This window comes from Xiphophorus hellerii, chromosome 5 (genome assembly GCF_003331165.1).
Source record: "Xiphophorus hellerii strain 12219 chromosome 5, Xiphophorus_hellerii-4.1, whole genome shotgun sequence".
Classification (NCBI taxonomy): domain Eukaryota; kingdom Metazoa; phylum Chordata; class Actinopteri; order Cyprinodontiformes; family Poeciliidae; genus Xiphophorus; species Xiphophorus hellerii.
Genome location: NC_045676.1, coordinates 15,473,412 through 15,544,540, shown reverse-complemented (window position 1 = coordinate 15,544,540; position 71,129 = coordinate 15,473,412). Strand labels below are relative to the sequence as shown.

General features: G+C 36.9%; 4 protein-coding genes across 7 annotated transcripts; 3 read left to right on the top strand and 1 right to left on the bottom strand.

Moving 5' to 3' along the window:
• Positions 1–11,443: 11,443 nt before the first annotated feature.
• bdh2 (3-hydroxybutyrate dehydrogenase, type 2) lies at positions 11,444–17,200 on the top strand. Its single transcript, XM_032563624.1, has 10 exons — positions 11,444–11,557; positions 12,920–12,999; positions 13,617–13,695; positions 14,656–14,752; positions 15,062–15,170; positions 15,505–15,565; positions 15,685–15,798; positions 16,575–16,633; positions 16,770–16,862; positions 17,009–17,200. Exons 2-10 carry the CDS (start codon positions 12,928–12,930, stop codon positions 17,060–17,062), a joined length of 738 nt encoding a protein of 245 aa, XP_032419515.1. The 5' UTR covers positions 11,444–11,557; positions 12,920–12,927; the 3' UTR covers positions 17,063–17,200.
• A 1,241-nt stretch (positions 17,201–18,441) lies between these two features.
• On the top strand, positions 18,442–30,677 carry LOC116720379 (sodium/hydrogen exchanger 9B2). 3 transcript variants are annotated; one of them, XM_032563622.1, is made up of 14 exons: positions 18,442–18,700; positions 22,388–22,416; positions 22,498–22,652; positions 22,942–23,143; positions 23,480–23,650; positions 24,314–24,456; positions 24,825–24,952; positions 25,738–25,913; positions 26,382–26,488; positions 27,431–27,580; positions 27,784–27,892; positions 29,445–29,581; positions 29,780–30,002; positions 30,343–30,677. In XM_032563622.1, the coding sequence occupies exons 3-14, from the start codon at positions 22,530–22,532 to the stop codon at positions 30,402–30,404; spliced, it is 1,731 nt and encodes a 576-aa protein (XP_032419513.1). In that variant the 5' UTR covers positions 18,442–18,700; positions 22,388–22,416; positions 22,498–22,529; the 3' UTR covers positions 30,405–30,677. The 3 variants fall into 3 exon arrangements, with proteins under 3 accessions (XP_032419513.1, XP_032419512.1, XP_032419514.1); XM_032563621.1 differs by having other exon boundaries at positions 22,495–22,652; XM_032563623.1 differs by having other exon boundaries at positions 22,388–22,652; positions 29,780–29,963; positions 30,343–30,458.
• Positions 30,678–31,894: 1,217 nt separating this feature from the next.
• On the bottom strand, positions 31,895–38,942 carry cisd2 (CDGSH iron sulfur domain 2). Its single transcript, XM_032563625.1, has 3 exons — positions 38,760–38,942; positions 33,375–33,589; positions 31,895–33,176 (listed from the first exon to the last, which is right to left on the bottom strand). Exons 1-3 carry the CDS (start codon positions 38,860–38,862, stop codon positions 33,087–33,089), a joined length of 408 nt encoding a protein of 135 aa, XP_032419516.1. The 5' UTR covers positions 38,863–38,942; the 3' UTR covers positions 31,895–33,086.
• Positions 38,943–41,281: 2,339 nt separating this feature from the next.
• Positions 41,282–63,319, top strand: suclg1 (succinate-CoA ligase GDP/ADP-forming subunit alph). 2 transcript variants are annotated; one of them, XM_032563448.1, is made up of 10 exons: positions 41,282–41,389; positions 44,625–44,725; positions 47,607–47,723; positions 47,919–48,131; positions 48,499–48,556; positions 50,083–50,166; positions 52,901–53,052; positions 55,818–56,006; positions 56,555–56,573; positions 62,913–63,319. In XM_032563448.1, the coding sequence occupies exons 1-10, from the start codon at positions 41,356–41,358 to the stop codon at positions 62,918–62,920; spliced, it is 975 nt and encodes a 324-aa protein (XP_032419339.1). In that variant the 5' UTR covers positions 41,282–41,355; the 3' UTR covers positions 62,921–63,319. The 2 variants fall into 2 exon arrangements, with proteins under 2 accessions (XP_032419339.1, XP_032419340.1); XM_032563449.1 differs by lacking the exon at positions 56,555–56,573.
• The last annotated feature ends 7,810 nt before the right edge of the window (positions 63,320–71,129 follow it).

The following is a 71,129-nucleotide window of genomic DNA, read 5'->3' as shown; positions in this document are numbered from 1 at the left end:
ATTTTCCAAGCATTTTATGTGACAGGCCAACATAAAGCAGTGGACAATTGTGAAGTGAGGAAAAGTATGCACAACTCTGAATTGTTTCTTTGATAAGACAGAACATGTGACTGTAATTATAATCCAGTGAATTTGAATCAGTTCTCTGTGGGCCCTCTTTTCCTGCAATTACCACTGAAAATCTTCTTGTTTAAAAAAACATTTTTGCTCATTCTTCTTCACAGAGTAGTTTAAACCCAGTCAGATTAGATGGAGAGCATCACATTTCAAGCTTTACTTCATATTCTTAGCAAGTTTTAAGTTTGGACTTTCTAGAATACATTGAAACATTTTGATCTAAACCATTACAATACATGTTTGGTTGTTTGTTTAGCTCCATTGTCTTGCAGAAAGATTGACCTCTGCCTTGGTCTAAAACTATTTTCTTCCAGGACCTCCCTGTATCTATCTTATCCATTGTGCAACCAATTCTGACCAGCTTCCTTGTACCTGCAAGAAAGCAAAAAATAAGAGAAAAAATATATATTTTAGCTTTCATCTGACCAGACTCCCTTCTTAAATACATCCTTAAAGACTTTGGACACATTACAATTGCATGTCTTATGGCTTTCTTTCAACAATGGCTTTTTCATGACTAATAGTTGTCATGTTAACAGATTCTCCCTGCTAAGCAGTGCATCTTTTTAGCTTCTGCAAAGTTATCTCTTGGCTGCTGTTCTTATTATTGCTTTCCTTGGATGGCCAGAACTCCAATGGTTTGTTGTTTCAAATTAATTTAGCCTTACATTTTCCACTTCAGTTGATGGATTAAACAGTGCTAACATATTACAAGCTCAAGATGTTCTTTTATAACCTAATCCTTTTATGATTTAACCCTGCTTTATTCTGCAACTTGTCTGGAGTGTTTCTTGGTCTTTGTGATGCTGTTTGTTTACTGATGTTCTCTAACAAACCCCTGAGGTCTTTTCAGAAAAGATGGATTCATATTGAGATTAGATTATACACAGGAGAACTCTGTCTACTACTTACGTGACATACTACTTACTTACTTACTTACTTACATACTTACATTTAGGGGTATTTTATTGTATTTTACTGAATATCTAATCCTCTCCAATTTTAGAAAAGACATGGTGTCTTTAAGCCACTGACCGCTAGAGGGTGATTAGTTAATTTCCATGAAAAGGAAGACGACGTCTTGCCAATAAGGAAGTAAATGCTAAAATATCCAATTGGTTTGAAGTGAAGTGTTTGTAGTCAACTGGGAGCCCAAATATGGCAACATGGGGAGAGGGTTTAATAACCACTGAGAGTATCTTTGACATTGTATCAAAGTAGGTCTGCCAAAAACTATGGAGTGATGAACATAAATAAAACATGTGAGTTAAATTACAGGAAGGTGCGTGACATTTATCACAATTGTTGGAAACAGAGGAGAAGAATTGAGACAAGCGAGTTTTGGTGAGATGAACCCTAAAGAGAACTTTAAATTGTATGAGTGAAAGTCGAGCACAGATTGAACTTGTATGAATTTTCTTAAGAGCATTGTTCCACCAGCCCTCTCCTAAATTTAGACCCAGTTCAAGCTCCCAAGCCGCCTTGACCTTGGTAATTGGTGAAGAATCAAAAGACAGAATTTCATTGTAAACTTTAGAGATATATGACCTTTGAAGAGGATCCCAGCTCAGAAATATCTCCCAGTGCAAGTTCGGCGACGTGGAAGGAAAACTGGGAAACAAAACTTTGGCACAGTGTCTAATTTGAAAGTACCGGAATAGGTGAGAAGAAGGGAAATGAAATTCTAGTGAAAGGTCTGTGAAGCTGCGAAAGATACCTTCCTTGTAAAAATCATTAAAATATGTCAGCCCTTTATTACCCCATGATGAAAAGGTTGAATCTGTGAGTGCTGGTTGAAACAAGTGATTCTTCATTAAAGAAGCAAGTGTAGATGCTGAGTTAAATTTGAAGTACCAAATTTGTAATACAGTACGAACTATAGGATTGTTTGTAAAGCCAGAGGGGTTGGATGTCATAGGGGAAGTGAGAAGAGCAATTAGTGAGGATAGGGAGCACGATTGTGCCTCCAACTTGCACCATGGGAAGTCCACAGATCGAAACCAAAATGAAATTTTATGGATGCGGGCTGCCCAATAATGCAGCTGGAAGTTTGGAAGTGACAATCCGCCACTGAACTAAATCTGATTTTGAAAGCAAGTTTATCAACTCAACTCAATTTACATTGTTGCCTGGCAGACGCACTTGACCTCACTGAACCTATCAGTCTTGCTTGTTCAGGCAAAGAAGAGATGCTCTCTTTTTTTGTCATCTTCATTATTAGCCCAGCTTGAGGTGCAGATTGTGCTTGACATAGCAGGTGAAGGTCAGACAGGAGGTGGATGGTGCAAAGAGGAGAAGATGAAACGGAAATAAAGATGATGAGATGTTGGTCGAGGTGTTGAACCGACCAAAGCAGAGTTTTCATAAGACGCAAAGCAATGTCTGAAATCAGATTCATGAGGTAGAAATAAATTACATTAGTATGGAGATTCAGAAATCTGGTCAAATGTGATCTGCATACAAGCTCCATGAAAGCATTTATTAAATAATTTGTTGTTCTCAGAATCTGCTGTCAGTCAACGACACAAACATTCTGAGATTGGAAAATAATTATCTGCTTACTTCACCAGGCTCACAGACAGATTGTGAATCAAAGCAGGTTTCAAGTTGGCATGTCAGAATCTTTCCAAAACACATGAATTCAGTTGTTACTCTTCAGAAAACTGTCATATCACTATGATAGGTTACTGTCTTCACTGTACAATATTAAACGTTAATTCAAACTGTTAATGATACTATAAGAAAGCATGAGCCAGCATTTTTGAATATTTTTCTAAAACAGTTCTAAAACTGAGCCTGTCGATTTTACTCCCTGATGAATAATCACATCTGATTACAGTCTTTAACCTTTTTCCCAGCCATAATCTGCTTCATTTGCCACAAGTTCTTTTTGTAATGTGACACTTAAAGCTCTCCTTGATGCTGGCTGTGTGAATGTAATTTGTTATGACTGAAGGGGATCCTATCACAGCAAATCACAATTAAGACCTCTTGAGCTCATGTTAATTAGGGCGCTTCATCTCAGGGCCTTTTCAAGAATAGCTCTGACCTATTCATGCCCACAAGCCCCACAAGTTCTATTGTGTCATTGCCTCGCTGATACGAAGCCAGACACTTTTGGCACAAGGTGTACAAACCATTATCACATGCTATTGTGTGTTTTTGTACCATATTCCCACAACACTACTTTGAAATAAGATCTGGTTGGCCAAAATTATCCCTTGTGGCAGCAAACTATATCCTCCGGCAAGGCTTTGTGAAGAAGATTTTTTGCTAGAAAATTCTATCAACTTTACACAATTTTCAACAAAAGCTTATTTTATTTCTTATAATACAAACAGTATAGCATAAATGTGGCTATCTTTGCAGAACAATCAGATCAAGAGTAAACAAGAGATTGACTTTTAGTATTTTTATTACATTACATCAAGTCATTTCCAATACTAGAGCTCTGAGAAAACAATTGTATTAAATATAATTAATGTCTTTCAAAACATATGTGCCTTGCTTTGGACTTGTCTTCCTGTTAATGCTGTAAGCAGGAGCAGCGCAATAGAATTACCTGGTGTGTTGCCTTAATTTGTAACATGACAAGTAATGTAGCAGATATCATCTTTCTCTGGGTCCAAATTCAATGAAAATGGTCAGCGTCTGCACTACATCTAGTGTAATAGTTTCTTTAATGTCTTTTTCCCTACACAAACATCCTCACCTACTGACAGCTAAAAGATTTTGAATAACGTTTGCCTGTCAAGCTCTGTTGCAAACCTCTTGAAAGCTTATTTCCAAGAACTCTTGGTTTTCTTTCTTGCTGGGAGCACTTGGATTGCACAAACTGAAGTAAATCAGTGTGTGCCCATTGTGAGTTCTCATCACACAGTTGAAAACAAGCACCGATCAGGTCACAATAAGAGAAAAGATTTCTATTCCCTGTTTTATTTTAGCTACACTTTTTGCGCCTCAACAACACAGCTCTACAATGGGTTTGACTGCCTTCAGCTCCCTTTTTATAGCATCTTTTCTTGAATTTTCAGGGAATTTCCGGGTAATAGCTTCACTTAATCTGCCGACCAGACATTTTGTAAATAACCACATCAAGCTACAGAGTGATAGCGACAAAAGAACTTGACATATTTCTGAAGTTAGTTGCTGCTGGTGTTCCTTCTTTGAAGTCTCATTTTTGTTTCAAGGACTTTATTAAAACAGCTGCCAGGCTGAGAGTAAGTTAGTTGGACACAGCATTTATTACTGAGGGACGTCCTGGGTCTCTTTTTATTTTCCATTTGTCAGTTTCGTCCACTGCTTTACACAAATGCAATTAAAAGTCTGCCATTTAATCCTTCTTTTTCTGTTGGTTATCATATATTCAGAAGGCTAAAAAGTCTTTCTTAAGCCCTTCTTTAATATTTTCCAAAGGAGTTTCTTTTTCTTTTAATGAGATAATTTTTTATTACAACGTTTTGCACAAAAAGTAAGGAAGTTTGTTCTGTGGATTCTTTGTCTTTCATTGTAATAATGAAAGAATCTGTGCTGTGACTGCTGTTGGCAGTAACATTTAATTCTCTTTAAAAAGTGCAAAGCATTTGTGGGTTGAGATGAGTATGTGGGTTGCACTGATGGAAAACCTTCCAGTTCTTTGTACAGCTCCAAATAATCTCATTGTACAAAGGTAAAACAAAACCTTGTAAAACTGCACATCAGAGGTGGGGACTCGAGTCACATGACTTGGACTCGAGTCAGACTCGAGTCGTTAAAATCACGACTTGAGACTTGACTTGAAAAAATGCTGAAAGACTCGGACTTGACTTTGACTTTCATGCCATTGACTTGGGACTTGACTCGACTTGAAGCTGTTTACTTGAAAAGACTTGATATTTTTTACTCAAAGTCTTAAAATTTAAAACACATTATTTATAAAGTGGCGTCATTAATTAATGTCACTCATTCCGTATCAATATGCGCAGACCGTCACTATGTTTTTCCTCTCTCCTTATGTATGTATGTGTACGTAGCTGCAGCACAACCAATCAAATTAACAGGATTTGGACGTTTAAAAAAACGCGGCAAAGCTACAGAGCTCAGGGAACGAAATACGAAATAACCGCTGGAATATGCTTCCGCGAGTAATTTCTTTAGGCTACGTAGGTTATGAACTTTCGACTAAAAAACGAACTGCGACTTGTAAAACATGCAAGAAGAGAATATCGGATGGAGATGCCACGACGTCCAACTTTGTCCGGCATTTGAAGCTTCACAGAGATCGGTAGGTGGCACTTTTCTTTTGCTGTAAGATAGTTGACTTTAGCTAACTTCGTGTTAGCATGTGTACTCCGGGTTAAATTGGTGATGATTTACCATAAATCCGGTCCTTCAAATGCCTCCACAAATAATGTGCATCGTGTTAGCTCAGGAAGCCGGTGGATAGTGAGCGGGGCTCCGGAACAGAAAGCAGATTCTGGACCTGAACACAGGGAACAGAGTCTCTCTGTCCCATCATGATGATGAGCCGGGTCTAGTATCATCTAAGGATGGTTGGTGTATTTGAAGACATCTACGTTGGAAAATTATATTGACAATATATTGTTTACTGCAGTCAGTGCATTAAGTCAACTGTTTTTGACTTAATGCACTGACCGGCATGACTGTCACATGTCGCACAGAACCCATTTCCAAGTAGTATAGCTTTGCTGGGAAAAAAAAAAAGACCAAATACAGTGACTGTCCCAAATAAATTTTGTGTTTAGAATATCTGTCCCATATTTACGGAGGACTGAAACTAACATACTTAGAAATAAAAGCAGAAAAATAAATGCACCAGACCTTCCTGAGTTTACTTGTGATAACTTCATTTATACTTATTTCATTTTTTGAAAACTATGATTGTTGTAGTGTTGATGTTTATTTATGAATAGAAGGAGTAAACTGAAGTCAAATGTAATTCATGAAAGGCTGTAATTTATTTTCTGACATCTGTTTACTTCTGACAGATTTGAAGAATACCAAATGAATAAGAGGATCACAAATGAACCTCAAATACATATTTTAAAAAGAACAAATGGTCTAATATTTGAATTTTATGTATAATTGCAAATTATTAAAAAAAAAAAAAAACGACTCGAAATGACTTGAAATTAAAGGTTCCTGACTTGAGACTTGACTCGACTTTGCCTGTCTTTACTTGAGACTTGACTCGGACTTGAGGACAGAGACTTGAGACTTACTTGAGACTTGCAACACAGTGACTTGGTCACACCTCTGCTGCACATCAAAAAGATCTTAACAAATATGCATATACGAATATGCACGAATCTTTGACCCTGGCACATAAACACAAAAACTGTATTTATTATTTGTTCCTCAACAAAACCATGCAAGGCTGCAGTAGATACGCTTGAAAATACGCTATTTATGAATCTATGAAAGAAGTGCTGAAAAGGAGTTTTGTGATGAATATCTGAAAAAGAAAGTATGAAGGTTTTGGAAATGCCCAAAACCTTCATACATTAAAGTTTTCATTGCCACTTTTTTATCTGTATAGAAACTTTTATTCAACCTGCAAATAGACATAATAATTTCTGATATATTAAAGACTCCCATGCGGTACATTCCAAAAAATCAGAAGAAAGTTTAAGATGTTGACTTTATTCTTTACATTGAGTACTCTGAATAACTGTCCACAGTTGTTTCCTTCTGAGCAGAAAAAACAGAATTAAAATGGCTTGACAAATGGCACTTGCTGGTTCAGATGAAATCAGGGGAAGCCCGATGCTGATTCCGAAGGAGCCGGTCCAAGTAGGTTTTTATTCTGAATTAAGATATAAAATGCTGATTTCCAAACACATGTCGGAAGGCAGGTAGGCTGAAGAATAAGCTCAGACCTGAGAGGAGGAGCTGCCAGGGTGTAGTTGTGGGTTATGGTAACAGACTTAAGTTTTTTGGCTGCACCCCTCAGGAAGTAATGATGGAGCAGGGAAGTTTCCATGTAGGTAAATCTATTATGTGGTTTGTTAGTCATGGAGAAACTTTCCCAAACAGGTCCCTGAGGAGATCACAGGAAGAAGTCTCTCAGTAGCACAGAGAAATGTTAGAAGTAAGTCACAGGGAAACAAAAAATGCTCAGAAAGAATTCATATTTGACTGGGTACTAATACTGAAAGACCATCTGTTCGCTTTTTAAACCCAGCCTGGCTGACGAGACATCAGCGTGGCAACAGCAGAAGGCTTGAAACGTATCCTTTAGGGGAATCAGTAGCTCAAAATGGAAAAAACAACACATGCTTTCTTCCTTTCCTCTGTTAAAAAATTTGACTTGTTAATGTCTTGTTAATTGTTATTAGATTCTTTACATCTTTTTTTTAAAGTAGTGATTCTGTTTTTATTAGCAGTTCAACAAATATACATATGTGGCCTGAATCACAATGAGCCTAAACATGGCCACCAGTGATATGTGGCAACAAAACATCTCCAACCTTTTGAGTTGTTCGTTTGAATGACTGGAGAATTTCTTTTTTAAAATCAGATTCATAGGTTATTTTTATTGTATTGTGAATTAGGCCGGATTTAATGCCAGATTACTGTCTTATTTGTACACAAGCTCAAGCTGTATGTTGTGTTAACCTTTGACTTTTCCGTTAATTGAACTAGCAAATGTGTTGCGGTTAATTTGTTGTAACTCTACTCAGCTCCAAATTTCAAACCTTTTCTGCTCTGAGTTAAATAAGATGATCATTTGCAAATATTTCATCAAACAACAATGGATGCCATCTGTTTATAACTTTTTGCAAAATTACACTGAGCAATTTTAATTTACTTCAAATTCTAATTTGAAGTAAATAATAATCACTATTGAGATTTTTTTTTTCTATTCAGATGTTCACAAAATAACAAGTTGCATGTGAAAGAGGAAGACATTTTTGAAATGCAGTGCATTGTTGGTCTGTTATACCAGACTTTACCCTGTTGGTTTTAGTCTTGACATTATAGAGGCGTTAAATTCACCCAATGTATTCTATCATAAGTGGTCAATTGTACTGATGGACAATCATGGCTCCTTTGCTTTGCTCTCCTCTTTCAGCTGCTATAAATGAGAAAATGATTGGTAGATTCAAGATATTTCAGATGGCAGTGTGACAGATTTAACAAAGAAAGATCCAACTACAAGGGTGATTATTTATACAAGCTGGTGAGGGATTTATGTTTGGTCATTAAACAGTGAAACATAACTAACATTCTCCCCCAGCAGAGCCTTAGTTCTTATGTAAGCATGAACCATTTGTTTAGTTTTAATTGAGAACCAAACACATACATTCTGTCCACAGCTTTTCTGTTTTCCTTTTATGACCATTTCAACACTGGCTGACTAGAAAGATTTTCAGATAGAACCGTGACTACAAGATTTAAATCTTCCTGCATTTAAATAAAAATTTACAGTTGGAAATAAAACAGAACAATTTCTCCAGTCATATATCTTTGCACTTTGTGAATGTGGATTGAAATTCACAGAATCTGCAGATACAAGTGTCAACCTGTGAATGAAAATGTATGCTTAGGATGTTTAGATGGAATATAATGTAACTCTTTCCCAGATATATTAGCTCATTTGAGATACCGTCTTGGAATGTGTGTGTGTGTGTGCGGGCGTGGGGGTGTGTGGGGGCGTGTGAGAGAAAGATTTCTTCCTAAATAGAAAATCTCTGCTGGCCTGCTGTAGATCACACACCTGTCAACAATCACCCCATTTGAGTCTGGAGATCTCAGCAGCTGTCGGAGAACCAGTCTTCACCTTACAATTGACCTTTTTGGTAGATTCAACCCCCCTTTTCTTTCTTTTTGTGTGTTTATATCTTTCTTTGAAAAATGTTTTCATTTCACTTCCCATTTCTGCACTACTATTGTTACTATGCCACAAGAATATGTGTCTGTAATATAACAAAAAACGAGAGAGTTCAAGAGTATTATTATTTATTTATTTATTTAGCAAATTGTTGTAATGGACGCAATCTTTGCTTTGAAATGAACTATTTCGATGCTGGTAATGCACTATATTGGTTCAACACCCATTAACTTGATACATTTAAACTAACGTAGTTAGCCATATAGACTTCCTTGACAGATCTCCTTGGATTTAATGCATATGCTGCCTCCAGGAGGGGAGTTATTTCATTTTCTCTTTTGACTCAAACCAGTCAATAAACCATTAAAGAGCTGCAACAAGTAACATAAATGTAGCTTTTACTTTGCCTCATTCTTGAAAGTGTTCCTTAACAATTTAACTTTGCATTCATGAATTACACAACGACTGGCCTAAATTAACTTTACAAAGGCTAATAGTCAAATCTACAAGAACATCAAATTCTTTTCCATCAATACCTATCCTGCAGCTTAGGTAGAATCTCTTATATTTTCTTCTCTATGGATTCTCAGAGTCCGTTATGCAGCAGCAGCTGTGTACTGCTTATTAAGCATTCAGCGTTCATTTGAATTCAGCCCCAGAGTTGCAATTTGTCTCACAAAGCTTGTGCAGAGAAGATAAATCTGTTTTCACAGTGAGGACAGAAATCCATCATTATCTCCCATAACGAAATACATGCATTTTATGTTTTATATTTAGGATTAGTTATGGGGTTTGTCATGTGTAATTAAAGATCAAAAATTTAACAAATGTAACACATCTGCCATTTACAAAAGTTTAGCATTAATAATGAATTTTCTTTAAAACTGTTTAGCCTAATTTTAAAAACAAAGATTTTTGTGTCTTGAATGTAATCTGTAAACACAAGAAAGGTCCCTGTGTATTCCTCCGCTCTTCCTTTAGAAATTTTGAGGCCCTATCAACTCTCCAGTCTGTGAAAAGTGCTTTAAATTCAACCAATATTTTTCATAAAGAATTGAAAATAATTTTATTAAAACAATATCTCCTTCCATTTTGCATCCAAACTGCTGGCACGGCATTTAGGATTAGCTGGAGGCTTTTCAGAGCTTTTGGAACATAGTGTGATCTGGTGTTCTTTAATCACTATGATGTTTCTCGTTTTGGATGTAGTAGCCAAGAGATTTGTGTTGTGCAGGAGATAAAAAAAACATCTTGGTCCAAAATATCTCTGGGGCATCTAACAGGAGAGCTGGAAGACAAAGTCATAAGACACGTGGAAGCTTAAAATCAATTTATTACAGTGAGAATCATGTTGATGAATTGTACTGACGAAATGTTTTGCATGTTTATATATTCCTGAGGGTCACAAGCATTGAGACAAACAGCTGAATTAGCGTGGGATAAAAGAAGAGCATGCCAAAAAAGACATATTATATATTTTATTATATACATATATTAAAAAGACATTTTATTTACACTAAACAATTTTAGAAAATTCTAGAAAAATATTAACTAGAATTTTAGTTTATTAATTAGAATTTTAATCAAAGAACGATACAAGTTGATTGATACAAGTACAGGTATATGTCTTTTTTATCTTACATAATCATGTTCATTAAATATGGATAGATACATTTATTAAATATCACAAAGTTGGTTATGTTTTAGCCTTTGCTATATGTTTCAGTGTCTAACAAATATTATGGCAAGTGGCTGACCATACAATCAGGTTCTGCCGGAGGTTTCCTCTTGATGAAAGAGATTTTTTTTACTGTCACCACTACTAACTGCTTGTTATGAGACTAGGTTCCCTCAGTGCACATTTTTGGTTATTTCCTGATACTTTAGACATTTATTGAGCTAAAGGTGTTTTCTTTGCTTTTAGATTTTCAGGGCCTTTATCCTCATGCACAGCCTCATGCAGAACTTTGACCAGATATCAAAGGTCAGTTTTGACAAGTGTCTTACCGAGGCCAGTGATAAGCTCTACAGCAAATGAATGTTTCATTATTTATTGTATGTTGGTGCCTCTGAAAGAAAATGACACAGATGTACATACAGGTCACCGATTGAGATTATGTTTAATTAGACTAGAGACTCTTGGAATACAGATGATTTTCTGTAATGATAATCACAAACTAAAAAAGAGAAACATAAATTATCTCCCCCAGAAAAGTAGAATAAATTATGTGGCTCTCAGTAACATAAAAAAGTAGCATTATTCCTTCATGTCATTCAACTTTTTAAACAATTTTTTTTCTTACCTTTTCAGCCTCCAAACTAAAAGAACAGCACTGACTCCTGCTGGTTACAGTTTGCAAACATTGTTAAAGAGCTAATTTAGTATGCTAACGGCCTCAATAGCTTTGAATAATTTGTAACAATTTTTACTGTGGAACACCTGCAGACCATGCAGTAAGTTTTCATGAGAGGACTTCGGAGTTACTTATGGAGGGTTTTTTTTTACCTTTACAGTGCCACTTCCGGCTTTCCAACCAATCACTGCGCAAGAAGGGAGTCACGTGTGGCTTTGCTTAGTGCAGCTGTGTCTCAGTCGAAAAGACGACGGTGAGTTTGCACCTAAAATTCACGTCTCTTTGAAGCATTTCTTGTTTCTTCCAGTAAAAGTTATTACATATCCGCTGACTGTTGGCACATTTCGGCTTACGTTTTTTTTTTGTTTTTTTTTTTTGCGACGCTGTCTTAATGTAGGCGAAATCTACAGTACATGCAACAGGTTGCATGCTGTTCAAATATGCTGTTCATGCTTTCCTCTGTTTAAGTAGCTAAATGTTACATTAATGCATGAACATTGTGATACTAGCTCATTTACCATTTTTAAATAAGAATGTTTATTTGGTTATCTACTTTCTTTACAGCCTATAATATAACTGAATCAAAGCCAGAAACGTCTTCAGAAAGAGTAAAAGTCTGCTTTGTAAAGCTTTCTTAATGTTCTAATGTTATTCATTAGAACATTATATTAGTGATCACTAAGGTCACTATCAATATGGTGACCACTAAGTGTTGGTAGAATTTACAAGTACAAATCCAAATGTGAAAAACTTCAATATTTTTGTCATTCATTTAGCAAGTGAAATTATATGTTTATTAATTTCACATAGTTATTCGATGCCTTTATTTCTTTTGGGACTTTTGTGATGATTGTTGCTTAAACATGAGAAAAACCTTACATTTGGTGTCTGAGTAAAATAGAATATGTCATAAGATCAACAAAAAATGTATCTTATGTTGGCGAATGAGTGCTGACCAACCACTTGACCATAACATTTTTTTTAAAAAAACATCTAATGTAATATTTTTTTTCCAAAACTAATTTTCAGTTTCTCATTACCTGAAAGCAGCAATCTTCGCAATTAGTAGAAATAAATGACTGAAAAAAATAGATTTATGTCTCATAAATCTATCTGATTTTTACTTTGGGACATTTTTGTGCAACATTTTCAAAGTGACAGGCAAATTGATTCACATAGAGATAGAAATATTCAATGCATAAAAATAGAATAAAAAACACACACAGTTTACTTTTCAGTGGTATACTAATTTACAAGTCACAATAAAAGAAGAAAATCTCACTGTTTGCCAAGAGCTTATGAAATTGGTGATCAAACCCTTTTAAATGGGTGCTAACCTGTGAGGAATTTAAAATACTCTTTATTTTTCTTTTTGTTCAAGTGTCTAAGATTTTCAAACTGCAGTGTTTAAAAAGAAACAGTGTGTCACCCATTACTTCTTGGTCAGCAGGTATTCTCTTCACAGTTTACTACAGGCTTAGGTATTACATAAGACTTTCACAGACAGTGTAAGGAATCCCACAGATGCTTGACATTTTGTGAAGAATAACAAATATCAAATTGTGCTCATAGTTGATCAGTTCTCCTCGTTTTGTTTGGATTCTCTTCTTCACAGTGAAAACTATGGGCCGTCTGGATGGGAAAGTGATTGTATTGTCTGCTGCCGCACAGGGGATTGGACGCGCTGCAGCAATAGTAAAGTGCTTTTATTAAAAAAATAAATAAATAATGTCTCTCTTTTTTTTATTATTTTTTTCTGAAAATCTGTTCGAAAAGTGAAGCCTTTCCTTTGAAAAGACTAAAGCTCCTGAAAGCAAAATCGCCTCATTTGAGCCCATTTAACGTCGGTGGGCTGTAAATGATTGCTCTAACAGCATTCCCAGAGATGAGGTAAACATATGTTCAGACCAATCTTCTTGCAAAACCCTGATGTCATACTCTCCCCAAAGTGGTAATAAAACACTTGAATTTTCAACTCTATGGTCCCTGAAGATGTGTCGAAGTCTTCTATCAGAAGGTTGTTTTCTGGATATAATGGAACATTGAAGCCATAAATTCACTTAGTTTCAACTCATTACAGTCACTTCTATAGATTCAAACATCTACTGTGCAGAGTGCTAACAGTTTCAATGTGCACTATAAAAGGTATTTACTAATAGAAATTTAAACGAGTTCAGGTTAGAAATCATTTATGTGTTCTTTTCATTGCAAATTTAATTGTAGGTCTCTTTTTTCATGTAGTATTACTGATCTGGAGATCAGAATGCTCTAATAATGTCGCATTAGTGATCCAAGTTTTTTTTTATTTACAGGCATTTGCAAAGGAGGGAGCTCATGTCACAGCCACTGACATAAATGGAGAGAAGCTGAAGGAGCTGGACGCCTTTGAAGGCAAGAGGTTTTTCTGTTGGTTGTGATTGCCACCTGCTGGAAAACTGGGGTAAAACAGACTGGAGGCATTGCAGTAACTCCTTTTTTAAATTGTTTTTTAGTCCTTTAAAGGATTTACTAACTACCCTAAAACTGGCAGCATAACAAGATGTTTTGTTCTTGATCATTTTACATATATAAACAACACAACATGAACGGATTAATTGGTTACAGACTTGAACTCAGAATTGCTTATTACGTAGGTGCAGAACTATTGTAAGTTTCATTAGCTGAAGAGTGAAGGATTCCTCTGAATCCACATCAGAGAGGCTTGCATGCTGTTCTTCCAAAGATAATTTACTAAAAATTTAAACAAACCAAGAAGGGTAAGGAACATTCGGTTCTATCCCACAGAATTAAAGTCTGAACAACAAGCAGATCAGATAAAGGTAAAATCGAATTATTATACAATGCAAAGTACAATTACACAATGCACATTTTTTTCCAAGTGGTTTTTCTAAAAGGCTGAAACTGCTTTTTGTTGTCCCACTTTTATTTTTTCCTTCTGGCAGAAAAATAATGTTTTCTATCTAGGGGATATTTTTATTCCACCCACATTTTTGATTTTGGTCTTCATGACCGCTTCTTTAACTCACAAACAGCTTTAAAGATATTACAAGAGATTTTGGTTGGTAGAACTGTTGCTTTGACTTTGAAGTATTTTTGTCTGCTTAGATTTACAACACAGAAAGTTTCTCCAAAAATGTTACTATGATAATGCATTTGCTAATTTTTTGTTTGATCTACCTAATTTTGACCTAGATAATTTGAGCTAATCTTTTCATCATATATGGAGGAAATGCAGTTAGTTTCTTAGTAACTGTGGTATAATAGACATTTTCTTTGTACAAATCTAAATCTGGGCACTAATGTATGTATAAATCATTTTTAAAGATTTAACTAATATATTTTTCTGACCAGGAATCAGGACTAAAGTGGTGGATGTGACTAAGAAGGACCAAGTGGAAGCTCTGGCAAATGAACATGATCACGTTGATGTGCTGTTCAACGTTGCAGGGTACTCTACCTGTCTTGTGATGTTAATCAGTGAATATAACCATTTAAACACGGAGAACAAATTAACTCCAATGAAAGTATGTCTCCAATGACTCCAATGAAATGTACTCGTCTTTTGAGCTACACTTTAACAGCATTCTACGATGTTTATCAATCCCCTTACTAAATATCCAATGTTACCTTTAAGAGGAAACCCCTTTTTTAATCTGATTTATTCATTTGAGTTGGATGTTATGCTCACAGCTTCAGCTATGACACCAAAGAACATTCTCTACTGCAGTCCGGGTCCATTGTGGCTTCTTGCTTACAGGTTCGTGCACCACGGCACCATCCTGGACTGTGAAGAAGCAGACTGGGACTTCACCATGAATGTGAACGTGCGAAGCATGTATCTCATGTGCAAGGCTTTCCTGCCTAAGGTGATTCTTCATTTTCTATATTCTTAACACAGCTCACTTCATTGCTGAGAGAACATAGTGTAGAATGTTGTGGGAAAAATAAGCGACATATGCCTCTAAAGTTGTTCTCAACCTTTGTCTGTTGGGATTAGCTGTATTACTCTGAGCCTGTGACATGATGAACTGTGACTGTCCAGTTACTAATCCAGCCTCTAATCCAACTGCTGAACTTGCTACAAATCAGGATAGCATCTTAATGATTTTTTTTTTTTTTTTGCTGAGATCGAAGCAAATTTGCCAAAATGGAACTTCACTCAATAGATTAATAAAAGATTGCTTTATTTTTTCACTCTAGATGTTGGGAAAAAAGTCTGGAAACATTATTAACATGGCTTCTGTTGCTTCAAGCATAAAAGGTAAAAAAAAATAAAAATCAACGTCACTGAAGCATGATAATTTTTTTTAATCTTCTTATCTCAGATATTTGCTTGGCGTCTTTGTGTAAGCGTAAACGATATGTGCTTCTTGGTTGTAGGTGTTGTGAACCGCTGCGTCTACAGTACCTCCAAAGCTGCTGTCATTGGCCTCACCAAATCCATAGCTGCTGATTTTATTGAGCAAGGCATTCGCTGCAATTGTGTTTGTCCTGGTCAGTGTTAGACAAAAAGAATATTTTGTCTGTTTTTTTTTTTGCTATTGATAATCTTTAATTGTCCTTCTGTTGTAATTGAGAGTAAGTGAAGTGGAGTTCTTGGAAATTAGGAGCCTTATCATATAAAATCTCACCCCTTGCTTTTAGGGATATATTGTGTAACCCTCTTTGTCACTTCAAAGGCACAAGTGAATGCAATCTCATGCTTATCTATAATAACATTTATGGAGCAGGCCTGCCCTTGTCTTCCTTATCAGCATCCTCCAGTTAGCCAAAGAGCTGACACTGCATACTAAAAATATTTCAGATGAATATCTGACCTGCTGTTTTATATATTTTCTCAGGAACTGTTGATACAACCAGCAGCCTCAGCAGTTCATGTTGAGGCTACTGTTTCTATTCCAGGAAAATCTTTTAAAAACACTTTAAATCCAGAACCAACTTTCCCCCCCCACTATTTCAGTTTAATCTGAACCAAATGAAACCGATGTTTGTCTTTAATTGAGAGTAAGTGAAGTGGAGTTCTTTGAAATTAGGAGCCTTATCATGTAAAATCTGACCCCATGCTTTTAGGGATATATTGTGTAACCCTGTTGCTTGTTGCTTCAAAGGCACAAGTGAATGCAATCTCATGCTTATATATAGTAATATTTATGGAGCAGACCTGGCCTTGTCTTTCTTACCAGCATCCTCCAGTTAGTCACAGAGCTGACACTGCATACTAAAAACATTTCAGATGAATGTCTGACCTGCTGTTTTATATATTTTCTCAGGAACTGTTGATACACCGTCCTTGAGGGATAGGATCCAGGCCCAGCCTGACCCAGAACAAGTACTGTATACCCTGAACTTAGAATTTTTGTGTTTATTTAACTGTTATCCTGCAAGTTATCTCAAGTTTCACAAGTTGAAATTTTGATTGCTGACTGTTAAAGATAATGAATACCATAAATTGTATTGTTGTATAGGCTTACAAGAACTTTATGGCTCGACAGAAGACCGGAAGAATGTGCACAGCTGAAGAGGTGGCTCACCTCTGTGTATACCTGGCATCAGATGAGGTGAGTCAAGTCAGACGTGGCAGACTGGCTGACAGGATGTGGCTGTAGTCTCTGTACTTGTATAGAAACAGTCTTATGCTAATGAATTTTGTGTGTTTTGTGAAGTAATGTAGTTCATCTGTGATTTGTATCTGTGTCCTTCACAGTCAGCCTATGTCACTGGAACAGAACACATCATTGATGGAGGATGGAGACTGTGAAGAACCGGTGACATTCTCAGTATCAGTAAACTGAGAAAAGTTTTAGATCAAAATAAAGCTTACATAATTGTCTATTTTTGCCCTGAATGTTTGTTATTTCTGCTAAACTAGCATTTCAAATTAAACATGTCAGAAGATTACAAGTGCACTGTGCCATGCAAAAGTAGTCAGGCCCCTTGAACTTTTCCCTTTTGGACACTTTAAAATCACAATCTCTCTCCGCCTTATTTTATGTGGTAGTTCAACACAAAGTTGAAAGTTTTCAGACTTTTTCTTTTTTGTTTACAAATAAAAATCTCAAAATGTGCAACATAAATTTATACTCTGCTCCCCCCAGCCAATACTTGACTTGAAAAATGAAGCCACCTTTTGCTAAAAACTTTTTGGAATTTGTCTGCATCAGCTTTGCACATCTGGAGTCTGCAATTTTTGCCCATGTTTTTTTTTCTAACCAAACCAGCTTAAGCTCACTCTAATTTAATAGAGAACACCTCTAAAAGTAAATTATTCCAGTATCCCAGTTGGACTACGCATGAACCTAGACTAGGTCATTTTAAAACATGCACATATTTTGATCTAAAGCATACTTTTGTAGCTCTATCTGTTCAACTCCATCCAACACATGTTAACTGTGGGTGTCAATTTTCCTCCTTGCAGTATTTTGCATGTAGGATAAAAAGTTAAAATTGTGTCTCAAGTGAAAAAGGAACCTTCAGACTTTGCTTTAGATGGGGCTTTATCTCTAGAGTGTTTCAGAAAGGCTAGATTTGTGAAGGGCACAACTAATGAGCTGTGGATCTCTGCGGCATCACCAGAGTTACCATGGGCTTTTTATCTGCTTCCATAATTAATTATTTTCTTGCCCAGCATCAGTTTAGGTGAACTACCATGTCTTTGTAGATCTTCTGTTATAAACAGTTAAATTTAATAATAACTGCAAACATTGTTTCCAGTTTTGGGTGATGATGTCAAAAATTTAAATTTCCTAAGTTTGGTATATTGTTCTGTAAACTAAACCTGCTTTTTAGCGTACTTGTCCCCAACTTGGACTGACCTTTCTGCAAAACAAAAAAGATTTATACCTAGATTATTTGTGTCCTGGTACCATCACGTTTTATTTAGGTGTATCAAAGTAAAGGAACACACACACATGGCATACTATTAAGACTTTTATTTGTAATTTGTTGTCAGTCACAATTTTGCTGAGTGATTAAATGTTTCAACAAATTTAATATTGTGGTAGTAAAGTCATATTGTCGTCGTTTAAATAAACTTTAAAATTCCTAAAGATATTTTTTTTTTGCTTTGGTTCTCAGTACAACATGCACATTATACAAAACATTCTAATAAGTGAAAAGTGCATTAAAAAGTAAACAACATAAAAATCCATATTTCCCTTTTGTTTTGTGAAAAAAAAATTGCAGAAGCAAACAACGCAAAATGTAAACACTGAAAAATGAATGTTCCCGCCTCCCACTCCTCCACCTCCAACTTGCGCTCGCACTATATATAAACAGTATTTGCCTGTCTATCACTAATCCGCCTCATTCCCAGTACCCAGCTGGTGTTTGTTCCTCAGCACTACCACAGTCGCCGTCTGTGACACTCTGCAAACCATGGCTGTGTTTACGGCATGAGGTGAGCGGTTTTTCTCCTGCAATATGCTTATTTAGAGTTTTGACAGACACTTTAAAAGGGGGCAACCGTGAGTCTAGAATGGGACGCGGGGTTTCAGAGTCTGGACGGGAGCATGGCCGATTATAGCAGCTGAGGAGGCGCACAATATCGGACAAGAGCTTCCTTGTTTTTGTGTTTATATGTTAGATTAGTTTTCTTCTCTGAAATTATGTCTATTATTTATTCCGGAATGCTTTTTTCAACATGTGAAGCACGTTTTAGGACGTCACGGCGCTGTCACTGACCAATGAAGTAAGATACTTCAACTAATTAGCAAAAATAACCTTTTAGCAATCACAGTTTAGATGAATATGTCCGACAATGTATGAATGTTGTATTGTTAGTCGATATCTGAAAGCTTCAACAGTTTACAGTGGCTGTTGCTGTGTGACCAGACCGCTGTAGGCTGACGCTACAATACCACACGAACAAAACCATCAGTGACCCCTGTGTAGCAACAGACACATCTTTAATGTTCTAGCGTGCTAACTGTATTGTTACTGGTAGTCGTTAGTTATCACTTTACCTCCTTGAGCTAACGCTAGCTAGGTGTGCCATATGGTCGAGCTGTAAGCATTGATTAGTGTGCTTTTTCACAATTGGATTATCAAACGTCTGTTGCCCTAAGCAGCTATCAAAACATTGGAGTAGTTGGTATACAGCCTTTATTTGTAGTGGCTGTATCTTCATTTGAAGTTATAGCAGACTGCAATGTCACAGCAACAATTAGCTACTTACAATTTATTAATATCATTGGTAATTTTAATGCACTATTCAGCTGTGTAGTTTATTAAATTTTGTTTTGTTTGGGATAAGCTACTATAATTTTATTTTAAGTGTATCACATAGGCCTAAGGATATATATTGAGCACAAGATTTTTGTCTTAATGTATTAGCATTAGCAGAGCAAGATGCACTTTACTTTAGCATACTATCTAGTGTTGGATGTTTCTTTTACTCCAACAATAGACCCTTTTCACATGACGTCACACAACTTCCGTTTTGGCTCGAAGCTGTGTATCCTTAGTTCCGGTGTACATAGTAAGTAATGATAAAGTTGTCTATTTCATATATATATATATATATAGAGAGAGAGAGAGAGAGAGAGAGAGAGAGAGAGAGAGAGATGTATAAATCTGACAGCATATGTTGATCAGACAGATCACCGGAGCATGGAGTTTACACAGTCTCTAAAACATTTGCCTAAAATAAGATTTGAAGATATATCACGATTTGCAAACCAGTTCTCTCTGACAAAAAAATCTAAATTAGACAAAGGCTACAAATTCTTCACCGAACAATACCTGTTTGACTATGAAGGTAGGTATTTTTGTTTTGCGTAACCGTTAGCTTAGCATTAGTGAATTTTGTTAGCTAGCTAACTACGTGACATAACTGTTCCTTAACCAGAACTTTTTACTGTTTTTGAACTATAACGTTTTAGGCTCTAATCTTGATCAGATTATTAAATTATAGACTGGAGTTGCCACTCATCCCATAAAATAGGGATTTGTTTGTTATAAGCAGAGATGTCCGGTGCCGCCGCTGCTTTGTAATGCCTTTAATCGGACCACTTTTTCGGTAACGAATAATCTAACGAGTTCGTATTTCAAATCCAGTAATCAGATTAAAGTTATTTATCCAAATCATTGCACATTAATATTTTCTTGTGTATTTATCTTTATTCCTTCTTTGCGTCTTTGGGAGAGACTCTGTGACAGTTAGCAGTGACAGAAACATGAACAGTGCATGGAGATGCGCATTTTGTTGCTGGAAAAACAGAAATATCGTCAAGCCCAACTGTTATTTGTGGCTTTTGTCTTGTTTTTTCTAAACTTATAAAAAATAATGATTCACCGGTTGCGTTTTTTGGGGGACTTGTGTTTGAACGTGAAGTTGCTCATCACTGACAGGCGGCGGTGTATATGTTTCCTAACTGTGGCTAAAGCTGCTGCTAGCTGGTTTACTCATGATCGGAAGCTGGTTCCTTTGAATACAGTTGGAGAATGGTAAATTGACAATGACTGATAACGGTTATCTAACACGTAAACACCGTTTTATAAAATACAGAGAGTGAACCTCTAACGTTACAGCGCTGACAGGCGGCGGTGTATATGTTTCCTAACTGTGGCTAAAGCTGCTGCTAGCTGGTTTACTCATGATCAGAGGCTGGTTCCTTTGAATACAGTTGGAGAATGGTAAATTGACAATGACTTATAACGGTTATCTAGCACGTAAACACTGTTTTATAAAACACAGAAAGTGAACCTCTAAACGTTACAGCGCTGACAGAGAGTATATTTTTCCTAAATGTGGCTAAAGCTGCTGCTAGGTGGTTTACTCTCCGATCGGAGGCTGTTTATTTTATACACAGATAGAGAATGGTGAATTTACAATGATTAGTAACAGCTATCTAACACTTAAATGCTGTTATTATTAAACTTACCTTTTATTATATCCTTAAGATTATGAGAATGCGGGAAGTTTTCAGCTTGGTTCCCAAGGCAAAATCACACCGGAAGTAAAGATACCCAGTTTTGAGTTATGGCGGCCATTGTCTGACGTCACTGTGAAAAGGGTCTATTGTACACAGCTGATTAATTAGGTATATATCTCCGTTGCTGGATTTTACAGTGTACGTTTTTAAAATAAGTAGTTTTTTAAAGAAGAAAATTGTCCTTCATGTGTAATTTGATGTACATCACAATAGGCTTAATATTGGAGCTGGTCAGCTAGTAAAGACTCTTTAAAGACTTTTTCCTATACTGTTTCAAATGTAATACCAAAACATAAGATATGTGGATTGACCAATACAAGGTAGTACATTCGTATGAAGAAAAAGGAATCAATTTAGATCTTAAACAAATATGAATCTGGAAAGTGTGGCATGCATTTGTATTTAGACACTGAGGCAATACTCGTAGACTAATTTTTGTTGCTATTACAGCTTGCCTATTCGTATTTGCAAAACACAGTCTCGTGTATCTGGCTGCCGCTTTGTATGCAGTCTGAACTGAGACCTTAGCTTACCTAGACAACTTCTCTCTGACTGCTGAGTAATGGGAATTTTTACCTGCTTCTTCCTTCTGTTGACTGGATGAGGTTAATGATGGAGGCATGATTGTGCTGACTGGCAGGATTTGGAGCATTAAAGCCCTTTCTGCCTGGTGGTAGTTTTTCATGAAAGTTGTCAGCCAGAAACAACAACTTGGCATAAATAAATCGTTCAAGTTTTTTGAAAATGAAATCTGGTCATTCCTGTCTGCTTGGACCCTCTTCACAAACTGTTTTAGTTTGTTTTACTGTAGTTGTATCAGATAGGGCCAAAAAGATTTTGCCTCAAGGATATAAAACTTTACATAACTTACATAACTTTTTAAAGGAATATTTTGATTCAAAAAATAAAGAAAGTGGGGGTAAAAAAATAAGAAAAATTGACATAAAGAATACTGATCAGCTGCATTATGCCTTATTGCATAATTTTTGAAAGAGCAAACATTTATTTGATTAAATACTGGCTTAAAGCTACAAACACTGACCATGACATTTTGTTCTGAATGTAAATGGTTTGCTTTTATAGTAATAGTTTGCTATTTACTTTAATGTTTATGTATTCAATTCTTTTTTTTCTTCTCTCACTGTTATTAGAACATGAGAGGTATGAACAGGAGTTCCAGGTGAGAGGCTGGACGCTAAGAAGTGAAGGAAATTCAAATGGCTGAACTCAATCGTGAGTTCAACCTGCTGTGATAAAGAAGCAAACGGATCAGAAAAACGGTGGAGTACAACAATGGAGGAAAACTCTGAGAAACCTGCAAAAACTGAACCGAGTCCTACACCCAGTCCAGCACCCAGCCCAGCACCCAGCCCACTGCTGGAGAGAATCACTCTTCCTACTGCAAATCATGTTGAGGTAAAAGCTAAAAGAAAAGGGAAAAACTGGAACCCACACAGCCAACTGAGTATTTCTTTTTAGAAAAACATCTGTTTTCTAATCTATTAGCATGCTCTCATTGATGAAGAACACAATACATGGTCATAATAAGCTGTGCTCTGTTGTAAATATTGCGATCAATCATTTTTACCCAAAGGTGATTGTTAAAAACATCATATCTCAGCATGTTTACACCATAATCTAGTTTCTAAAGTCCATCTGCTGTTATTGACGCTCTTTTCTTTGTGTCTTGATTCTTCCCTTAAAGCATCTCAACGTGAACCAGTTCCAGGTGGTGGTGCGGCGTTGCTCGACTCCAAATGTAACAGAGGAGACGACCTATTTTATCCCTCGCCACCCTGTGGTGGATGCTGGCACCAACACAGACCCGCCAGTGGTCTGTTGCCCGCTGCTTCGCAAGTTTTGCCCATGTCCGCCACGAGGCCTTCTTGCCTCTCTCATTACCAAAGGTAACCACAAGGATTCATTTGTAGGCTAAGTGTTTTTATTGTTTTTTCTTTTTGGAATTTTTAAAAATTCATATATTACATTAACTTACATTTTTGCACTTTTATACAGTAAACAGTACTGATTTGCAAATGATTTAGTTGCATACATATTTAGATTTGTATTCAAAATACAAAATTTAAAGCGTTGCAGGTTTTCAGTGGGTTAAAATACCTGGCAGTGTTTTTTTTTTTATTATACCTTTCTGTTTTTCAAAAAACTTTAGAGTCATACTGACAAAAGTGACAAAATGGATCATTTGTCTTTCAGTGAATGTCTGTCTTCTCTTCCCTCTTCAGTTCTTTTGGCAGCTGTACTCTTTGGGGTGATTGTGTCCATCACAGAGGAAGAATGTCTTCCTGGAGGGAATCTGTTTGGCATCACCGTAGTCTTTCTCTGTGCAATCGTCGGTGGCAAAGCAGTCGCCCTCATCCAGCTGCCTACACTTCCACCATTTCCACCACTCCTTGGTAAGATAAATTAATGTCATTTAGGCATCAATTTCTAATTTCTAACTTCCAACTATACACATTGCATTTTTTGCACCTCAAAACCTAAATGTGTGTCATATAACATGATATTTTTTCCTATAATATCCCTTCAAAATAACTTGTAGTTGTAATACTGTGTTTGTGATGAAAAAAGCTCTGTAGTTTTAGCTGTTACTTCATTCATGCGTGCTTGCATCCTTTAATGTAGCTGCACAAGAGCCTCAAGGAGCTTTCCTGTTATGAACGATTGTCATTGATCCATATTAAGAGCAGAGGCAACAATAGATTCTGTCTGAGAGGAGTTTGTTTCACTTTGTTTGGTTAAACAAGATTCCCCCACTTTGGTGTGCTGGACATATAAAACATGCAGGACAGTGGTCCCTGAGACCCAGGGTTGGGAGCCAGTTTATTGCTTCTATGTTCAGTTTTTTCACTTTTGATCAAGAAGAGTTTTTGGTTAGCAGCTTTGATTGAGTCTAACCTTTTCAAAAAACTTTATTTTTATTCTGCTTAGTCTTCAGTTTTTTTCCCCATTTAGTCACATTCACCTAAAATTGTGTGATAACCCCAAGTAAAATAAACAGCATTTAGGGTTAAAACAGATCTTCTTTCCTCTTTCCCACCCTTTCTGTTGCGCTGCAGGTATGCTGCTGATGGGCTTCCTGCTGAGAAACATCCCAGTTGTAACAGATGCGGTGTACATTAACTTCAGATGGTCTGCTTCTCTGAGAAACATTGCTCTGGCTGTCATCCTGGCCAGAGCTGGCCTGGGGTTGGATCCCAAGGTATGACTCATTCGTATAGAAAAGTTTAGTGGTTAAATGGAATATGAGTATTTAAAAAACTAAATAACTATTAATAGTTTAACCACAAATCTTTATACAATGGCTTTAATTAAGAACACAGACTCTACGAAATAGAGGCAGATTCTATTTACATCGGACCAAATCTTCAAATCATTGCAGTTATTCTAAGTTTTAAAAATTCTCTGAAATAACAAACGGCAAGTTTGGTTCACAATAATAGCTAATAAAAGCTTCTTATTTCAGTTGAAACAGTTGAAGTTATTTGATGCTGAAAATCGTGGGCTTCTTAATGTTTTCTGCAAAATAGAAGTCATGCATCATTACAACATGTACATTTCTACCCTCAGGCTCTGAGGAAGCTCAAAACTGTGTGTATACGTGTAGCAGCTGGGCCCTGCCTGATCGAAGCCAGCACTGCTGCTCTCATCTCTCACTTCGTCATGGGCTTGCCCTGGAAGTGGGGCTTTGTTCTTGGGTAAATGCAACACTTTGCACTCTGTGTTCATATATCTAGATTTATGGTAATTTACAATTTTGTCATTTAAATATATATATATATATATATACAATGTAGTTTTTTTTCTACATTGTGTTGCAAGACAAGAGGAAAGTTGACAGTAAATCTGTGAACTTTTGACAGATTTACCAGTCAAAAGTAAATCTATACACTAATGGCAATACAAAGTAAAAAAAGAAAAAAGTATCGACTTAATTATAAAACTAATCAATTAAATGGATAAAATGATGCAACAGATTCAACTTAAATACAATAATTGTGACTCAACATGTTCGTCTTGGAGTGGCTTTACAAATGCTGCTGCTGGAACAAAACGCAGCGTTTAAAAACAGGGTTTCTTAATGGGGCCATCAAACTCCTTCAAATTTTGAATTGATTTTCAACCACAAACTTCCTCACACTTTACTGAGAGTTTATTTAGTAGAAAAAGACAAGTATAGATACTTTTTCAAGGCACTGCATTTTAGAACCACTAATAAACTGTTCCCTTGCTTGTGAATAAATAGTATTCTCTGCTATCATTAGACCATGGGAAAGTTTCTGCTATTCTAGTTTTTAGAGGTTTGTTTGCAGTCATGTTAAAGATCTAAAAACATACTGCGTGGCCTGTCTCCTTCAGTTACTGCAAACATCATTCTTTTGTATCCAATTAAGTTGTTTTCATTACCTTCATGGGCAGGAAAAGACAAATTATTAATTTCTTTCATTTTTGCAACAGTAAAATAAATCCATGTTTCCTGCAGCTTTGTTCTGAGCGCTGTGTCCCCGGCCGTGGTGGTGCCCTCGATGCTTCGGCTGCAGAAGGACGGATACGGCGTGGAGAAGGGCATCCCCACCCTGCTGATGGCGGCTGGAAGTTTTGATGACATTCTCTCCATCACAGGGTTCACCACATGCTTGGGCATGGCCTTCGCAGAAGGTACCGTGTGTTTCCAGAGTATAATAATTCAGCCTTGTGCTTTTTGAAACAAAACACCTGCATTGTCTCCAGAGGAGACGCAGCTGGAAGGGCAATAATGAAAATCACTCTGATGGAGAAAAGAACATTAATATTGGCTTGCAATTTATCAGCAGCACAGTAGAGGGTGTAAATGTGCAGATTATTCTGATTAGTAATTAGAAACCTTTAAATTTATGAGGTAAATGCCAATCGGATACCCCAGGATTGACTGTATTTTTATGTATTTCTATGTTATTAATTAAAAATAACTTTTTTTATATTATTTAAAACAGTCACAATTTATAATTCTCTATGAAGGGCTTTATATTGTTTAAATTACTTATACTTCAATGAAGTACTGTATATATACGTATTAAAAAACAAACATTTATTTAATTAATCATAATAATTTACTGCTTAATTTGCTTGTAATTTTTTTTTTTTCAGGATCCACTCTGTATAATCTCCTGCGAGGCGTCCTGGAGGTTGGAGGAGGGATGGTTGTTGGGATCCTCCTTGGCTTCCTTATTCAGTACTTTCCAAGTGTCGACCAGGTTTGCAATCTTATGCTGCTTTGCCTTTCTTAAAGGGATAGCTTAGGATTTCTAAAGTTAGCATCCGTTAAAAGGTTAACCTTCCTACAGTCGACACAGGACATGCAAAGCGTTACTAATGACCTATTAAAAAAATTAAAATAATATCAAAGTAAAAATTATTATACGTGCTTAAGTAAAGGTTGTTTTTAATATATTTTGCTATCAAAGTAAAAATTATTATAGCTGTTTAAGTAAAGGTTGTTTTTAATATATTTTGCTATAGTGTACTTCTTCTTAGTTGGCCATGCTAGCCACGACTACTGTGTAGGACTGTGGCCTGCAGATCCAGGCTTTGACATCAGATAAAATGTAAGTTTTAGGTGGGCTATGTTTAGGAGCTCGGCCTTGCCTTAAGATCAGCCAGTTAGTGGACAGACATTATGGACAGATTAAAATACATTTTAAAATGTACCTAGAGTTTAACTTATTAGCTGTGCAGGTTCCCATCAATGTGGTGCTGTGAATTATGTTTTTGTTTTAAACAAATAAAGATTCATACTGAACAAAGACCTAATTAAATTTTTCCAAAACATAAAGTAATAGAACGTCACTTAAAAATCTTGAACCATCCCTTTAATTTTTTCAAATCATCCTTGCATAACATTCTGTGGAAGGCAAAGTGTGAAGAGTCAACAAAAGCTCAGTAAACTTAAACCTTCTGCATTCTATAATCGCCTTAGTGGCTCTTAACGTATAATTTTATAATGGTTATGCCCTAATATTCATATTGCTTATTGCTTCCGAATTTAAAAAAAACCTCGTCCATGTGATTTCATTCAACTAATTAAGAACGAGTAAAAACGAGTACTACTCTGACCTCTCATGTGATGAATGAAGCTTTTCATTTTGCTTGATTCGATTTCTTTAGTCTGTTTCTTAATCAGTTACGTTCTCTTGTAGAAACACCTGGTGATGAAGCGCTCCTTCTTGGTCCTGGGTCTGTCTGTCTTTGCTGTGTTCGGCAGCAACATGGCAGGGTTTCCAGGCTCGGGGGGCCTCTGCACCCTGGTGTTATCTTTCCTGGCTGGACTTGGCTGGGGGGAAGAAAAGGTAATAGAACGTGGAAGCCATAGTCATGCACCAATCCTTCTTTTCCACTCTTAGTTTGATACCATCCAGATTTTGAAGAGCATGTTACCATAGCAGGAGTGTGTAGTTTGCATGTTAATTATCAATACAGTGTACAAGTTATTACACATTTCTTTTTGCTCTGTGCTAAACATACTATTTTCTGTCTTCTGTTTGTCAAAAAGGCCCGTGTGGGGGAAGTGATTAGTTGGGCTTGGGACGTGTTTCAGCCTCTGCTGTTTGGACTGATAGGAGCTGAGATTCGAGTCAATGAGCTGGAGGGACTTACAGTTGGTGAGATGGATGCCCAAAGTCTTCAAAATAACAGTGTCATCATTGTGAAAAATTCAAATGTGACTGTATGAATGTATGCAAATATATTTGCATATCCAAACAAGACATGACAGATGTGCGCATTCTCACCTGTCCTGCAAGTACTAAAATCATTTCATGTGTTCATCTTGCTGTCATTTACCTCCAGCTAGTCTCTCTAGTGCTTCCAGAAAATATGTCTGGTTCTTGCAAACTAAATAGAAAATATTGAACAGTGTCTTTAGAAAATATCTACATTATCTGAACTTTTTTGCATTTTGTGAAATTACAACCACAAACTTCAGTGTGTTTTGTTGAATTTTATATAATGATGTACACAAAGTATTAGATAATGGTAAAGTGGAAGAAGGAATATATAAATATGACTTTTAAGGAGCTTTTATTCTGATAGCCTTAAAAAATCAATTGCATTAAATTACTGCCTTTGTTAAATTTAAATATCTGTATCAAATTAGCTGCCCTATGAACACCTGAGAGGTTTGTTAAAATGCATTAGTGAGCAAACAGTATTACAAAGAGAAAAAAATGACTCTGGCTTTGTTCATACCTCAATTTGTACCCATTTAATCTATTTTATGCCCATTTGTATCTCAGTTTATGCATCTTGCTAGAAAATGATTTAAAGGTTGTTTATGGAGAGAATACAGAATGACTGCAAATCAAGTAGGACATTGTCCAACTAAACCAACAAGACATACAAAGCTTTAGTTACAGAAGCAACCGATAAGCCTTTTCTGGAGGAGTTGCGAGAAATCATCAGAGAATCTGTTTAAAGGAGGCCTCCACAAACCTCACCTTGCTTGTGAAATGGTAAAAGAAGCCAATGTTGAAATAATGTTGGAGGATTTCCAGAAGCCATGTAGGACACAGGAGACAATCTAAGGGAGGTGCCCTGGTCAAATTAGAAATTCAGAATTTTAGCCTACCTACAAAATGCTGTGGCAGAGAGGTAAACTGCAGATCATACTGAACAACAGTAAAATATATTTGTTGCAAAGACATTCCTTGGGGGATCAGGAAGCTGATCGGAGTTGATGGGAAAATGACTGGAGCAAAATAAAGGTCAATTCTTGAAAAAAACGTCCATGAAACTGCAAAGCACCTGAGACCAGGGAGGAAGCAGAACAATCCTAAACATACATCCAGAGCTACAATGTAAGAATGTACCTCAAAGTATTGTGTTAGAGTGGCCCAGTCAAAGTACAGACCTAAATCAAATTGCCCAGGTGGTTTCGACATACTCCTGAAGACTTGAAACTGATTGTCGACTCAAGGGGCTTTTTGGATTTTTAGTTGTGAAAAGAAAAAAAAATAGGAAAGGCATGAATCATTTCACTGACACCTTGAATCCCATTGAAATACACTAAAGTCTACAGTAACCAAATGACAAAGTATGAAAAAGATTAAAGCAGAAAGGAAAACGTCGGCCCAAACCAAGCCTAAAGTATGGATTCTTCAGTAGAAGTGTCAGTGCTGTGCCGTGCCTTTGTAACTCTTATTTATGTCCTCACAGGTCTGGGTATATCCACCATACTCATTGCTGTTATGGTTAGAGTGCTGTTCACTTTTGTGTGTGTGTTACACGCGGGCTTCAACTTAAAAGAAAAAGTGTTCATAGCTCTTGCATGGATGCCCAAAGCAACAGTGCAGGTGAGTCAGTGCTGGGAAATGTCAGTAAACTTTTCTTTAGAAACCGTTTTTCTTGTTGTGCGCTTCTGCAGGCGTCATAGAAAAACAAATTAAAAGTACATGCACTGACATGTTTATATTTCAATCATTACTTAATGACAATAAAAGCTATCGGCGAGTAAAGGGACGAATCACAGCTTGTCTTTGGGTCTTCCTCAGGCAGCAATAGGCTCCACGGCTTTAGACATGGCCAGAGCAAAGGCTAACGAGGAGCAGATGAAGTACGGCATGGACGTGCTGACTGTGGCCGTGCTCGCCATCCTACTTACGGCCCCGGTAGTGTCTTTGATTATTGGGATCTTGGGGCCTCGCCTGCTGCAGGGACCGAAGACCCCCACCTGTGGTGAGCGAGTCAAACCCAGTTTATCAGCATTTTTCTTAGGTGGGTAAAATCTGTTATCTGAAAATTCATCTCAACTCGACAACCCTGTGTGACCCAGTTTCCCCATAGCTACCTTCCAGTGGTGAATACAAGTCCTCTGCTTTCCATATTTCACCGTTGGCAATATCTTTGCAGGAATTTGCATATGATTAGATCCTATGTAGTTTTCAATGTTTAATATAACACAAGTGTAATATTGAAAAGTAAGTAGCTTAAAAATGCTTCTTTTAGTTACCCTTGTCTTTACCTTTTCTACTTTTTTTTTGATGAAAAATGTAAGCATCATCCAGACACTACTTATAAAATCTCCACCGTCTCCCCCTCCTTTTTCATCCCCTAGGCACCGCGGCAGGAAGTGAAGATGACACCGAAACTCCTGTCACCTTTGAGAGTACACTCTGACATCTTGATCTAATAGAGACCTTGGTCGTCAGTTGTTTCAGCTGCTCTTTAGCCACTGAGTGGCTCTCTTGTTGCTCAAATCAGCCTGTATTTATAGCAGCAGGTGGTTTCCAGGCACTGAGCTCCAAACACATTTCCCTTGCCATGCTGTGTGCATTCATGCTCTATGAACTTTACACCAGAGCTGCTTTAGTGTCGAGCTTGAACTGAACATTTATAACATTTATTTAGATATTCTGTAATTAGCATGAGGCAATTAAACAGCAATTTACATTTTTTGTAAATTGGTAATGTTTTTGTCATATTCAAAGTATCCAGTGGTTCCACTCCCTATTTTCAGTAAACGGTACTTAAACTGAAATGGTAGTGCTTAACATAAGGATGTGTTTTACAAAGTGGTGAGATGGTGAATGATTGAATGGATTTTTAGAGGAAGCCATCCAGAATCCATTTTTAAATCTTTTTATTTTAATGCTGTATGTTTGTGATGTTTTTTTTATGTTTGTCATTAGTGTGTGTGGATAATTTTTGATTTAGCTTACAACTCAGGAGATCTTGACGCCCCACTTGATTTAGAATGCTTTATACAGAATGCTGCTTAAATTCTGACAGACTCAACCTCATGCACTGTGGTATAAAATCCCACATCAACTTTTGAAGTTTACCTTGAACTTTAATGTGATTGTATATTTTTAGAGATTATGAACAAATTTTATATGACGGTTAAGTGTTAGTTTGTTTTTTTACTACAGAAATATGCTGTGTGCTGTTTTTAATTTGTTTACATTTTTATTATGTAAATGAAAAGATTACAAAGACACTATTTATGATGAATTTGTAGTATTAGATTTTTACCAAATAAATAATCACATTTTCACAAAATTGTCTTTTTTATTTATACATATAACCAAACAATATAGCTAAATATTTTATTAATTTGACATCCTGTGCAGCTGCAGATTTGTTTTGATTTTTCAGATTTTGTTCACATCAATTTATCTCTGAAGCCAAATTAAAATCTTAAAAGCTAAACAGCTGCTTTATAACTTAAGCTCATCCATTATGTCCCAAAAGGCATGCACACAGGTGTCTTTTCTTTCAAAATTAAAATCTATTCACATTAGAAAAACTCCTGGAGCATTGTTTTGTTTTAGTTTTTACATTGTAATAAAAACACTCTTAAAACATTCCCAATTATTGCTGAGAATTTTCAACTGTGTAGAAATGTCCAACAGCTTCTCGTTAAAGCGCCACCCTAGGGGTTTAGGGAAGAATTACTTTATGCATTACCCTACCAACTGTTTTTGGAGAGGCAGAACAGGTTGGGAATAAAACCAAAATAAATTATCCTGACTTCTAAATTGGAAATGCAACCAACACATTGCTCCCCAATGCAATGGAGCAAGAGCCAGAATGTTGATGCAAACTCATAACAAAAGGCTGAGTCTCTATTGCCAATTATACAAAGTTCTGCAACTTGACAAGTTAACGACAAGATGATTCCTTTCTATTTATTCCATTACCATAACACATAATGCTTTAATTTTCATAAAATATGGAAAATACCATGTAAATCTGAACTTTTGACTGGTGGTGAACATCAAACCCATGAAGCACATACTCTTTGTATTTTATTAAAACTTCCAGAGCAACCTAAGCTGATTATGTTTACTGTTGCAGCACAGACACTTAATGCAATTTTAGAATGAAATTAAATAAAAGGCAACAAGGACATGAGTTAAAAGGAACATTAACTTAAATTTTCAGCTCAAGTTACATGAAGATTTTCAAAGTATTGAAAAAGAAGGTGAGGTTCTGCCAACTTAAGCAACTGAATTACTCATGATCAGTTCTATTAACATTTAGTATGAACAACTTAGTCTCGCAAACATTAACAAATATGAAGTTATTTATAAATAGAGAACTAACTGTAAAAACCAACATTAGGTGTGAAAATATTTTTTGCTTCATACTACAGGAAGTATTCTGCCAAAAAGCCAAATGCAGTGAATACAGCAACTCAAACAGAAAAGTCTTGTTGCAGTTCTGAAACCTCAACAGCACAGTGGCTTGAAATGTTTCAACACAACAAAACTCATAGCAATAAATGTCTATGAACAAATCAAGAATCTACAGTAAGTATCCCATACAGTATGAATACATACATTCATCATTACATACATACATGTTGATCTATCAGAAAATATATTACACCTCTAAAGTGTTGTGGTAAAAACAATTTGGCACTCAGGCTGGCAAATGGTCTAGAAACAACTAAATGAAGGCATACAAGGCAAAATGTTACATGCAAGTTGGACTAATAAATTGGGTATTTCATTTAAACAACCATTATACCGAGTGGACAAACACCAGCCGTCACGCTCCAGGTCACATTATAAGAAGGTATAAAGTTAACGCTTTGGGTTGTTCCATTAAAGTGGTCCCAGTGAAATTGAATTTAATCCCAACGTATAGAGTCAAACACTTTTAAAGTCATATATAAACAATTATGTATGTAAATTAGAAAATCAATGACAGCTTGACTAAAAAAACAAAACACAAGAAATCCACAAAACTACCCCAACTAGAAAAATTCAATGGACTGCATTTTATAAGGAAAACAAAATACCAGGAAAAGATGAAGTACAGACTAGTCAGACGTAAACTTCTTTCCATGGTCAATTATAGTATCTTCTTTTTGAGGATAAGAGGTCCCACGTTGTCCCCGGTTAATTCGTTGTGCTTTAAGTGTGACTTGTCACAAACAGGAAACTAAAAACAGGAAATAACTTTATTTTAGTGAATCAGAAAGTTGCATAAACTCCTAATGATACTATATCGTCTTAATATGGCAATATAACAGCTTTTTAACTTTCATCACTTCAGAATGCGCGACAAAACACAGGCTCACTTGTCACTGCAGGTTAGCTTGTATAGGATTCTACGGTCAAAGCCAAGAAGTCAACTCACAGTTTTGGAGCGCCAGCATCGACAGTAACACACATTTGCGCTGTTCAAATCCTCAATGTCTATCTCGTTGACCACCTTGGGGTTCTCTTTCTGGATCTTCAGGTTGATCAGGCTGTCTCTCTGCTTTTTTTTCTTAGGCAGGAACGGACGAATGGTCAGGTAGCCCAGCAGGGCCAAAATGCCAAGGAGAGGCAGCAACCGGAGCCACTCAGACACTGTGGACATACATAAGAAACTGACTTCAGCATTCAGGCCGGAGCACAACTGGAATGTACGCTAAAGCCAGTTTTTATGCCTCTCTGTACCTTATACAGAGCTGTAAAAAAGTATCTACCCCCGGAGATTGCTTTTTTTTTTTTTATCAAATGGCTCAGATCATCTTGCAAATATTAATGGAGACACACATAAACCAGTCTTACCCAATAAACAATTCAGTTGCACCCAAATAACAACTGGTTGTGCCACTTTTAGGGGCAACAACTACAATCGTTTGTGAGTCTTTACATTTCTGTGTAGGATATTGGTTCAATCTCTATGCAGAATTATTTTTAACTTAACCACATTTGAGTACAAACAGATTGTTTATGATAATGCAAAGGCACTCAATCAAGTTAAAGTGGCCTAGTCAGACTTGGCAAAACTTCCCTTCTGCATTTTTTTTTTATAACCACTGACCCATTTCATCGCATACTTGTGCGAATTAGATCACTGTCCTGCTAAGTGCTTGAGTCATGATGAACTGATGGCTGGATAATCTCCTGGAGAGCTTTAAAAATATCAGTATGATAGTCCATCCATCCATCCATTTTCTGTACACCCTTGTCCCTAATGGGGTCGGGAGAGGTGCTGGTGCCTATCTCCAGCGAACGTTTCGGGCGAGAGGCGGGGTACACCCTGGACAGGTCGCCAGTCTGTCATAGGGCCAGTATGAAAAGCTCTGTTCAAAAACTTTCTAGTATTTCTTCACTAGTTTTTGCCCATTGAGTATCATCAAGATTTTTTTTTTTGCCAAATATGAGCTTTGGTGTTCTTTTTGGTCGGCAGTGGTTTAAAATGGCTTGTACTTGTATCACACTTTATCAAGTCTATAAGACCCCAAAGCATTTACACTGCATTCAGTCACACACCCATTCACATGCTGCTGAGCTACTAGTCTAATACATCTAAAAAAAATAGAATATTGCATAAATGTGCAGTATTTCTTGCCAGTTATCTTCAAAAGTGAAACTATATATTATCTAGAATCTTCACACATAGTGATATATTCCAAATCTTTTTTAAAAATTACTTTACTTTGAAAAAGGTCAATATTGTTAAGCTAGTGGTGTCACACCCTAATCAGCTAATTAACTCAAAACACCTGCAAAGGTTTCCTAAGCCTTTGAACAGTCTCTTTCTCTCTCCAGGTCAGTAATCTACACAATCACAGAGAAGACTGCTAACTCGACAGATGTCCAGAAAACATTCTTCACAACCAAGAGAGGCCACAAAAGGTCCATGGTGAAGAAGCTGGTTGTTCAGAGTTCTGTATCCAAGCATATTAACAGAAAGTTGAGTGTAAGGAAGAAGTGTGGTAGGAAATGGCGCTCTAGCAAAAGGGAAAACCCCAGCCTTGGGAGGATTAAGCAAAATCGATTCCAGAAGAGCCACCACACAGACAAATACTAAACATGGGTTAGAGATGCTACATTCCCCATGTCAAGACACTCCTTAACCAGAGACAATGTTAGAGACATCTTCCATGGGTTAAGGAGAAAAAAAAATAGACTGCTGCACAAAGGTTCCAGAAGTACAGTTAGGCAATATGGCTGAAAACTTATCACGATATAAGCATTTCATACAGGTCAAATTCAATAATTATGGATATAATATACAGTAAATACTGTAATATAATATAAATATCTGAAACACTGCCAAACTGGTGACATGACCTATTTTGAAGCAGTTATGAGGCACAAACCTTGGGATGTCCAAGTATTTTCTTTTGACGTTGATCTTTTGTCTAACGTGATATACAGTACATTGTTATCGATTTATTACCCAGGCCTAATCCAGAGTCCTGTTTTCAGGTAAATTATGTAAATTCTGCATTTAATTTGGAAATCAAGATCCTAGAGTATGAAGGAAGAGGCCTGGAATCTATCCGCACTGCTTCAAGTCCAGTGTGAAGTTTCCACAGTCAGTGATGGCTTGGGGTGCCGTGTCACCTGCTGGTTCTGGTCCACTGTGTTTTCAGTCAATCCAGCCGTCTGCATACGGCATTAGATCATTTGATGCTTCCCTCTGCTGACAAGCTGCATGGAAATGTTTGCTTCATGCAGGACGTGGAACCTGCCCACACTCCCAAAGGTACCAAAAGCCGGTTCAATGACCATCAAAGTCACCTGACCTGAACCCCATAGAAAATCTAAGGGCTGTTATCAGGAGGAAAATGAGAGGCACCAGACCCAGCAAGGCAGATGACCTGAAGACAGCTGTCAAAGCAATCTAGGCTTCCATTACACTTGCAAAGTTCCACAAGCTAATTGCCTCCATACCACGATGCACTGATGCAGTAATTCAGGCAAGGCGAGGCTTAAAGTACTTTTCAGAAGTCTGACATTTGTTTCTAAAACATCATTTTATTAGTCTAATAGGATATTCTAATTCACAAAAATTTGGGTTTTCTTTACCTATAAGTCATCCATCCATCCATCCATTTTCTAACACCCTTGTCCCTAGGGGGGTCGGTAGTGGTGCTGGTGCCTATCTCCAGCTAACGTTCCGGGCGAGAGGCGGGGTACACCCGGGACAGGTCGCCAGTCTGTCGCAGGGCACCTACAAGTCATAATCATTAAAACGGCAAAAAATAAAAAAAATAAAGGCTTGAAATATTTCACAATATGTGTAATTAATCTCTATAAAATATCTGTTTCACTTTCTGAGATAGCTGGCAAGAAATACTGCACTTTATGCAGTATCCTAATTTTTTGAGATGTAGTCATTCACCCTTTTATGCACACATTCACACATTGATGGCTTTATTGCAGCCACAGCTGCCCAGTGGCAGTCTGACAGCAATTTAGGCCCTGAAGCTCTCCTCGTCTCTGTCTTTTTGCTGAATCCTGAACACTGACCTTGACGGAAGCAAATGAGGTCTGCAGTGTTTCAGACGTCATTCTGGGATTTATTGTAATCTCTTGGATGAGTCGTCAAAAAGCACTTGAAGGAGTTTTGTTGGCCAGCTACTTCTGGGAAGGTTCACCACAGTTACATCAGAATAATGACTCCTACTGTGGCTCACTGAGTGGTTTTATAACCCTCTCCTAAGTGAAACATATCAATGACTTTGTTTCTCATCTGTTCTGGAATTTATTTAAATAAATAAATTCTATTTAAGAAGAAATGACACATTTTCAAAGAAGAAGAATAAGCCATTACTTTTTTACCTAACACTTTGCTTAGCTAAACTTTTTCCCCTTAATGGTTAATTGTATTTACACAAGTAATGTCTGTCTGACATTAAAACTTGCTCGATCTGAAACATTTGAGTCCGTAGCTGTGCATAACTAGTGGATACATGCCCACTAGTTATGCACTAGTGGGCATAACTACATCTGGGCATAGATATATCTGCAGATCTGGGCATAGATACATCTGCAAAAAAGATGCTTCTACAGGTTCTATTACAGAATTGAGGTTTGGGGCAGAGAGAGGGGGATCTGATGTGTTAGCATGCAAACAGAGGCTATTTCAAGATTTTTTTTTTAACCAATGCATCTATGTGACGCATTAAAGTATTAAAGTTTCATCTTCTATGGATCTTAGGTAATAAGTAAAAACAGCTAAGTACTTGTGGAACAGGAAAATATGTGAATTAATTTTTTCTTAGACTTGAAATGTAATACCTGTAGGTCAAATAACCAGCTAAGCAGATAAAACTGGGGGGTTAGTTTGACGAAACCTACTTTTCCCTTTCCTACACTTAACAACAGCTGATACTGACACAAGAATAATATTAGAACTGAATGCCTTTTTTTTTTTAGCTTTTAATATTTATTTTTTCTTATTTTATTTTTGCTTGTGTTACCATTTCTACTTATTTAAATAGATGCTTGGAAGATTAGTACTTGTAGATCTGACTAAAAGCTGCATATAGTCCTGGTTTTAAAGATCCTTTAGTTGTTGAATAACTAGTAACTCCATCAGCAAACCATTATGTTTGATGTCCTCCCTTTTGCATTTTTCAACACCATGAATTGTCCAGGCCAGGGTATTACTGTCTATAATAACTCATGATTTGCATGCCAATAATATATTCAGCCTGTTGGATAGAGTCCACAGAGTCCTGACTGAAATGATTGTGTCCAAGATGCTGAAGGTCACAGATAGTTCTAAGCATTATTATGACATATTGAAATCATAATGCGTTTTTCTTTTACATTAAACTCTAGGTTTACCTATCACATAAAGTTTCAGTTCTTTTAGTATACACATTTTAAAGAACACACTACAGAAAATTGCAATTGCTATTGCAAATTTAATATTGCAGTCAAAAAGGACCAATTTGCTGCAATAGATGGGATAAAATATTTAATGATCTATAATATATTTTGTCAGCTGAATAGGATTTTACTGTCCTCTGTCAAAATAAACTGTCTAAATAGATTAGACGCAGTGGTGGGGAGATTGTGGTGATAAGGAAAAAAGCATGTGGTGTGGTGATGACAAAAAAAATGTCTCAATATTTAAGTGATATCACACTGTTATGTCCTCTTTTCAGCCCTACTTTTAACAAGAATTGAGGTAAAAACAAAAAAAGTTAGGTAAAATATCTTAAACAAGGACTTATTGAAACATACATTGGTGTAATTTAATGGGTTGGCAGTCAGTCAAATGGAAATGAGATATAAATTTACAAGATCAATTCCTAAACTTATAGTCAAGTCTTTCCCTCATTTTATAATGCATAACAGCACACCCTGCGAGCCTGCTATCATGTTCTTACAGGATATCAAATCTATTCTTTTTAACGAGCCCAAAAACAACTACTGCTAGCCAAAAGTGAAATTTAAACCAAAAGACCCAAAACGGGGCAGCAAAGTCTCTACGTTGCAGGTCATGTTAATTTTTCATCGTTACCAACAGAAACTGCCTTTAAGTTCCTCAGCCCTGAGATGAAGTTATGTAACTAGTGAGATAAACTACATTATGCACTACTCTTCCTGTATTTCTCTAAGCGCTGTTTAGGGTTTGACATTATTGGACACAGCGTAAGCAATGTGCTGGTAAAGTTGTGATGCCCTTGCAGGCTACTGATCAGAGCTGAGTGCTAAGTGTGAACTGCCCCCGAACAATTCACGAGTTCATCCTCACGTTACAACCACCGCGGCTGCCGTAAATTACCTGTTAACCTCGCGAAACCTCCAATAGTCTCCGGCAGCGGCAGCTTCTTCAAGTAGGCCGGAAGCTGCACTTTTATTATCTTTGAAATTGTTTCTAAAACCATCTTGAGTTGCTCGGCAGGGCCGGGTTTTGAGTTTGACTTGGGCAGTTCCTGGGGATCGTTTGTGTCACTGCGCTGTTTTCTGAGCGCAGCTCGACGCCGGTACGTAAACTTAAGTCGCCACAACAAGAGAACGAACAAAACTGGCCGTAAATGGGTTTAGAAATTTGCGTAGAGGTGACACGTGATCTTAGTTGACGGCCAATCGGCGTCAAAGGAGTTGGTGGCTCCTGATTGGGTAAGTTGAATTGAGCAAAAAGAGGAAGGCTGGGTTGAAAATAATTTTTACATGAATGTAGAACATAACAGAAAATTATAGAATGTCAAAATATTTAAATGTGTTAAATATAATATACCAATAAATTAGGATATGATCAATAATTGGTTTATTTATATTGCGTATGAGGTCTTGTTTATTTTTTTGAACATGGATGATTATGATTTTGTGAAAAGCCCAAAATTTGGTTTCTCACAAGGTTAGATTTTACATTGGAACAATAATAAAAACGGATACAGAAATGTGTTATGATCATGTTATTTCCCACTCTGTCACAACTGACAGTTATATTACATCTTAGCACTTAATCCAAAGTTGAAAAGCTACAATAGTGTTGTAGAAAAAGATACAGCAGGGCTAAAAATGACTTTTCCTTTCCACTTAGCTTTTCATTATGCGGGAAGAGCTCTCTGGGAACTGCTTGCGTCTTCAGAAATAAACTTTGTCTTAGTGCCCTTGTGAAGGATGTCAATGACCGTGCACTAGAAACTGTTAAGTCATCAGTCTACCCAAAGATTGTTTATGCAATATTATGTTCGTAACACATCATTTATTTTATTTATTTTTAATCCTATTTATTAGTTTTATGCTATATATAATATAATATATTCAAATTTTCTATGAAATAGAATTTTGAAGTTTTATTAGTTTCAGTGACATAATCTAAACTGATGGTAATTATCATGCAATTTAGTCAAACTCTGTTGACCAAATTATGCCATGTAGTTTCTTGTGGAAAGCAAATCAGCACATGCAAATCTACTCCTAAATGTTACATTTGGTAATTTCTTTATTTCTGCTATGTTTTGTTTTTTATTTGTATGCAGAAATAAATATGCTTGCTATATGATATATTGACAGTTATAGTGCAGTCTTCAAATTGACATGAGTTGTTCCCAATTAAACACAGCTTAGGACTGTAGTAAATGTCACACACTAGAATGAAAACTGTTGCTCAGTGCCTAAAGACTACCTATAGTAGCATATGTGAATACTGTATATGAACAGAGAAGTGTTCTAAAAAACAAACAAAAGCAATTTCATTGCAATGTGTTCAGCCAGTATAAAAGAGATGACAAGACTTTATATATGAGTTATTTGGAGATAATCTTTGACCCCCTAGGAACAGCCAGTGAACTACATAGGTCATGCAATGAGAAAATAACAAATTAATGCAAATGATGAGCTGATGCACAAGAACAACCAAGAGATTCTGAGAACAATTGAGACTAAAAAAAGATTTAGAAAATATATATTAAGATAAACATTATCGGTATAGGTACTTGTCAAAAATGAAACCTTTAGAATATATTGCATATATCTGTCGTAGGGACAGATACAGGAAATCCTTCCTGCCACCTCACTGTACAATAAAAGCCAAATCATTGTTATGTACTAATCAGTCCAATTTTGCACAACTGCACTGTGGCACACTTGCTGTACATATATTTACATATACATACTGTATCTGCATTTTTTGAATCTTTGCAAGGACTGCTCTAAGTTGCTTTTATATTAACAGCATGTTATATTTTATTTTATTTTTTATTTTGTCTACAACTGCTACTCAGTGGTGGTTGTTGTTGTGTCTTGTCTCTATGCTGTAACTGCGAAGTAATTTCCCTGCTGGGATGAATAAAGTAATTCTATTCTATTCTATTCTATATTATTTACTACTTAGCATTTCATAGGTGTATTAATAGATTTTTTTCTGCGTTTATGAGTATATTTCAAATGTATTGTGTCTGCTTCAAAGACAATTAAGGCAAAGGAGAGATAATCACCTGAATATCCGTTTGTTCACACACACAAAAAATACCACGGCTTAGTTATCTGTTTCACTGTTATTCATGTGACTTTTACTAAAAGTCCTCTATGAGGTCGAGGCGCCCTCTAGAGCTGAAGTCGAATTCTCTCGCGCTAATAATCTGTCACGGACTTCAATACCCAGAGTGCACCCTGAGTCAAAGACTCGAACTGTCTTGCCTGTAGGAAAAATGACCAAATTAATGCTTGTGTTCATTTCGATATCCAATAAACACATTTTTAAAGAAATAAAATGTTGGTTATTCATAAATAATAATTTTGTGTTTATTGTGATTAAGACAAATCTATTTTCAAGCTTGTTCGTACTATTAAGTTTCACTGGATCTTTTGAAGTCAGCTAAATTCTACGTACGAAGTCCTTAGCCTGTGGTGTCATTGCTGAATGACCGAAGATGTCTCATAGCAGGTTGTTTGCCAGGCTGCTTTGTAAGTATTTTATTTAAGTGCGGGTTTGCTCGCTTGAGAGGGTTAGGAGTTTAGTTATAGTACCGCAGAATGTGTGCGCTGGTGTTTTTCTGAGGTTTACGGACAACTCTACACTGACACCTGGGTTAGCTTTCACTGAGCCCTCAAAGTCAGACACATCAGCCGCTGAAGTAATATGGGAAATCTCTCTTGACAGTTAGCCAACTTGCTTAGTGGTCAATTTGTAGTTAAGAAACCCAGATTCACTTCTATAACAATGTTGTTTCTATTTGACCTGACATGTTCTGACAAGTCAGCGGGGTGTAACTGCTTTGTTCCAGCAACTCTTATAGAAATGGCAAATTTAGCCAGATACTTAGCTGTTTACAGCTGTATTGTAGCAACTCTTTATGTTAGCCCTAAGGTTTGCTCAACAGATGCATATAGTTTGATAGCATTACCAACATACAACACTGTGTTTGTCAAAGTCATAGTTATATTATCAAACTCGTATTGACTCTTTGAACTTTGCACAGTGACATTGTTCAGCTCTGCATGAGACTCTGGAAACAGAGCAAAGTTCAACCACCGAGCTGCAGCAGCTGCTGCTGCTCTCTGCTGCAGGCAATTAACGCTGCTACACACTTAGACTTCAGAAATACGTTTAGTAAAATACTGTTTATAACCCTACATGTTTTTCCAGAGTTTGTCGCCTCAAATTAACCCATAGAGCACTTATCTAACGTCGCACAAAATTAGGATTTAATAGTGAAGTACAAGAAAAAATTATGCATGATACATTTTTCAAGCCTTTTTAAGCATAAATCGAAAGCGTTGTATATTTTTATTCTGTCAATGCTGAGTCAATATTTGTTGCAGCGAACAAGTATAGGTGCACATTGTTTGGTCCTCATCTCTACAAGCACTTCACATTCACTTAGGCAAACTTTCACACATTCTTCACCTAGTTGAATGAAATTGGATGGAATCTGAATTTTTTTAAAGTTGTAATATTTAGGTGTAGGCATTGAATGGGTTTAACCTTGGACACCGACTGGGTCTTCCATGCACATGAATATCCTGTTATCTAAACCATTTCATTGTTTAAGGCTTTTATCCTGATGCCCATAACTGTGACCAATTTTCCTGTTACTGTGAAAGACAATCATTCCCACAGCATGATGCTAACTTCGCCATGTTTCACGCCGCGTGTTTAATGTGTTCAGGGTGATGTGCAGGGTTAGCTTTCGGCCTTTCCAAAGCATTTTGTAAGTAGGTCAGAAAGTTTGATTTTAATCAGATCAGACCAGAGCAGCATCTTCCTCATATTTTCCATGTCCCCTACATGGATTGTGGCGAAGATTAAGTGGGACTTTTTGTAGCTTTCTCTTAACTGTGGCTTTCTTCTTGCTTATCTTTGATTAAAAATACGTATTTGTGCTGTATGTTACTGATAGTTATCCTGTCAACAGATTCTCCCACCTGAGTCATGGATCTTTGTAGCTCCTCCAGTGTCAGCATGGGCTTTGCGGCTTATTCTCTGTTTAATACTCCTGTTGCTCTACCTGTCAGTTTAGATGGATGATGAATGTGTCTTAGTGGGTTTCTAGTTGTGCAATGCTTCTTACCTTTCAAGATAACAGATTAAACAGTGTTTATTGAGACGTTCAAAGCTTAGTTCTTTATTATAAACTAACTTTGTTTTAAACTTCTCCGCAGTGTTATCTCTGATCTGTGTGCTATGACTTCTTAAGACGATTTATTATACTTTGTATTTAGGGGTAAGAGAGTCAGCAGGACTAAATGCAAAGGCATGTCACACTTTTCAGGTTGAAAAGTTGAAAATAATAAATTGAAAGAACAAGTATAAATTGTATTCCACATCAGAGTCATGATGTGGTTTGTCACATAAAAACCTAATGATTTGCATCAAAGTTTAATGTGGCAATGATATATCACATGAAAATGTTCAAGGAGTTAGAACACTTTTTAAAGGGACAAATATCAAGTGCAAAGAAGAAAAAATATTGATTGTGGGGGAAATGACATGGTGACCATATAATGAAAATAACTTGAGACATTTGAAAACGTCTTCATTGATACAGAAAGATTGATATCTAACTTTATGCTTGCAGCAACCTGAGTCCTTCCTATTTTGGTGATTGATTGATATATTTTGCTTAATGCCTAATCTCTAAGAAAAGCTGGTATTGCACACAACTCCAATCACAAATACTTAACTATATAACATTTAAAACATTTTTAAAAGTCTATATTTTTTCTGCTCTATTTAGTTCCACCCAGCTGTTGTAAACACTGGGGCTGACCATTAGCTTCTGTTTTGGCTCATTGAGTTTATAGAGTGGTTTGGTCAGAGTGAAAACTTTTAGGCTGCAAAAAAAATATTTGTTTTTTTTCCAATATTGTTTAATAAAGTAGTTTATGAAATGTCAGGAAGCAGGGGGGAACAAAGGCCAGCACTCATTCCCAGAGGTTACAGTGACATTTCAGAAGCTCATGCCGACAAATGGGTTTGCTCTATAAGTAGCTAACATGATTAACTGATTTAACTTTATTTTGCTGATTTCATTTCATGAGTCAACACATGTTATTAAGTCATGTGCTTCCTCCATTCATTAAAGCATCGCATTATATGCATTGAAATGGTTAAATCAGTTGAACTGGTGGACTGCAGGGTGATGAGGTTAAGTCTACCCCACATCGGTTGTGAAAACATCTCATTGCTTCAGAATTAAATGGTCGGTGTTTAAGATTTGGAGCAGTTGTGAAACTGAGCTCCTGTTACATAAACACACATGCACACACATACTTTGTAAGATCAGTATCTCGTGCTCTACAGATTTTTGACTTGTTAGCAGCTCCACTGCAAAAGCAACCCAGTAAATATGTTCAATTCTAAATACTAAAGATGGTTTTGATTATAGCTTCTGAAAATGGGAGCCATTAAGTCTGCAGAAAGCTGGTAGTGTTGCTCAGAGAAAAGCAAGAGTGATTTTTGTTGAAACACTGCAGAGTATTCAGGTTTGATTATTCTCCTTGAAATGAAGTAAAACTTTAATATTTTATTGTTAAACAAAATGTGGACTGTCTGAATGTTGGATAAACTCTATTTTATTGAACTGAATGTTTTCCAACCACAGCTGTGAAAAGCTTTGTTGAATAATGTCAGCTTGTGTATTGATGTCTTTCACCTGATTGCTCCCTGTGTTGCTTTTCTTCTGTATTGATCCAACAGTGCAGCAGAGTGGAGTCAGACACTGTTATACAGGAAGCAGAAAGAACCTCTACATCAACAAGAACACGAAGGTCATCTGCCAAGGTTTCACAGGAAAGCAGGTTTGTAACCACGATTCGTCTGGATTCTCGTTTCACATCACTTTAGTTACATGCAACTCTGTAGTAAAGATTCAGCTTTTCAAGGGAGCACGAACCTTTAATATTTGCATTTTATAATTAGTGGATGGAGATGATTATTTTTCCCTCACTCCTTTGTGTTTCCACTCACCAGCTGGTTGTCTATTTAGCAGCTCTGCCTTTAAAACAAGATGTCTAATGTTACACACTATCAAAGGTTTAATTTAGTGTCAAACACCATTGTTGCGCATAAAATCAGATAAAATTGAAGGAGAGTTTTTGTTTCATTTTTTAACAGACTCTGTGAGTTAGCTGTCAACAAGAGTCAGAATCATGTGGACATTGAATCTGGGCTTTATTGCGTTTCCTTAATCATGAGCAGGTTTTTTTGCATTGATATGAGGTCATGTTTAAAAAAAAAAATCATTTTTCTACTCTGCCTTTTTTTCTTCCCAGCAACAAGTCTTGAGCACGCTTTCAATTCATAAGTCGATGGTAATAAATCTGAAACGACAGATTGTTTATTCCTGAAGTGAATCTGTAAGAGAGGAAAAGCTGAGGAGAATCTCATTAAACAAGGCGGGGATGATAAAAGTCTTGACAAAGTGTGCTCAATAAGCCAGAAACCTGGTTTCCATAGATTCATATCCGCCCTCTGTCCTTTAGCACATTTGTTTCTCCAGCTTCTCATCTAGGGTTGTTAAATATAGTTCCAGTGAACACTCCTGGTAATTAAAGGAAGAGACCAAATGAAGCAAGTGCTATTGGGTGCACATGACCATGTCCTTCTGCCTTGATAAGCAAGCAATTTTTCAAAAATTATTATCCCAACATTTTGGATAGTAATGAGTGCCAAAAACAGCAGCGTTAGCAGGGTGAAGGAATCTATTACACATGGAGGTGAAAATGCTGATGCATGGCTTCCAATTCTACATAATAGGCCGGTTATCATTTTTGCATTAAGGTCATTTATTTCCACTTGTAGTTTCTGCTCGTCCTGCTTTGCCTACATTGTTTCATCTTTGCTTCTATTTAACTGACTTCATCCTCTGAGGATTAGTGTGGCAGAAAATCAGCTTCGATCAAGTGCATGCACCAGTTATCTATTCACATAATTTATGGACCAAACATTTTTTCTATTATATATCTAATTGGATGCTTCTCTTTATCATTTTTTTAAATTGACTTTTAGTTCAAATGATCTTTCAAAGTGCTAATTATTTGAGCAGGAAGTAGTAATGATTCCCCAAGTTTGCAATAACAGCCTTCACCTCATGCATACATCACATCTAACTTTTTTCGGCAGCCTTAAGGTGTGAAAGATATTTTCCTCAGCAGAAAAAATGAATGACTTTCTTACCATATGTTGTGTTTTTTTTCTCTTCAGTAAGCATTTCTAAAAGTTATCTGAGGTTTTAACCAGACATGCACTAATCTCTGGCAGAGGGATTGATGCATCTCTTGTTGGAGGCTACTTGTTCTATTCTATTTTCTGTTGAAACTGGGGCTGCTATCAAAGAACCTGCCATTAATGTTTTATTAAAAAAAATTTTTTTTTACATCACAGTCCTTAGGAGAATATAGGGAATCAGCAAGTTATACAACAGAAGCAAGAAAGAAAAAGAAAAAAGCTAGGAAAAGCTTGATACCTGTCTCTCTTGTGTTTTTTCTAGTAAAGTACAACAGATGATGAACTGAGTCAGTGTGACAACTTCTCATTCTGATACAAGGCAACCATTTTCATAAAAAGTATTTTCTTACGTTTGGTTTGACTGCACTTTAACATTCAAGTTCCTGATGAATCAGGAGGAAGAGACTGAGAAGGTGTATTTGAGGTAATTGCTACCTTTTTATATTCAGTAGGTGAGAGTCAGAAAATTTCCCCCTGATGTGTTCTAATAAATAAATAAATAGGTGATATTCTGAAAAACCTATATTCCCCTTTATTTATTAAGTGCAGTTGAACTAAGAGTACAAACTGTTTTCAGTCTAATATATCAACCTGCAGCATGTGCTTTGCCACATGCTGCAGGTTGAGCTTTGGTGAAGAACATGCCTTAAAAACATAAATAGGGAGGATCATTTAACTCCATGTCAGCCGGATTCAAAACTATTACCTGTAGTAGTTATTATTTGTTATTTGTGTTGTGTCCCTCACAAAGAAAATCTGTCAAACTCAGAATTGACAGGTCAGACCTCAAAGTTAACTGGAAATCCACATCAGTCAGGATGACACGAGCAGGGTGTATTGAATTCTATTGAAAGACGACAAAACCTGAAGCTCAGCTGAGTCTGTGTGACGGATATAAAGACAAATTGGCTTTTTTTTGAGTTTCTTTCCAGACTGAGGGAGATGATCTCACATTGCTACTTTCTGTTTATTTTTACGCAAGGAGAAGTCCTTGAGCTGTACATAAACTTTTAAAGTGTCAGGAATTAAAATTCCCCAAATGTTGCAGTACTGCTGTGACACTTCCTCTCCGGCGTCTACGATAGTGACAGCATGTGAAATATTCTCACAAAGTCTCTTTGGTGTGAAATATTTTACAGCCAGTGCCGATGGGGAATATCCAGGCTGCTTTTTTAATTTGTTTTTCAAATGTTCTGCCAGGAGATTAAACTAATATCACACCATTATTTATTTGTGAAGGACATTTCGATTCCTTCTCACTAAATAAATTTTCTGCTAGCTTCATCTTCTCCTGGTTGTACCCAGCTCCTCAGGTGATTAATCCTGGGTGGAAGCATATTTTCTCCTAAACATGTCTGCAATGATATCTCAATGGGGACGCTCTAGAAGTGGCTGCATCCCAGTTCATCACTCACACCTGCACACTAATTCCTGCTTCTTCCTGTCTGGTAGGGAACATTTCACAGTCAGCAGGCTCTCGACTATGGCTCGCAGCTTGTAGGAGGAGTTTCTCCTGGGAAAGGCGGGAAGACGCACCTCGGCCTGCCAGTCTTCAACTCAGTCAAGGAGGCAAGTCATTTTTTAAATAAAAAAAAGAAAAACAAACAAAAAAATATATTTTAATCATATTTTTAATGAAAAAGCATGGTTAATATGGGCAGTAAGCCTCCAGCCCATGATGACTTATTTATACAAGTATGTAACATTAGGTGGCACTGTTTGATAACCTCAGAATTTCCCAACATCTTTCATTCATTGTTTCAGGCAAAAGAGGGTACAGGAGCCGAAGCGACTGTGATTTATGTACCTCCTCCGTTTGCGGCCGCCGCCATCATCGAGGCAATAGACGCAGAGATACCCCTGGTGGTGTGCATCACTGAGGGAATCCCCCAGCAGGACATGGTGAAAGTCAAACATAAGCTCCTGCGTCAGAGCGCCACCCGCCTCGTAGGCCCCAACTGCCCAGGAGTCATCAATGTAAGCGCACACACAGACGCTCGATGATGCCAATGCCTTTTTATGTATGCGTTGTGTAGAATAGAGATACAAGTACAAACTGCATCACACGGATTGGCAGGTGCTTTATATTCAGTGGATAGATGGGCTTTAATCTAAAGTTGAAATCTGGTGACTTATTCATTTAATTTATTGCAAAGATCTGACTAAGGAGATAAAATTTGCTTCATGTAATTTTTAAGACAGAAAAAATACTGCCAGCTATATAGAGAAATATTTTTAGTTAAAAAAATGAAACTTGCACTTGAGAGCTTGACATCAAGATGGCATTTTGAATTTATTGTAAAAAAAAAAAAAAAAAAGGTAATTTCTTCTGCTTTTTTTACAGCCTGGAGAGTGCAAGATTGGAATTATGCCAGGACATATTCACAAAAAAGGAAGAATTGGTGAGAACAACATACATGTATTTTGTTCCTTTTTTTTAATTGGTGTGAAAATGTTCTTGATAGGATCTTTGACGTTTGGTTTAAACATAAAAATAATCTTTTTTTTATTATTCTAACACGGTACTGGGCTGAGTTAATAGCACCCCTGCTAAAAATGTGTGAAAAGCACTAAACTAAATATTTATTTACTCTTGTTGCATAATCTCACACTGAGAACAAAAAAATCCAACAATTTATGCAGTGTGGGAAATATTTCCTCATTAAGAAATGCTTATTTTAAACTAAATAAGCAGAGGTACAATAATCTGTACTCCTGCTGTCAATACATCTTACAACCCCCTCGTGCCAATACGACAGCTCAGTTTGTATTGCATTTGAAAAGGTTGGAGCATTCCCAACATGCACTGACAATGGTCAGTGCATAGAGGACTGACCATTGTCAGTCCTCTATGCACAATCTTTCTAGATTATTCAGACCCTTGGGTCTTCTCTTATGCCCTCTTCTTTTCAGCTCTCCTCTAGGTTTTCTGTACAATTTAGATCTGGAGACAGAGAATGGAAGAAGGTTGATTTTATGTCTGGTGAATCATTTCTGCGTTTAGTTACACGTGTATTTTGAATCCTTTCATGTTAAAAGACCCAATGATGGACCATATTCCTAATGATGGGCATGAGTTGCCTTTTCAAATATTCATCCTAGAATGTTTGTTGGTTCCAGTTGAAGTCCCACCAGAGTTTAGCAAAATCCAAATGTTTAAATATTTTGGTGGGACAAAAAAGACTTTTGACAGAATCTGGTGGATACTATGGAGATGTGGTGACCGCAAGATGCCACTCTTTGCTTCAGTTTTCCAACACTGAAGTTTGGAGATGTTTTTTTGGGTTTTTTTTTTACCTCCCGTACCATTCAGATCGCTTTGAATGGGTCGCAAGATAAATATGGGTACTCAACAAGCCTAGTAGCTAAAAGAAGCACTTTATAGCACCTTGAGGGCACTTTTTAATGCCCCCATTTCTCACAGATCATTTTCCTTAGTAGAGAAACTTTTCTTTCCTGTGTGAAACCTTTTCTTCTTGTTAAAATGCGAGCCGAGTCGGGGAAGTCAGTGAAGTGGACAGTTTAAAAGGTCATGACCCAGACATGTCCTCCTCCTGCAACAACCTTTAAATGGCTGGCATGTGAAGGAAAAAAAAAGAAAAACACTCAATGCTAATATTTTTCTTTATACACCCCTGTGTAAAATCCCTGAAAGATCTCCTGCTGTTGACAGCTTGATAAGCACCATGTGCAGCTGCTACCCGGTGAACCTTTACAGCATGTTGGTTTTATTAAAAATCAACTGGCTTCTTTCCAAAAACCAAACAGCAGCTGTTACCAAGCTCTGGTAATAAAAGCATTTGGTTTATTTTGACTTTGTTGCTTGAAGCAATTCAGTCAAAATTAGACTAAAATAGAAATAAAACATACACATTGCATTCTGAGAAATGTTTTTAAAACTCTGTCTAAAACTTTGTGTTCATTCTAGGCATCGTTTCCAGATCAGGTACCTTGACATACGAAGCCGTGCATCAGACTACACAAGTGGGCCTGGGCCAGTCCCTCTGTGTGGGTAAGTTACTGCTGACATCATGCATTAAATGTGAATGGATTAAACTCACATCTCCTAATTTTATTACCAGTTAGCATTCAGATCTGTAGCTTGGACTTAAGTTTCCTGTATGGCATCAAGGTGAGGTGAAAGTGGAACTCTATAAACATTTTTATTAGAGCTCCCTGTATTTCTCTGTATTTCTCACAATGCTCAGGAAGGCATGCCACATAATCTGCCATGCAGCATCATGCAGATGTTCATGCCCAAAATACATCTGGATGCAAAGTTTGATGCAGCTCTTTTCATCATAACAACAAAAATGAGTTTTTATTGATCCAACATCTTTTCCTCTGGAAAAATTGCATTATGGAGCATCTTGGACATATTTAGTAAAATCCATCTGGCTTCCATCATTATTTAAACAGTTTAATTATTGAGTTTCCCTCCAGTCAGACTCTATGAAATCAGTGCTGCAACAGTGTTAGATATTATAAAGTTCATTAAGACTGTGGGGCTGTTGAGACTGTTTCAAATCTTTTGACTGTCCTTTGGGCTGCAAATTATAGTCAGTGCAAAACTTAATATCACTCTCATCTTCTTTTCTGGTCATATAATTAATTTTGTAATTAATTTTAATTACAACATTTTTACAATTTTGGATATAAACACTTTTTTCTCACAGTAGTTGCTCACAGACCCAGCAGACCAAGCTCTGCTTTAGATAGAGGATGAAAGTTCAGAAGAATAGAATGAAAACTTAATTTTGCTCATCCTTCCTTTTATCTAAATATGTCACAGATTCAGAGATGTCTGGACATGTCATTAAAAACACGGTTTCCTTTTAAATCGTTTCTTTGCATCTGTTTCCTCTGTCCTCATTTATAGAGTAGCTAAATCCCAAATCAACTTTTTTTTGCACATAAACTGTCTGCATTGGTTTTAAGGGTGTTACCTTCATGTTTTTGTGCAAATTTTGACATTTTCTTGTAAATTTGATTGACTCTGCAGCGCCTTGCCAAAAACCATCTTAGTGCTGCCCTCCTTGGTGGCTACTGCAATTAAATGTTCCCATAAAAGAATCGCTAGATTTGTCACTTGTCACTTTAAAAAAAAGTTAATAAATAAAGTGATAAAGTTGTTAAGTTGGGTGAAAGTTTTCTAAATGTGTCACAGAGGGGTTATAGTTACACTTTTAATACTACACTGATACTGAAAATAGCTAACTTTTAGTCTTCTTCAGTCAGTAGCAACTTCACACCAAAGAGTTGTGTTGCTCCCCTTCAGAATCCTCATGTCTCAAAAACACTTAAAAAACATAGATAAAATTTAATTAATTAATTGTTACAGGGAAGAAAAGCAAAACATGTAGTATTGTTTTAAATGTAATTTATTCCTCATGTTATTTTCTGTTTTTTGTTGTTTACTGCAATTTTTAAATTAAACTGTTAAGTATACAGTACACTTTGGTGAAGTAAAATATACTGAGTTACCTTTAAAAATAAACATTTTATAATTTTACTGGCAAAATGTTCAGTTCCTTCATTAGTGAAGAGCTGATGTCACTTTATCCCAATTATTATACTATTTGACTTCAGCCAATATTGTAAGATACTGAATATTTTTTAAAAAGTGGTGTCTTTGAATAAATTGATGCTTATTATTCCTATAGATGATTATCTTCTGTTTTATTTTTGTTTTTTATTTTGCAGACTGGTGGAAAATTGCCTTATGTTTTTTATTATTTTTATTGCTTATTTATAGTTTCTATTTGTTCACAAATGACAAAAACAACTAGAAATGGTCTTTTTTCTTTGTAGGTTTTTATTTTGTCAAAACAAAACAGGAAGAAAATAAATAAGCAATAAGGGAAATTTGAAAGGAAACTGGCCCTGAGCTGCTCATACTGGCAGACAAACATGGAACAGACTGACTCCTTTTTACACCTTGTTTTGTCACCATGGAAATCTTGATTTGTTAATAATGCATTATGGGAACAGGTCCACATTAAAATCTTTCATTATTCATTATTTTAGTTTGGAAAAAAATATTATTCAATAATAAATATCATAAAGCTTCTTTAACCCTACTTTGTTGTTTTGTGTAGGTTTTCTCACATTTCTTAGAAAATGTGGTTTACTCACGCTTTGTAAGCTCTGCTACTAATATAAAAGCATCCTTAAGGTGCCGTTCTAAGAAAAATAAGGTTGTTATTAACAACTGAAGTGAAACAGAAAAATGAACAAACATCTCTCCAGATCTGTATTTCTAATTCTTAGAAAGGACAAGGTAGCTGCTCTACCCAGCAGCTCCACAAGCTATTTTTATAGCTGCTCTAAGTTAGTGCAGTTCTCTTGTCGTCATTGCTGACTTAGAGCTGTATTCACCATGGAAAGTTCTCATAAATCAGCTGTGAGCTTCCTACTCGGGGCACTAAGTATAAAGCCAGGCTTCCATCTTTGAAGCTCATGTTTCTTTTTAAGAGTTTTTGAAGAATGAAATTAAAATATATATTTTTTGCTGGAAGTAATATTCCAAGTAATCCTCCCCCAATCTGAAACAAAGATAAATTGACTGTTGTTAACAGCTAATATTAAAAATCCACAGTTTTGCCCTTCCCTGTTTTATTTCAGTGCCTTTTCTCAGGTCTTGTTAAGGTAAAGCAGGCTTTTATGTGTTTATTTATGATTGCACTTACCTAATTTATCTTTTGATATTCTTGGATGCATAAGTGTTTGTTTTCTTCTCCTGAAAGGTATTGGCGGTGATCCATTTAATGGCACAAACTTCATAGACTGTCTGGAAGTGTTCCTGGAAGATCCCAAAACAGAGGGGATTATCCTCATCGGAGAGATCGGAGGAAATGCTGAGGAGAATGCTGCCGAGTATCTGAAGCAGCACAATACTGTAAGCAAATAACATGCTAACACTCCTTATTTACACATGCTCGTGTGTGTGCGTGCTTTTTAAACTTTGCTCATGATTTTTTGAAAATCAGCAAAAGATTTACTAAAAAAAATAAAAAAACATTCCCCAAATCTTCCAGTTCTTGTGAAGAAAGGCCACCATCACACACTAAGAATATGTTGAAGTATTGCCTTTGTTTCTTTGATCACAGCCTCAGGCCTTCTCCCATATATTTCTGTTATTTATGTGATGAAGGTAGAAAGTGACAGATAAGATGAAGGTGTGACTCACAGGTCATGTTTTAGAAATCGGCCGCAGTGATGAATTGTGAAGCTTTTCTGATGTTCACTTGTGAGGGAGGTGATGATTGGGTGATGTGACGAAGCTGCTGACATTTACAACTTCTCCAGGTCTGAACTCTTGTCCCGTGGATTACTTTTACTGTGTTCATTTTGCTCTGTTGTTTCTGTATATGGGTGCTCGGTGCTCTTGAGCTGAGAAATGGATTTGATTTGCCCTCTGCTGCTCTAATGCATGCAAATCTGCCGCTGGCGTCTCAGGAGAATAACTACTCTGACTGAACAAATAAAGTACAAACAATCCCCCCACCCAATCACACTGAGTGTTGACAGTGAGGGGCAGTTCAAATGAAACACAAGCATGAAAAGCCCAGCAGAGTGTGGGAGTAAGCTGCAGATTCCCCTTTGAAAGTCATTTGTGTAGAAAATTGTTCATAAAATGGTGCTCTTAGACCTGTTTTTAATAGTCAGGGGGAGTTGTACAAAGATGTCAGGACACAATGTTTTCACTTTGAATTAAACTGAGTTTTTCTTCATTTGAGGCTATTTGAATTAGAGTTTCAGGCAGAGTAGCTGCTGTAATCCAGGCCCATCACAGAAGCTCTGTGTTAGCAGATAAATGATCTACCTGCACTTTTTAAAATCGCAAAATCTAACTGATAGAGCTGCACCATGGAAAACTAGGATTCTAAAAATGGAAGTGGTGCTGGAAAGATGGCGCATAGACTGGAATTGGTTTAATAAATAAAACTAGGTTTATTTTTTGTCTGTACCTAAATTAAAAAAATATGTTCTTTTTCAGAGATAAATACATCAAAGCTTATATATCGACATGTAAATGTTGATTTTGAAAGCACTGAGTGTTTAATAGGATGTCTTCTTTTTTTTTCCATAACTGTATACTTTCATTATTGTACAGTTTTCCATCTTTGTAAGTAGATTTGAAAATTTGGCATTCAAGCTAACATAATATATCTATTAATGTTCAATACATCATTCAAGTTTGTACGGAAATGACTGATAATAAAATGAGCTTGTCTTCTGGTGCATGAGTTTTTAAAGCTGTGTTATATGTAAGCACATTCCAGCTACTCCTACCAGCCTGTCATGTTTATAGGAGCCTAAAATAGTCTGAGTTCGACTTTAGTTTGTGTTTATGGTGCAAAGCACTTCCCCTGTCATGTTGGCAAACAGAAACTGTGAAACTCCCCTATTGGTCCCTTAATGAATGTAATAAATCTGTGCTGCTAACAGTGAACGACAGAAGACGGCTGGAGCGAATAGCACAGCCCCCCTCCCTCTTTGAATTGTTACTTAGTGCCAAGAGAGGCAGGAATTAATAGAGTAATTAAACCTGTTTTGCTTGAGGTAGATTTAAGGCTGGATTCACATGAGGGCGGTTTGTGTATTCAGAACGTGCTTTGAATTCTGAGTAGACTGTTTTCTGCTAATTTGGGTTTTTTTTGCTTATGATCTTTCATTGGTTAGAAGAGATGCTTGTTACATATTCAGAGCTCTTTATAGTGATATTCCCTCCCTCTCTGCGTTTCCTGGGTAACTCTGCGAGACTTAACGCATCTAGTTAGTGATGCTTTTTCATCCAGGGCCCTTGACGTTCCCTTGGCTGATATATGCCCTGCTAGTCTCAATTATCAAACGTCGTCTTGAGCGTATGCGTATTAAGAGGTGCCATCTCGTTCCTGCCAGTGTCATCTTTAAATCTGGTGCTGAAATGCTTGCAGGAGTGCGTGTCTTTGAAGGACCTCGCTGTGTTGCTTTGGCTGTTAAACATGCCACATTCGCTCTCTGGATGCTGTCTGCCAGATGAGCATCAGCCTGAACACACGCACACAGCCGTCCCCAGCAATTATGTTGTTATCCCTAAGTATGAAATATTAGCTGCTTCGCACACGCACAGCTTCTGTCCCTCTTTCTGGTTATGATGTTATGGCCGAAGATGAAATATTAGCTCTCTTCACCTTGGAAATGATCTTAACTGTTGAATGTAGCATCCATCAATGAACAAGTAGCATAGACAAGCGCTGAGCTAATCACTGGCTGCATGACTAATTACCAATTCAGAAATGAGATGATATGAAATGGCAGGAGCCTGAGCCCCTATCTGGTCACACTGCCGCCCATGCAATTAAATGGCTTGATTGACCCTTTGTTTTAATAATGCTGTCTTAGACAGAGATGACTGGTTAGACTTGCGTGTTATCATGAAGCTCTCTAATGGGAGGCCATGAGGTGCATTGTGTCTAATGAATGAATGAAATGCAAGTGCAGAAAACTAATTCCTTCCATTTTTGTACAGACGGTGCTGCTGCTGCTGTTTTGCAAAACAAATATAAATTTTTCCTCTGGTGTTTCTCTCTTTATTTTTTTAAATTTTTGGTTCATTTTTTAAATTTTAAGCTCAATTCATTTTGCTTTGTTTTTCTCCCTGCACTCTCCATCGTCCAGGGAGATAACGCCAAGCCTGTGGTGTCGTTCATCGCTGGGCTGACGGCTCCTCCAGGCCGCAGGATGGGCCACGCTGGTGCCATCATCGCTGGCGGGAAGGGCGGAGCCAAAGAGAAGATCGCAGCTCTCCAGTCTGCTGGAGTTGTGGTCAGCATGTCCCCTGCTCAGCTGGGGAGCACAATGTTCAAGGTGAGACTTCACTAAACCACCACGCCAATAATGGTGGAAACTGAATTAGTGTTTAGGTTGACATACTCTCTCAGTTTACATAACCTTACTGTGTAAATTTATTAATTGTGATGAATCAATTATTGAAATGATCATCAACTAATTTAGTAATTAATAAATCGTTAGAATGAACAACATGCTCAGAGCAGTAATTAAGCCTAAACTGTACAAATAATCATATTCATTTTGCATTTAAGGTTAACAAAAATGCCAGTTTCAGCTTCACCTGGTACTAATTCTGTGAAAAGAAAAATCTCCTCTTGAGCATCTTTTGCAATCCAATTATTCATTTTACTAATTGGTTAATTTAAAAAATAATCTGCAAATTTAATAATATAGTACTTTTAAAAATAATCAATAGCAAATGAAGTCTTTGGATAAACCTTTACGCCCAAATCTGTTTATCTGGAAGACTGCCCTGCTTGTACCTGCAAGAAAAGCTGCAGTCTTGTGTAAGGCCCTCATGCATTTGCATATGTAATTAAACAGCTGTTTTATATTGTTACCAGGTGATGAGGTCTGTGAGAGGTACGTAATGTCGATTGGTTATTAAGCTAAATCCCCACAGTTGACCTAATTCTGTGCAACATTCTTTGATGACATCCAACATTTAGACTAAAACACTTTGAAAAATGAAGAGCTCCTTATCAAAGCTACTTCCTCTAACTTGATTCACTGGCTCATGATTTCTTTTACAACAACACATCCGTATTTATCAAGCGGAGTTTAAACTTCCCTCGAAGCATGTTGCAAATCCAGGCATAGACTTAACAGCCTAGACTGTTCCATCTGTTGTGTGCTTGTTGTTTGCTCCGCTTCATTTTGCATTTTTCTATCCCGGTTTGTGCATGATGATTCAGGAAGACGGATCTGCTTGTCGATCTCATATTGTCTGTGGAAAGTGCAGCTCCAGTCAGAGAAGGATGCATCTACAGTTTGTTTGATGTTGACTTGTCGCTGTTGTGGTTCTTTCGCTTTTGCATATTTGCTTTTTATTAATTTAATATTTCCCCAGACTTTCTGCATTTTTGGTCTGTTTACTAGATGTTTTTTTTTTTTTTGATTCTTGAATCATAGCATGTAACGTAAGTATAAGCATGTTGTGTGACAGCTATTGGTGTCCTGGTAAAACACAGTGATCATAGTACACACCACTACTGTAAATTAAAGAGTGCTGGGGCGGTGTGTGGTGTGGAGGTGGAGTGGATGCTCCTTATAGGGAGGCTATTAATTCTCAACGCAGCCATCCAAGGTTCGATTCCCAACCCTGGGACATTTGCTGCCTATCCATCGCCCTTCTCTCTCTCTGCCCATTTCCTGTCCAATCTATTGCAGATAAAGGCCACTAGTGCCAGAAAAACCTTTAGAAAAAAAAAAAAAAAATTAACTTTTGCATCAAAGCACAGATTTAGCCTCAGGGATTTTTTTAAATTGAAACATCACCTACTGCTTATACAGTGAATAAAAAAGCTAAGACAGACAGTTGGAGGCAAGCTTATTTTTATTTTGGGAAGTGTACATGTAATTTACTGCAAACCTGCATATTGTCATCATGCCAATGGTCTGACTTTTCATTATTACGTAAAAGCAATTTTAAAATGCTCAGTCTCGGAGTGGCATTTTGCAAATGCCCAAAATGATAACATAATTTGAGATCTGTTGAACTGAAATGCTTCCCTTGTTTTTGCTGCTCTGCACCTGTCAGTTTGTTTTCCTGTATTTTTTTTTGTTTTTTGTTGAGGTAGGTGTATCACATTCAAATGGTGGAAAATGCTTCCCTAATAAATTGATAATAAATCCATTAATAATAATAAATATTCAAATAGATGGGGACAGCATATAACCAAACAGCCACATCTGTGCTGTGTTAATTTAACTTTTTCAAACATTTACAATAGAAAGAAACTAAATAAATGCACAGACCACATTTCAGTTGAACAAGTGAGCCAGTAACAGTGTCTTTCAGACATATTTCTGTTTTTTGAATAAACACTGCTGCAACTAATTGTGATATGGAGAAATCCAGTGTAACCAGTAGCTTCTAGAAGTAATCCAGTTAGGAATTAATACACTGTATGTAAGCTTATCTCAAGGTAAGCTTACATACATATGCAGCTGTTCTGTGAATTTTGCTGATGTACAACTGGGAAACTATCAAATCTTACCCAACAAAAATGTAGAAGATGGTTTGGTCAGAGAAAACTAAAATTGAACTTTTGGGTCCACATGCTAAACACTGTCTGACAGAAAACTAACATTGTACTCTCCAGAACCCTCTGCCCCTATGGTGACACTAGAAGCTGCCAGCATTATCCTGGAAGGAGGATTTTGTTGAGCAGGGTCAGGGAAGCCTGACAAAGTTGAAGGAAAGATGGATGGAGCTAAATACAGACCTTCATGGAAGAAAGCCTGTTAGAGGCTGCAAAAAACTTGAGACTGGGGCAAAGGTTCCCCTTTCAGAGCAACCCAAAACACACAGTCAGAGCCTCAATGAATTGGTTTGGATTAAGCCATGTTCATGGGTTAGAATGATGCATGAACCATTTTCTAAAGAATGATTGAGTTGGAACCAAGTTGATAGCCACACTATTACATCTGCCGTTCCAGCTTTACATTTAAGTATGCTGGAGTGTTGGTCACTTAGTGTTAGCTCTAAATTAAGCACTGTTACACATGTGAGGAGATTTTTTTTTCTTCATAATTTAATCGGTTTTTCTAGGAGTGTTGAGGTTTAATTTTTAATATCCTATAAACAAAGAACTGCTGAAAAGAGGGGCAAAAATTAGTAAACATGTGTGAAACTGAACTGACGCTACCACCTCTTTATTTAGGTTTATCCCAAGGGAGGCACAGTTAACAAGATGTATAAAAAGTGAAAGCATGTATTACACCCATTTATCATCCAATACTTTCATTACCACTGCTGGCACTACTGCACACAGATATAGATTTACATGACATTTTTTGCCACAGTTTAATTCATAATCATTGCGTGTAATGATGAAAAACGTGCTGCGTGGATGCTCATTTTTCCCACACGTTGTATTCATACATCTCTCTTTATCTCATTGACCGCTGTAATCGAAGTAATAACGCATAAAAAGAAGCAAGCTCACACAATGCTTCGAGTGTGGCCTGAAACTGTGGTGACCCCAATAACAGCTGCTCAGCTGCCGGAGTAAACATCTGCATCCACTGACCCTGATGGACTTTGCTGGGAGTGATTAAAAAAAAAAATCATTATGCAAAACAAGAATAATGTGTCATCACATTTAATCAGCTGGAAAAATAATTAACGGGGCCTCCTTGTCTCTGTCTTGACCATCTTCTTAATTTGTCTTGAAAAGGTGTCAAGCACTAATGGGGCTCCTTGCATCAAATAAAACCACTGCTCAACACAGTTTGTTGTCAGGTTTGCATAAATGCATCCTTAAATGTTGAAAAAGACTCAGTATTGTCGGAAGACTGACAAAACTGAGCTTTAGATGGGAGAATATGTAACTGTAAACAGAAATCGAGTAAATTGCTGTGAACTGGCGGTGCTAAGTTTATTAAAGATGCTTTTCAGCCTTGGACCACAGCGCTGTGGCCACTGGGACATGCAAAGCAAATGCTTGTTTTGAACATAAAAGTAGAAATTGGAAGATATGAACTAGATGATCAGAAGGGAATTGGTTCATCTTATCTGGAAAAACCTTCATGGTCTAAGAAAGTTTTATCCAATTTAGATGCTGTATAAGCAGCTGTTTACCCTTCAAACTAAGAGGGATCTTTGCAAGCTTTTTTTCTTCCCTCAAGGCTGAAGCAAAGTAGGCATACTCAATGTGATGTTGTTTTCACCTGGACAATCATTTTTAATTAAGCTTGTTCTAACAGTTCAATTTTATAATGCCTTCACAGGCCACTTAAGTCTTAATGTGTTATGGTAATTGAGATTTTGTTATTCTAGTAAACACTTTGGGTCTTTTTTTTTTTTTTACACAGCGCTCTTTTTTTTCAGTCATTAGTGTTATAATTGTCTCCAGTGTTGGTGCTTGGATTGGTTGTAGCTACCTGTGATTGCAGTACAACATGGTCACATTATGAACATATTTCTTTCTTGTTCTTTTCATTACGATTTGCTGAATTTTCAGTTTCACTGAATATGATGACTTCTCTCCCTCAATCTCTTTTCTTTTGGTCTGTATAGATCAAAGAGACTCATTTTATAAAATATTCATCTTTAAATTTAAATATTTGTAGCTTTTATATATTTATAACTATATTAATACCATTGATTATTCATCTTTAAATTTAAATATTTGTAGCTTTTATATATTTATAGCTATATTAATACCACTGATTTTTCTTTTATCTCGTTGCATTGATAACTAGCTTTAAATACATTGGAGAGAACATACATGTGCGAGATTGATGAAAATAAAATTTTAGCAGTTCTGCTAAAAAAACAAAAACATTTGATCAGTAATGTGTCTATAATTTACGCCAAAATCCTTTGCGTTCACAAAATTCTGTTTGAAGCATGGAAACACATAAAACTTTGTTTAAAAGAATTATCTATTAAATTAACTTGATTTCCGTAATATGGGTTTTTGACTGCCAGGTGGCCTCAGGCTTATGTGTATAGTATAATATGGTGTAGCACAGCTTAAAATTGTATAGCATAGCATAACATAAGATTGTTTAGCATAGTATTGCGTAATATTGCATAGTATAATATAGCATAGAATAGTATAACATAGTATAGTATACGATAGGGCAGCACAGCATGGTACTGAATAATATAGCATAGCACAGCGTAGTATTGTAAAGCTTAATATAGTATAGCATAGCTTAATATAGCATAGCATAGGGTGGCATAGCATAATATAGTACAACATAGTATAGCACAACACAGCATAGAATAGTATAGCATACAACAAAGTTTAGTTTAGCATAGCATATTATAATATCGTATAGTATAGTTCAGAATGTAGCCACATGGTTGTTAAAATGAGCCCAAATTATCAGGCCTCTATGTGCTAAACACTTGATATGAGGCGTTTGGTTTTTGTCATCTTAAATCTGTTTTGTTTGGATCCACCCAGCTGCAGAAAGCTTCACGCGGCATGATACTTTCACAGCTATGTTCTAACTGGGATGGAATGTTGATGTTGATTTTCAGTGTTAGTTTTCCGTAGAATATATATTTGAATCTTGTTAAAAAGTTAAAATTTGAAGGAAGCAGCTTTTTCCACATATTTTATAATTTAACCCTGTTTTAAACCTCTCTACAACCTTACGCCTGACGTGTCAGCTATTGTCTTTTTGCCTCTGTTTTCATACTAATAATCTCTTAACAAACCTCTGAGACATTCACAGAGCAATTGAATTATTACTAATACTTGTGGACTCTATTTACTGCTAGGTGATTTCTGAATGCATTTGGTTGCACTGGACTTTATTTAATAACATCAGAAAAAATAAACTGAATACAAATATATATAACACGTAAGATTTTTATTGGTGCAAATAGTTTTTTTCTAAGCCATTTATTTTTTTCACAGTTATCCACTACTTTGTGTTGCTTTTGCACAAAACCCTTTATAATTCAAACCTAATAGGTGCAGACAAACCGTAGCCTTTAGATTTTGTTGCTCTTATAAATTCAACAGTTGAAGCAGAGTTTACTGACGTTGTTTACTGTGCCTGTCGGCCTCATATATCTGGGGCCAAGGCGTCAAAGCTATTGTCGTTGCTCGCTTGTAAATGTCTTGCTTTTCTTTCATGTCACATTTCCGTTCGCTTTTCCCTGCTTTCGGACCAGGGGTATTTTCACTTGTCGCCTTTGACTGACAACCTCTACTTTTCTCATTTTACTCCTCCCCTTGCTCTTGACTTGTCAAACGGCAGGCTCAAGCAAAAGTGTTTTCTTCCCCTGTTCTTAGGGAAGAGCTGTGCAATCTTTCCCTGGAGCATCTATTTGTTTTGTGACCTTGGAGTTAGTGTCTCCTGCTTGTCAGAAGCACAATTTTTGGAATTCACTTTTGTCAGTTTTTACCTTCCATTACTTTTCTTTGTTTGCCTTAATTTACATATTTGCCTCTAAACCTTCTTCAGTTCTTGTATAGTCTTCCTTTTAAGGAAAAATACAGCAGATGGCAAAAAACACTCCAGTTTCTTAGAAATTTACCCAAATTTAATTTGCCCATCTTTGCAGTCAGGTTTAGATTGCGAGGCGGCATCTTAACAACTTTGGATTTTTCATGTTTTTATATTCCTGCCTCCGGGTGGCAGTATAACTTCATGCATTCACAAGCCACAGAGGAATGGTTTGTGCTCGAGTGCTTGTGTGTTCTCTAGACCTGATAAATGACATTTGCATTAAGTTACTCTCCCCCTCGGAATGGAAAATTCTCTGGGAACGACGTATTCTATCATCCTGCGATTTGTGTGATACTCTGCAAATTGAATATGTAAATAGCAACATCCTTTTTAATGGCTAACATAATGCCTTCTCATTTATAGTCACATGGTTGGACTGCACAGATAAACACAGCTAGCATAACCTCACATAAATCAGATTTTCACAGATGTACCACTCCCATCGATCACAGGAAGCAATCTGTTTTTTAATGTTGACAACCAACAAGTGAGCTGTTAAAGTGCTCGAGTTTTCCCACATGTATGTGCTGAGCAATGTAGACTCTCAAGGAATGAAAAAAAGAGACTCCAGAGCTACTCAACACTCTCCCCCCAACAGCATATCTGATGCACAGGATCAAAACAAGTCTGTATGAATTCCACATGAATAAATCATTCATGTCTTTCTGTCTCACTTCGTTTGACGCTCTGTGTCTTCTTTCCCTTTGTTGTCTGTCTTTGCAGGAGTTTGAGAAGAGAAAACTGTTGTAAATTGCGCTCTAAGACACCCGACTTTTAACCCATCCACCTCACAAACGAGACGATTCTGGAGCTGGACATGCCCTGCAGTATCTGTGAACCCCGACTATCTCATCATTGATACGCACATGCGGTGTTTCTGTTGTAATTTCTGCCATGAACTTGTACCTTGCACATAATGAAAGAAATAAAACATTAGTGTCTTAGTGGTGTTCTAAACATCTCTGTTATAAGCTGTGCAGGAGTTTTTAATCAATAATTTCTTCCACACAGTGCTACCAGCTAAAAGGGAGATGCCACAGTTTCATTTTGTAACATTGTAAGATGTATTTCATCATCAATTTTACTGGCTGTCCACTTGAAAAAGAAAAAAAAGTTCTCATATTATTTTCTCCCTGTGTTGTGTGTGTATAATTTCAAAACACCATGCACAACGACTGTCTGTTTGTGCTTCCCAGTATGAAAGATTCAGTAACAACCTCGATGGACAGAACGACTTCATTTAAGAGCTAATGGGATCATCTTTTTTGTTGAAGTTGTCTGCAATTAGTATCTTACCTCTGGTAGGCTCAGACTCGGTTCTGACCAGCTACAACAAGCTACACATTGGAATAGAATGCCCCCTTTCCTGCATAAGCATATTTGTAACCTGAAAAATCAAGAGATATCCAACCTTTAGTTTGTGTAGGGTTTAGCTAAATCACTTGTGGCACATTTAGCAACGTCTCTCCCAATTTGAGACCAAAACCTGTTTCTGTTGTGGAGTTTTCAAAATAAGAAAGACAAGCAAACATGCATTGATACAGACGGCCATTTTTCTGAGCAACTTTTCAAAATTTGTTGGTTATGAAAGCAAGCCATTCAAATAAGGCAGATGTATATTTCTTTCATTAGTCACAGAAGACCAAAAAGATAAAGGGATTTGATAATTTTTTTTATTACAGTCAGAAAATTCTGAAAACCTGAGCCATGGCAAACTAGGTTGGATTGAGGTCTATGCCTGTTTGCACCACGCAGAGTAAGAAGAGCGGTAAGAGCAATAGATAAAATCTCTAAAGGAGGAATCGCCAATTCTGTCCTGCATGTTTGTAGATTCATCCCTTATCTTGCACACCTGAACCAAATAATCAGCTCATTACTGACTTCTCCAGAACGTGACAACATGCTGAGGATTAAATTCAGCTATTTGATTCAGGTGTTTTTGAGCAGGGCTGTGTATAACAGTTGCAGCACTGCAGCTCTCGAGGATAGCAGCATCATGGTGCTTGTAGAGAGTGACAGATGCTACAAATGCATTGAAAGTTAGTTACAGCAGACCAAACAAACTTAGGGTCTGATGTACAGTGCCTATTGGACACCAATGATCCACTGAAGGCAAAGAGTTACAAGGTTCAGCAGCTGAGATGGAGATGGAACAAATGCCAGAGTTCTTCATCAGTTAAAGCTGAGGAAGCCACTGTTGAAGAAACCTTAAATCCTGTCCACTTAAGACCTGTCTGTCCACACAGACTCTGTGGTGTGATGGCAGCCCAGGATAATGTATTTAACATTAAATATTTATATAATTATCTTTTTATGGGAATTCGTTTTCACTTTGACATTGAAGAGGGGTTTTTAGTCTGGAAACTTACGTTTTTTTGCTCATGATTGATTTGAAAAAGAAATGAAAAAAGGTAAGACATCCAAGGGAACTTATATTTTATAGATAATGTTAATAGCTATCAAATACAAAATTATGGTGGATTAAAATGTTTTTTTTTAAAGCTGTTTCTTACAACGCCTAAATGTTTGGAAAAAGATGCAAGCTCTGTGGCGAGAGCGCCACTTTTTCTAACTCTTAGCTTGACTCGGGTGAGAAATTCTCTCACTTTTCACATATTTCATTACTGTGTGTAGTTTCTATCTTTGAGAGGCCAGTTATGTGAGGGTGAGTTAATTTAGCATTATACAATATAAATCAAAGTGCTCTGCGGTGAAATAAAGGAACGAATGTGAAGATTAAATTAAAAACAAGAAATGCATTAAAGCAGGAACAGAAAATTTAAAATTATAGCATGTCTCCATCCTTAAAAGGGTCTATCCTTCAGTTTTTATAATAATTAAAATGTTATATAATGCTTCAGTTATTAGTCATTTAAATAATTTCACACCTGCATACACACAGTGTGGTGACAAATAAAATATCTTCTGAATACTGATGTTTGAATAAAGCTAGAATGAAAGTTTTTCTGACTAATTTGCTGTGTAACTTACTGTGGTGATATATAAGCTTCTGGATAATATTTCACTTAGTTTTCATATAAAAATTTGGACAGCATAGAATGTTACTATACGCTTTTTTGATTTTGTCTGTACACCCCCAAGTGTTCAACTGTAATGAAATCGTTGTCCTCCAATCCTTAGTATTCCTCCATATGAAATTGTTGAGTCACCAATATACAGGTGCAAATCAATAAATTAGAGTAACAAGGAAATGTTAATTTACTTAGAAATTTAAGGGAAACATGAAATCAGTTTTATGAACACAGTAATTTATTTCAGATGTTTATTTCTGCACCTTTTGATTGGTTGTCCAGCCGTCATCAGCAATCTCTATAAGGAGTGGAGGCTACTAGAAGCCTTTGCCTAATAACTGGCAGTACTATAACTAAGCATATTGTTGAAAAAATTGAGTAGAAGAAGAAATGCACTAACCACAGATAAGTCCAGCCTTTAAGGTGTGAAACAAAGCAGATTCAGAATTTGGTGGTAACTCCCAAGGCGTGGACTGTGGCTGGAGTCAGATCTTTGATAGCCACCAAATGCAGCTATGACCTACGACTCTTGTAGGCCATTGACCCTCCCCTCAACCACAGATATCAGAAGCATTCCCTCTGTTCTCAAGGTTTATGGAAATGCTGATTTCATTCTCCAGTTGGACTTGGCATCTGCCCACACTGCCAGAAGTGCCAATACTTGGTTTAATGACCCAGGTGTAATTGTGACTAATTGGCCAGCAAACTGGCATGACCTAAACCCCGTATACAGAGTCTTTAGAGCAATATCAAGAGGAAGGTGAGGAACACCAGAGCCGACAATGCAGACAAACTGAATGTTTTTCATCAAATTTAAATTTCCTGGGAAACCAGGTGTTGGGTTTTCAACGGCTGTAAACCACAGTCACCAAAATTAATTTAATATAAACTTCAAAATATTCATATCTAATTGAATACTTGACATAAATCAACTTAATCCTGGCGCTCAAATTGGGGCATTTGTGTGTTTTACGTCATTTTTACTCTCCTGTGGAAGAACTGCCCTTCAGATGTCACTGAACATGTTTCTGACTCAGCTTCAACAAGGTCGCCTCCATCGAAGTCTCTTGATGTTTTTATTTTTTCATCCATGAAACAAAACCAGAGGAAACCATTTTTTGCTCACCATTTCCAAACATGCAAAACAGTGAAAGAAGGAAGTGAACTGCACATCCTACAACTGTTGTAAAGTTTGTTGTGCTTCTTCCAGTGGCATAATTTTAGGGGGGCTGAAACCTTCCTAAAATATCTTCAATAATTAGGTGGGGGTTTTTTTTGTTTTGATTTTTAATTTTTTACAAAAGTTTACCAACAAATTCAATATAATGTGGCCACAGGTAAGTAAATAATCATATAAATTATTAGTTTTTACTCAGATATGATCATAAATATGTCAGTTTTCTTTTACTTTGGTGTAAAATATACATAGAATTGCTCAAAAGGTGATCCAAGCCTGTCACTTTCTGCACATGTTCTCCATAGGGTACCTAACAATTTTAGGAAACCATTTTATTATGGTGACTAACTGTTTGCTCACATCCTGTGCATCTCCTGGAGGCTAAGCTCCCCTCGTCCTTAAAACCTAAACACCCCTGGCTTCCTTCCTCAGTTATTTTTGGTATTTTAATTGATCACGCCTCTACATCACACCTTTATCTTTAATGCGGTTTTCCACATTTTGTGCTATAAATGTGGAGACTACGTGAAGAACCACAGTGGAGCTTCAGGTTAACCTCTGATTGAGCAAGCCCAAGTTCAACAGAAGCTAAATCCTTGCCTTATTACTGTACACAGGGTGAAATTAAACTGAGTGGAGGGAAAATGAAAGCAGCAGATAAGGTTACAGTTTGATCTGCTCCCTCACAACCTGTTTAAATTAACTCAGTAGAAACTAAAGTGTGTAATGGAGCGTGTAATGCCCTGTACTGGACATCTCTGCAGCGTTTTCTTTTCTTTATCATCTCCACAGCAGTCAGCTAGGGCAGATTATTCTGTGTACACACAGTTAACAATTACTTTTTAATCTGCATTAGCAAATTAACATACTGACTGACTGGTACAGAAAGCTTATTTGTTTATGGGCTCAGATGTTCGTGCTTGCACTGAAGCTGTCGGAGTGGGCTCTGCCTGGGTTGGATTTGGACTGCAACGGGAAAAGGGAGCCAGAGTTTGGTTTCTGCTCGTCTCTAGCAGCTGTGTTTTGCTTTTTAAAATGTCATCATTCATCATTAACACAGTAAAATTAAGTCTCAAAATGTAATATTGAATGATAACTGTCAAAAATTCTCCAAAGGTTTTATTTTGTGAACCACATCCACATTCATTTCAGTAGAGGAACAAGATGATTTTCCACAACTTAACTCATAATTTATGACAGTCTGTGCTGATCTCACTGTACTGTGCTGCATATGTCCCAGTCCTACCAGGCATGTTTCTGTGATTGCAATAGGACACTCGACATGGCTTGTTAAAAAAGGTCAGACATTTTAAACACTGTCGGAAGCAGCCGCAGCTCCCTCAGCTAATGCAGGCTTCCGCACCACCCTTGAATTATAATATGCAGTGGAATTAAAATGCAATTTGTACTCCAAATCTGCTCCAAATATGCACACATTAAAAATCTCCACTCTGATAGAAGTTGTTTAAATGCGTGTAAAGTGACATTAAGTGGCAGAATGCCAGTGTTGCAGCTGGCAAATGGATAAATGGCACTAATTTCTTACATCAAGGTTATTTCCCACAAACGTGCGAAACATAAATCAGATATGTGAAGAAAAATCATGAACACTGAAAGGCTAAAAAACATTAAATATTAAAAAGTCCAAATAAACAGACTGATAAAGAAATGACAAAATGTTGCTTGTGGATAAAAGTAAAACTTTTTCTGCGTAACTGTTCATTTTAACTAGGAAGAATTACAATTATGAAGAACATATTCTCTCATGACAGGCATCAATATCATTTTTGTTATTTTATTTTTGAATGATTTATTTGAACTGTTCTTTTCTCAAGTACTTATATATAAAAATATTTTGATGCTTGTGCCTGTAACAGACGCATTACAGCGACACTTTGCACGTGACGTCACTCTCTTCAGAAGACGGCCTACTCCGCCATGACGGACGCCAAAACTGCATTCCTGTAAAAGCCTGTCAACAAACAGACACTTGGTAGCATAAAGTAACTTTTTTATTTATTTAGCTGATTGAACTATAAGAATCTTCCTAGGGTGCTGCGCGGTCAGCGGCACAAACTTTTCATTTTATCGTAAAACTTTTGATGAGGAAACATGACATCCGTCCGTGTGGGTTTACGGGGAACACGATAAAAGGTAAGAAAATTAACGTTAGTATATTTATAAGTAGGTAAGATTAGTGAGATGCAATTTAATATTGCATTAAGGAGGAGGCAAGTGTCGTATTAGTAACCATGGAGAAAATGTCCCACTATCATGTAGCCTATTATGTCCGAATAAAACTGGTAAGCATCTAGACTTTTATACACTTTTAAGCCTGCTCCGGTGTAAGGGGAAATGCCGTTTATGACACAGTCCTATAAATCGTTGTGCGTGGATTCAGGCAAAAATCGATTCGATCAAATCAACAAACCTCTGAAGGGAGATGGTAGGGGTCAGTTTCTAAGCTAGCTAGTAATGGCCAAATGAAGCCTCATGAAGCAAAGCCCATTGCTTTGCCCAAAGGTTCATTGCTCAGTGCTTCATTTATTGCTGACTAGTGACATCTGCTTTTACACTTAAACTGTGATGGCCTTGTCACTCAAATAAATCATACTTAAAAAAAAAATATTAGAACATGGTTGTGTATGTATGCAATATATATTTCACAGAAATATTGTTATCACACCCATGTAGGGCCTATTGAACCCAATTTGACTTCGTCGTGATTTGTACCCAAAGTAATCCTGCTGTTGACTGTCAGCTAAAATTGTGTTTTCTTTTATTTTATGGGCTGATTTGACAATAGAAATATTTGTTTTATTATGTTGGGAGTGCAGTGATAGTTGGAGCAGACCTAGTATTTTATGTTTGTGATTTCCTGAAAATCCAAAAATTCTTCTAACTTTACTTTCCTGGGACTACTGTTTATGATTCTTTATAGTTACAGAATTTTTATCTTCCAGTAACTTTCAGTCTGTTTCTGCTTTGTGAGACTGATATGTCTTTGTTTGTCAAACAACAACAATTTTTGGAAATTTCTTTAAAATTTCTGGAGGGTGGGAATTAATTACTTTTATTTAAATAGAACCTTATTGTGAGCGGTCATCTCAAAGTATTCCCAGATGGGAGAGATTTTTCTCTTATTTGTTGGCTCCATTTTAGCTACTGCTGATGAAAAATGCTGTCCTCAGATCTCACTATCTGCGGCTGATGCACCACCAAACTACCTACAACAACCCACGTAGCACCACGGCTCATCGCGCTTTTATTTTGAAAATGCGCAAAATGAATCTGTGACATATCCAATGTGAAATGAGGCATCGTTTTTGTTGTCAGTCAGGTTTTCAGCAAGACGACACAAGCATCAAACCGGGGCTTCATCCTTTTTAACAACTTGAGAAAACAATTGTCTCTCTGTTCAATCCTCCCATCCCTCACTTCCAAGGTCTGTCATGACGCTTGGTATAATTAAGATCTGTCATGACGCTTGGTATAATTAAGATCTGTCATGACGCTTGGTATAATTAAGATCTGTCATGGCGCTTGGTATAATTAAGTGACCATGTTGCAAAGGTTGCGACATGGTTAAAAATGTTAAGTATATGAAAACTTTTGTAAGGCACTATAGTCTCCACAATATGGACTCAGACAGAAAGGAAGTCAGTAAGGGCCTACATTTTTGATTCAGGCAATTTAGTTTGAACTGAGTGCTTATATATATTTTTTCCAATAGGCAGTTAGATTTACTCAAAAGGCTGTGAAAGAAAGTTGAGAATTCACAAAAAATGTCCAACGCAAAGTCCTTATCACCTAGAGAGTGCAGTCAAATCAATTGTCAGAGTGGAAGACATAAGAATTTTCCTCAGAGCAGACGGGAGTCTTAATGAACTCAACAGGGTACTCTGCAAGCGGCCTTGCACGCGCTCTAACACCTTATGAGTAATGCATGAGTAGAGAGGTGTTGAACACTGCCAAGGTGACCAGCATGTAAATGATCTATTTAATTGAACAGTTGCTAATGAAACCGATAAAAATAAATCTTGTGTTAAGAGGCAAGAGCTTTTGTTTTGCGCCTCTAAAACTTTCATACTGTGCTCAAGGATGTGTATCGACCAACATGCTGTGTTCTGTGGGCAATTATCATTGGAATGTTACAGTAGGTCGGACTGCCACCTGTCAACTTGGACAACATTCTCTTTCTGGGCCAAAAATCTATTTGGAGGATGAGGAGGTTGAAGTCAGATAAGTTGCCTTGTTTCTGCGTGCCATCTGCAGCCACGATTCACCTGCTCATCCATTCAAATCCGTAAATGTCTTTTTTTTTAACCTGAGAGCGCTACCGATTGTTGCCAAGGAGTTTTATAGATACTATTGATCCTACCTGATGCTGCTTGGCCCGGCTGGCATAGTCTCCATTAAAACAGTGGAGAGCAGTGGTAAGGACAAGAAATGAAACCAAGGGGCTTGACAGTATCAATTTGCATGAGGCGATATTGTTTTAATAGAACTACTGGCTTGAGATTGCTTTGGGAATTGAGGGCAGAAACGAGGACAGAGAAGCAGATGTACGGGGATCCTGGAACAGAGCCCCATTCTTTTCTCCTTTCATTTTAATCAGGTGTAGATTGGTTTCTTCTTCTGATGGAGGACATTGTTATTTGTTCGGCTCATGATGAAAGCAAGCCAGAGAACAATGCTTCAAACAGCGGCTGAAGTACTGCTAATCTGAGC

What these genes read in the sequence shown, in the direction of transcription:
- bdh2 (XM_032563624.1), top strand. Translation starts at nt 12,928, where the DNA reads ATGGGCCGTCTGGATGGGAAAGTGATTGTATTGTCTGCTGCCGCACAG. An exon ending in GTGCTGTTCAACGTTGCAGG is followed by an intron (nt 14,753 to 15,061) that starts GTACTCTACCTG and finishes TCTTGCTTACAG; the next exon opens with GTTCGTGCACCACGGCACCA. An exon ending in TATACCTGGCATCAGATGAG is followed by an intron (nt 16,863 to 17,008) that starts GTGAGTCAAGTC and finishes TGTCCTTCACAG; the next exon opens with TCAGCCTATGTCACTGGAAC.
- LOC116720379 (XM_032563622.1), top strand. Translation starts at nt 22,530, where the DNA reads ATGGAGGAAAACTCTGAGAAACCTGCAAAAACTGAACCGAGTCCTACA. An exon ending in ACCATTTCCACCACTCCTTG is followed by an intron (nt 23,651 to 24,313) that starts GTAAGATAAATT and finishes GTTGCGCTGCAG; the next exon opens with GTATGCTGCTGATGGGCTTC. An exon ending in AAGTGGGGCTTTGTTCTTGG is followed by an intron (nt 24,953 to 25,737) that starts GTAAATGCAACA and finishes TGTTTCCTGCAG; the next exon opens with CTTTGTTCTGAGCGCTGTGT.
- cisd2 (XM_032563625.1), bottom strand. Translation starts at nt 38,862, where the DNA reads ATGGTTTTAGAAACAATTTCAAAGATAATAAAAGTGCAGCTTCCGGCC. An exon ending in AGGTTTCGCGAGGTTAACAG is followed by an intron (nt 33,590 to 38,759) that starts GTAATTTACGGC and finishes GTATGTCCACAG; the next exon opens with TGTCTGAGTGGCTCCGGTTG. An exon ending in GATGCTGGCGCTCCAAAACT is followed by an intron (nt 33,177 to 33,374) that starts GTGAGTTGACTT and finishes TCCTGTTTTTAG; the next exon opens with TTTCCTGTTTGTGACAAGTC.
- suclg1 (XM_032563449.1), top strand. Translation starts at nt 41,356, where the DNA reads ATGTCTCATAGCAGGTTGTTTGCCAGGCTGCTTT. An exon ending in TCTTCAACTCAGTCAAGGAG is followed by an intron (nt 47,724 to 47,918) that starts GCAAGTCATTTT and finishes TCATTGTTTCAG; the next exon opens with GCAAAAGAGGGTACAGGAGC. An exon ending in ACTGCCCAGGAGTCATCAAT is followed by an intron (nt 48,132 to 48,498) that starts GTAAGCGCACAC and finishes CTTTTTTTACAG; the next exon opens with CCTGGAGAGTGCAAGATTGG.